We start from the raw sequence: 60,948 nt of genomic DNA, 5'->3' as shown, positions 1-60,948 counted from the left end.
AAAACCGTTCTGTTCACTCTGTAACTTAAACTTATAAAGCCTTGAAACATCTGGATAGCAGGAATTCTGGAGAAGCACTCTAGAATGCAGATTCCAATCAGACGACACTTTGTGATGGTTTCTCATCCTGAGGAGCCACTTGTTTGCTGCCCCTCAGAACCGAAGTCCATGCCAAGAGAAGGGACATTGGCTCTTGAGAGGGAAGCTGAAAGTTAAATCAAGAAAAAAAGTGCAGCAGGGTTTTCTTCTCAGTAGAAGAAAATGGAATCACATTTACAATATGCAGGAGGCCCATTTATAGCAATCTCAAGCTGCTCTGTGTGTGCATTACACTACTCTGCCACACAACACCCACAGAAAACGGGGGCAAATTCCATCTGACATCCCACCTCCCCCAAGCGGGGCAGCAGAGGAGGCTCCTTCACTCTGGGTCAGCTACACTCTACTGTGAAAGTGTTTCACGGAGACTGAAGGCAGGGGATCCAGCCTGCAGCTTGCTGCAGCAGGGTGTGTGCAGGACAGCTCCCTGTGGTTAGTTCTGAATCTGAAACCGTTGTTAGTTCATCCCCTGTGGTTAATTCTGAAGTCAGAATAGATTACAGACATTCTGGTAGCAGCATCTTCCACAAACTGGATCATCTGTTTTGGTACTCAAGTTTCTCCAGAGTGAAAAATTAATAGATAAGAAAGTAGCAGCTGATGTGGGCACAAGTGACTTCCATTTATTCCTAACTGCAACTTAGCTGTTCTCAGCCTCAGCTTCTTTAAACTGTGCCTGCACCTGCCCACACCTTCCATCAATCCCTGAGCAGATTTCTCATCTTGTACTGTACCAGTCAGTGGCAAGAGTTGATCCTGCCACATTTAGCAGAGGAGCTGCAGTGTTTGTATTCTCCCTTTGGCTCCTGTGTTAACTGCATCAGGGCTACTGCATAGCCACTGCTGAATTTTGGATTATCTTAAACAAAATATTTCTGGACAAGATGCAGAAATCTTGGTGAAATGATACCACGCAGAGATACACCGCCACAGTACTCTGGTGAGTACCCTGCCCTTTGGTGGGCTCAGAGGCTGCTCTCCCAGCTGCCCTGCTCCAGAGCCAGCATTGCATGTCTGCACGCTGCAGCCTCCAGCGTGCTCTGCATGAGCTGTGGGCTGTGCACTGCTGAAGTCAAACCCTGCCCAACCTCACCTACCCGCTTTTCTGCAGAGTGGCTGCTCTGGAGGTAATGTAGAAAGAAATACTGACCTTTCTGAACAGGCTTTACACTGCTGCAGTTCAAGCTGCTATGTCTCCTTTTCTATGGCAAGGGATGAGGCTTCACCAGCATCTACACAGCAAAAAACCAAAGTTGTTGGAGGTAAGTACATCTGGCTTTCCACTCAGAAATATTTTTCACTAAGCAATAAAAACAGACAACCACTTGTCTGAAGGAACTGAACAGCAGATTTTAAACTGAGATGACTGTTATTGACTTTCTCTATTTCATAGCTGTGTCACAACCTTTAAAGCCACAAAGACAAATAAAGATCTTCCCTTTCAGTGGAACATGTCAAGTCTTTCTGGGTAGAAAATTACACTGGTTTACTTCTGTTGTCTAAGATGGAATCTGAAGTCCTCAGAGCACTTCATTTGCTGATGTCTTACAAAAAAAAAAAAAAAAGAAAAGAAGAAGAAGCAGTGGTGAGAAAACAAGGAAGAGTAAAACATCATTTGTGCTTACAACACAGGCTCCTAAAGCCCTTGTATTGGATGGGAGTGAGGGTACCAAAGCTTAATGAACCAGGAAACGATGTTCCCTGACGACTGTTGGGCAGAAATCCATGGTAATACATCTCATGGATTCAGTGCAAGTTTATTCCTAAACATTTTCATTTGTAAGTAAGTAAACCCAACATTTTCCTATGAAGGCAAACAGTTTCTGCCCAAATCTTGGAAAACTGAAAGCCATGGAGGCCAAACAGCACAGGAATTTCTACTTTAAACCTATGGACAGTGGTTGAGGCAGTTGGGCTTGTTCCAGCTGAAGAAGAGAAAGCTCCAAGTCAATCTACTAGCAGTCTACAACTACATAGAGACTGTTTAAAATGGCAGCTGGCCTGAAAGCAGCTCCTACCACAGATTCAATGAGAACAGCAGCCTGCAATCTGTCTTCAAACCTGCCTGAGAGACAGGAAGGTTATAGAATCATAGAACTATTGAGGTTGGAAGAGACCTTTGAGATCAAGTCCAAACATTAGTCTAGAGCTCACAATCCCACCACTACCGCTAAGCTAACTACCACTAAACCATGTCCCTAAAATCAGTTTGTATTTATCCCCACCTGCAAAACATCATCAAGGGAAACACACTGCACTGTTAACAAAATAAAATAATCTATGGCAGCTATAGGAATGAGATCGAGTTCCCCAATTCACACTGCGCCTGCCAAACCCAGGATTTCAAATCTGTGTTGCTCTGTAGCCACCTTACACTGATCTCACACTGGACAGTTTTAAGATGCAGAGCTCATTGTAAGAGATGACTCAAGAGCAGCATCAAACACTGTCAAAAATCATTCAGCCACAGAACTTTCTTTAATTCTCTCCAAATTAATTTTTCTCTGTAAAAGAAAAACAAAGGGCAAACACTTTCCTCTTACCACTCCACAACAGACACAATTAACACACTTGCCTGGGCTTCTTATTTCCTTGCTCTGGATGAAAAGAAGCCCTGCTATTTCCATTATCAGGGTATTTTCATAGTTATTAGCACAGACATCCATTTTACCATGCTAAATCTAATCCACTTACTGAGATGGGAAGTTCCAGAGAACAGCTCTTTATTCTGCATCCCTTCAGGAAAGAACAATCTGAATGTCCAAGGGAATGGATAAAAGGATACATCAGCCCTGCTGGCTCTGGGCTATTAGTCTCACTGAAATTTCACTACCGACTTCTGACAGAATGTCTTTTTTCATCTAACTGATTCAGCAGCTGCGGGTCTGATCCACATGCAGACCCAGACTGGTTTGGCTAAACATATTTACCAACTAATTTAGTCCAACTGACACAGACTCCTGCACAGCTACCCTCCACCACTGCCAAACTGATTATAAGGCAGTCATTGATGCAGGGTTTAGCACTGCATGAACTTAATCTTTTCCTCTCAGACACACTGTAACCATTTATATTACCCTTTACCTATCTATCTATGTCCATGCATATCTATCATTATTAATAAAATGAAGAGATGCAGGCCCAGTTTTCTCTGAGTTTTCTGACCTGGCCGATACCCAGCTGTACTGTCCAAGCAATCTCTGCTCACTTCTGATATCTCAAGAGCTTTTTCACTTTCTCCAGGGACAGAAATTCAGTCCCTGCAGATACCACAGATGACTTCTCCACTCAGAAGACTGCTAAGCCAAATTAGCTGGTATCTCAGGACATGAAGCTACTTTCATTAGGCTCCTACTGCTTGAATTTAAATTCACAAGCCTTCAGACACCTGAAGCTTCATCACACCAACAGAGACATCAGCATCCACCTGTTGCTCCAGATAGGCTGCTTTCTGCTGGAAAGATGTCACTTCATACAGGTGACAAATGTTTGAAGGTGAGAACAATTTGGGAGAGATTTGATTCACACTGAAGCATTTTGTCCAAGTTTAAATGAAATACAATTGAACTAATAAAAGAGATGAGATATTACTCCAAGTGCAGAGAAATGGCTGTCCTGTCCTAGGCTCCACAAGACAGAGTGTGCAGGCAATCACATCACTGACACAGCCATGGCCAACATGTCAGATACATTCTAGAACAGTTCTTTGAAAAACCTTCTAAACTGCCAGCATGGGATTGGGGGTAGCTCTCTGGCTAGACAGATTAAACAGCTGCCTGTGAATAAGGGAGAAGCACTGATAAACCTTTTTAAAAAAAAAAAATCAAGTTATTAACTTGAAGGAAATGTTTTCAGTCCCTGGCTGAAAGGTGCCTTACAAAAGCCTTAGCACAGCCAGGATTAGGGTCAAAAAATAAATCCAGCCAGAAAGGGCACACTTAAACATCCGTATCACAGAAAGAAAGGATAACCCTGGGGAAAAGGTGATTGAGGTGATGGTCTGCCCACCCCTGGGACCTTGACAAAGCTATTTCATCTCCTTGCTTTCAGCTGGACTTGTCCTCTCCTCAGTCCCCTTAATGTTCATCTCCCCCAGCAGCCACATGTGAGCTGATTTTTACAGCTGTGGCAGTTCAAAATGCTCAGCTCGATGCAGACACAGCATAGCTGGGGTGAAAGCAAACATTCATATAATGCAGCTGGGCACAGGAACTTCACAGAAAAACATTTCATCAAGCTCCTTTGGTTTTTGTCAAATGTCATTTATTTTATAAGCACTATAAATTGTGAGACTTCATATGAACTCTAGATTTAGATTCTGGGGTCTGATCTAGGCAAAAGTCCTCTCACTGTCACATGTTTTCATACTGAAGAGTTTATTTTTTATTGACAGAAATTATGCTTTGTGAAAGTTGGAAGAAGTCCTGATTCATTGCTATAGGAGTTATTTCCAGCATCACAGACAATACACAAAGATGCCAGATTTTGCTGTTCTTAAGGTCAGTTTGTGTTACCTTTTAACTGCCAAAATGTATTGAACAAAGCAGGAGGAAGAGGCAGTTTCTAACACACAAATACAAACTAATTAAAGTAGTTAATCTGAAGAAAAGCTGAAATAAGCCTCTTCAGTCCTAGCAACTAAATCCTGAAAAGTGTATTTTCCTAGCAGTATGTGGCTCTCTAAGTGTTTTTGCTTGATCCAGTAATTAAAGTAACCTGAGAATTAATTAACACTTCCACTGTTCCTTAAGGGGAGAAGAGTGAGATGATCACACTTCTTTTAAAAAGAACCTGTGGATGGTATCCTTGCTCTCAGGAAGAAATGTCAGCCCCTATTTAGCTTATTGACAGGATTTCTGAGCCCTCAAACACAGTAACTGGGGTCTCTGACATGAACCCTGAGGTTCTGATACATGCTGTATTCTCCAGAGACAAAAGCTTGGAGGTAAATATGCAAGGAGAAAAAAAAAATAATCAAATTTGCAGTTCATTTACATTGCAAGTAGAAAGCTATAAAAAAAACAAAGAGTTGACTCCAAAATATGGCTTATTTTTAGTCTGTGTTCATTAGCCAAATCTGAGCTGCCCAAGACTTAGCCAAGACGATTTCTTATTTGATTAGCTCTTGTTATCCATCCCTCAGTCATTGCAGGTCAGAGCACAACTAATTTCCTTAACACTACCTTACCATGATGCTCTTCATCTATTCCATCATCTTCCCACTGCTCTTCATTAGCTAGGAGAGGATTCTGAGCTTCACACAAAGCTCTCATTGGGAAAAAGTGTCCATCACCCTGGCTACACAGAAAAAGGCAGAGAGAGACACTGTAAAAGCAGCAAGTGACTCTAAAGGGTGACAATTTCTACACGTTTTATCTGCAAAGTTTTCTGTTGCTGATATTTCCAGTGTTCACTAAAAAATTATTGTTAAGTTTGGAAAAAGACTCTGGTTTTTTTTTTTTATGGCAGCTCAGGTACCAAGTTTTACTAGCAAGTAGTTTTGGTCCTCAATTCAATCCTATAGTCTGGAATTAAGAAAATTTTAGTAGAACTTGTATGTGCCTAATTGGATCAAGTCATTAGGATACAGAAAAAAAGTAAAACAAACAATCCCCAAACCAAACCAACCAACACCACAGGGGGTGTAACACATGAGGCTGTAGCAGACAAGTAGAAGTCAGTCCCTTCAGTTAATTGTATTTGATTTTAGCACTGACTTGATTATTACTTACCTGGAGGCAATAGGTAGTAACCAGAGCTTTTTTTCTTCTCCAAACACTTGCTGAAGATTCTTTACAAAGCCAAGATTGAATCCATTTTTATCTGGGCCATTTTGAAACACTGGAGCTGAGAAAGCCTCTACACAATTTCAGTGAAAAAAGTGAAAATCAATGCCAAACACTCTGAAACAGGGCAGTGTATGTTGCAGCCATCTGAAGACAACATGGTTAACAGGTTATGAACTACCTTCACAATGATTCAAAGTTTGAAAACCATAGATTTTTATTCTGCATGACTCTTAAAAGACTTTGGAACTGAAAGTGGGAATTTGGTCTTGCCACTAAACATATGGAACAGTCAAAGTGTACAAATGGCTTCATTAATTTAGAGAATAGAGTTAAAAGATCTTTGCCTGAAACTTGTTGAAATTCTAAGTTAAGAAATCTGCAGAATTAAGCAGGTTGGTCTTCAATGCATATTTCAGAAGCAGCACTGGAGGTTTAAGTTGCCTCATTCATTAATGAGATAATGAACAAGCATTAGGAACAAACATATGCAAATAGACCCTCTGTTATGGTGAGACCTAAAATTAAGAAGAGAAAGGGGAGGAGAACCTGGAGTACACTAGAGACAATCTGATCTACCTTTTAAGCCGCTACAGAGGTCTGATCTTTCGGAATACATGAGCTTCAGTGCTTCGTGAAACGAGTTTCGAAGTTAACAACTATACAGTCAGAATATTTGCTCAAACTCTTGAGTGTGTTCTGTTACAAAACATTATCCAAAAACCTTTAAAAATTGAACAACATTTATCTAAGGAAAGACAAAGAATCACACTGTTGCAGACCTTCATATCATTTGATTTAAAGTCACAACTTCTTTGCCTTTGTCAAGGCACATTGCTTATCCCAGCCTTACTGCCTGTTTTAGGGTTCCAGCATGAACACAAAGTACCATTACTCCTTTCACAGCAAATGTATACGTATGCCTGACATTGTTAAAATTGGACTTCTACACTGAAAGGCTCTCATTTCCCTAACAAAGCTTTTGTCCTACAAGCTAACAAACAGAGCTCATTTGAAGTGACAAATTTCTGCAGCTTTGTGTCAAGACCTTAAGTCTTCCTCCCCTCATAAGCCAGCAGGAATGTATAGAAGAACACATGCACGCTTACTTTCTTGTTCTCCTCTTGCAGCTGTTTTACTTAGAGCTCTGCTGTTTTACTTAGAGAAGCAAGACACAAGAGCCTTACCTAAAGTAGATCTGTTTCTACTGACGAGCCAGCAATGGTAGCCAAACAGGAACATCAGGCTTACAAAGAACATGACCGCCACAAAGAGAAGAAAAAGGACATGAAATTTGGAACGTCCGTTTGTCAGTTCACCCTGGAAAGAAAAGCAACAGAACAAGTGATAAATAAACACAGAGGAAAGAGATGCTCTGAAACTCCTATCTGGAGTTCTCAAACTTGAAGAGACAAGAAATGACCAGGTTCATTTCCCCTCCTGTACCCAAAGCAGAAATAATGGGGGTTTGCTACTAACTTGCTGTGTGCAACAGAGCCAGGACAGACACAGCTCCCACTTGGGCACAAGAAACATACCTGATGCCCCCAGGTAAACAGGCAAGCATAAGCTCTTGAAGCCCTCTTTGTGTGAGTTTCCTGTCCATAGGGTAAAATTCTGTACCCCTTGCAGTACAAGATCTGCCAAGAAAACCTGGTCTCCAAAGCTATGGCAACTGAGTAAATGGGTAAACTGAGCTGAGATGGTTTGAACAGCTGAACAGCCAAGCAGGACCTTACAAACAGAAAAAACATGGACTTCCTTCTACAGTGGAAGAGTCAAGAGGCAGAGATCCTCCTAAATGTGATCTGCAGAGAGGCTGTGAGGACCTCCAGGTGAAAACAATCATTTTTCAGCCTTTGCTCATCCCATATATGCAGCCAGGAAGCTCAGGTCTCTAGCCCAAAGGCCAGTCTCTTACTGGAGCTGTCAGCTGGCATTGCTTGCATCTGAACGAGAATCAATGGCTGAGTGAGAAGCAGACTTCATTCCAGTTGATTATAAACTGAGAAAGGAGTCACGTGGGGCTAGAAAATGAACATGGGATGTTGATATTGTTGAGCAAGGCTGTAGAGATCAATGCCAGGATGTTCTGTCCTGATACCAAAGACTCATGCAAACACAAGAACTGGAAGAGGATGTAACTTCTTTCCCAGAAGCTAACTCTACAGTTTGAAATTCCTGACATCTATTGGCTTCTGCCTTTGTGCATTTCAGACAGAATGGGAGCTATCTCAAGAACAGGCACAGGAAACACCTTACAGAAGAAATCTGACCCTCCCATGGCTGAAAGCAAAAAAAAAAGTACCAAGAGTGACTACACCCCCCCAGACTCCCAGGATAGGAAACAGCAACCAGATTTCACAACTTACTGTCCAGTACTTAATGAAATACTTGAAGACTGTTGCAGCAATATACAAGCAATACAACAAAGAATAGGCTAAGAACAGCAGAAAGAATTTGTAGTTAGAAAATCCAATGCAGTTGTTCACCCTGGAGAACAAAAGTAAAGTTGAAGTCAGGAGATGCACTGCACACAGGTAACACAAAGAGCACCACACCTATATGGGGGTTTTCTGAAGCCTCTTGGATTTACAGCACAATTTTATCAATAAAGAGCTCCCCATAGTGGTCAAAACGAAACGCAGCTGAAGTCTCTGCTTTTCATTTGGCTTCCTGCTAAGTCAAAGGACAGTTGATCTTCTGGGAATCTCTTCTGAAGTTGGTACCACTGGTGAACATCACAGGGGCAGGCTCCCACTCCTCATGCCTGTCCCTTGTCTGCACAACCAGATCTGGGCTTTTTGAGTCACTTTATTCATCTGCAAATCTCAGGAGCCAGACTCAGCACTGCTTGGTTGCTTCTGTACAAAGCCAATAACCCCAAATTTTATTAGAATTCTCCATGCCCAGGACAGCCCTGAAAAGCAGCAAGGGAATGTAGAAACAGAGCAGGTTTTTGTCTCAAAGTCAGGTTGGCAAAACTCTCTATACTTTGGGATTACCAGGGAGGTTCAGGTGGGGAAATGTTTGTGTGGCTTCTGATTCCTGCCATCTTCCTTTTTCTGAAAAAAGGAGGAGTTTAAGATATGTAATGGCAGCAAATGAAGTGTGAAGCTTAATTACTCCATGCAGCACTCTCCATAACCCCTCTCTGAGCATGCAGAGGTGACAGGCACCGCTTCAGAAACAACCTGCATGCAGATATAATTACAGGAAGCAACCTCAAAATAGTTCTACACCCAAAATTAAAGGCTAAGGTGAAGGCCCTTTAAAATGTGAGCAACAGTCAGAGAGTGAACTAGCAAGCAGGGCTTAAATCCTATTGCCAGAACAGCATTTGTACATGTAGCTTGTGGAACAAAAAGGAAGGTTCTGCCTTACCAAATACCCAGTACTTCAGGCCATTTCAAGGTGCCATTATTTAATCTGTTTTCCACATAAGGAGGTGTATTGAGTAACATGACAGGGGTGTGCAGACACTATGCTGAGGGGAAATGCATTTAATAGCTTCTTTTCAGAGAGCTACAAACCAGTCTCTAGTACATACCATGGACAGTGGTGATCCATTTTTAGCACACATCTGCAAAAGGACAAAAAGGAAAGCAGAAGATCAGTGAATGGTTAACCAGCCAGGTCTCAATGGGTGCACAATTCTAGCTACTTAAGGCTGAAACACGAGCAGGTGTGGGACTGCAAACACCTCAGGGTCACAGACAGCAGAAGTGCAGAAGCTGATGCTGTCACACATGACCATATGAGTGACTGCAGCTGGAACAGAGGCACTTGGGTACCTTTGTGTATGAAAAGACACAGGAAGGAACAGCCTCTTCACATAACTTAGTGGTGACCATTTTCACTTCAGTAAAAACCAACCCAGTAACTTACATGGCACAAACGGAGCAGTGGTGGCAGCGATCAGGTTTTATTAGCTGGCATCTATCACAGAATCGAATTCCTGAAATTAAAGACACATTAGTACCAGACAACAGAAAAGTGTTCTTTTTTTTTTTCACATTAGTTAATATTCTGCTCATTTCCTAGCTATTCATATTCTTTCTTCTATCACTTCAAAAGATGAGAGTGTTTGCAGCTGATTTTTGCTGCCAGGTCATAATCAGACAAGCAATGCTCATCATCCTCCTGGAGACTTGCAGATGTGAGTAATAATCCTTGGTGCAGAGCACACAACAGCTTAAAAGTGGTAAAATTATACACTTCCCTCTGGCTTCCACATGTGCTCAGACTGTACATACACCCCCTTTTGATAACTGCTTCTATAGCAGTTCTTTACTTCAGAACTCTTTGTCCTGTTTGGCAGGAATAAGCAGGTCAGAGCCTCTAATCTGAGCAGGGATTTCTTCCCAGCTTTGAGAGGAGTGCAGTATTCAGTTAATCACAGAACAAGGTCCAGAAATCTGATCACAGAATTAGGTTCTGCATGTCAGGGCTGGACTCCATTTTCAGTAAAACTGACTACAGACTTTTCATTTTATGACTGTTACTAAATGCAGACAACATAACTAGGCTTTTGAACTGTAAATACCCTGTAAAGGGTAACATATTGCTTCTCAAAAGCAGCACCTGGTGCTCCACTGAAGATGAACAGAAGTGTTCAAGGTGTTTTATTGTTTTTCTTTTCCCAAACCTAAGACCTGAGAGAAAAGGCATTAAAAGCATAGAATCATATCATTGTTTCAGTTGGAAAAGACCTCTAAGATCCGTGAGTCCACCTGTCAAACTAACACCACCATGGCCATTAAACCCTGCCCCAATGTGGCATGTCCACACGTTTCTTAACACCTCTAGAGACAGTGACTTCACCACCTCCTTGGGCAGCCTGTTCTACTCTTGCAGGAAAGAAATTTTTCCTAATCTCCAACCTAAATCTCTCCTGGCATAATTTCAGGCCACTCCTTTCAGGAAGTTGTAGAGAGCAGTGAGTTCTCCCCTCAGCCTCCTTTTCTCCAGACTAAACAACCCCAGTAAGCCCAGCTGCTCCTCACAAGACCTCTTCTCCAGACCTTTAACCAGCTTCACTGTCTTTCTCTGGACACACTCCAGCCCCTCAATGTCCTTCTTGGAGCCAGGAGCCCAAAACTGAACCCAGGATTCGAGGTGTGGCCTCACCAGTGCCAAGTACAGGGACACAATCACTTCCCTGGTCCTGCTGGCCACACTATTCCAGATCCCAACCAGGAGCTGGTGACCTTGGCCACCTGGGCACACACTGATTCATACTGTCAACCAGCACCTCCAGGTCCTTTTGTGCTGGGCAGTTTCCAGCCACTCTGCCCTCACCCTGGGAGTGTTCAGGGGGTTGTTGTGACCCAAGTGCAGACCCAGCACTTGGCTTTGTTACTCAGTGCATGCAGTGGCATTAGGAACTGGGCAGCATTGTCTGGGCTGCCAGCACACTCAATAAGCTTTAGAGAAGCAAAGCTATCTGCTCAGCTGACCTCCGCTCCCCGTTCTGGTGTACACCGGCAGCTTCCTTGCAATCTCAGCGAGAATTTGCCTCTGCACCTCTGGCCTTTCTTCATTCTCATAGCGCTCCTGGTCAGCGTAGGAGATGTGGTACTGGAAGCAGAAGTCATGAGAGGGTAGCATGAGGGTAGCAGAGATCATATTTCAAATATAACAGGCAAGTTTGGAAATGTTTTTGCTTCCCACTTCTGCTAATGAGAGCAATCCAATGTGAAAATATGTTTGTCAAGACAGAGATATCAAGTGCTGGAGAGCCAGAACACTGACACATCAGGAAGAAATGATAAAGTGAAATTAAGATCACGAACCAACAGAACTAAATTGCTACTACTGCTGTTCCAGATTACCCTTTTTCACTAATAAAATTACTAACCACAAAAGGACACAAAAGCCCTTCCCTTGTTAGCAAGAACCTGTTCCCAGCCACAGTTTTATACTTCTAAAACTGGGATTAGTTGTCATTTATAAATCTACACTCTGTAATTAGGATCAGATTATGGCCATCTACATCTGGAGCGCCACACAAACATCATCCTCATTCTGCTGCTTCAAACATCATGTTTTACTAGTGTTTCATAAAGAGATGAAACAAAATGCAACACAAAACAGTAAACGTTTAGTAGACCTGAAACAAACGTCTGCCTGACTGTGGTGTGCTCAAACCATTAAATCATACAACAACACTTAAACTCTTAAAAATAGTTTCATGAATAACATTTTAGTTAGTTATTTTTGTCACAGTGAACCCCAGTTCCTCTTTACCAGGGTATATTACATTTTTCTTCCATGGTGCTGCTGATCAGGGAGTACAAAGACTGGAGCTACTGATACACCCAGCACCAAATCCAAAGCCACACACTGTCCCCATGGTCACAGTCCTCATGCGTGCACCACAACAATCTGGCTCACGAGTTCAAGAAACCCCACCATCACCATCACAAATGCACCAGTTCCACCTGCACTGTACCATCTTCCATGAGGAGTGAAAACCAAAATGGAGGGTCCTGACTCAGGAGGCTCCAGCAAGGCTATGTTACAGAAGGTCCTCAGGATTTGGTTTCAAACTAGTTAAATGCTTAGAGATCAATGACTTGACTATAAATATGGATGTTAATAACCCTTATCCTGTTATTTTCAACACAACCAATCCTATCAGATCCTGGAACACCTGAAAAGGCAGCCTTAAAGGCTACCACCACCTCTAATTCAGAGCATTCCACTATTTAAAGTTTTTGGGGAGTTAAAGAATTCTCCGAATGGTAAATTATTCCAATTTTAGGGACAACTGTGAGTCACTTTCCATCTCTTTAGGAAATCACATTAGATATGCAGATGAACTAAACTGAAGGATTTTTGAGTTTTCATCAGCATTCCTGCTTTTGTTCTGCAATGAATGAGAAGTGCTTGGACTCTTACCTTTTTGCCTGGCTGCACTGGGAGAGTGAAAATAGACTTCCAATATGTCCACACAAAGAGCACAAACAGAATATGGAATATTACAAGATAGGCCACTAAAAAAAAAAAGAAAGAAACAAAAGCAGAGTAATGACTTTGTTAAGCAAAAGTTTCACAATGGGCATAATTTAAATCTTTCACAACAATGACCAAAAAAAAAGAGAATCAAGGAATAAAGAAAGCTTTACAGTACCAACCACTATTGCAATATAGCCAAACGTTATGGTGAAAGACTCGGTAGAATTTCAGAGACCTGTGGCTAGGGTTTACCCTCTCAAGCCTCCCCTTCTACCCCCAAATCTGATTCCACGGGTGAGGAAGAACACAGCCAGAAGAGACTTCACCCAGAGGGCAGGGGACATCCCTGTATCACTGGGAATGACAGGATTCCTGTCTCTTCCCCATATCCCAGGCACAGACAAAGCAGAACTGGCTAGTGCTAAGCAGCACAAAGACTGATACCACAGCACCTCCAGATTTTGGGTTCAGCAGGGACTAAATGCACTAAAAACCACAATGCTGATATCAGTGTGTTGTTCCCTAGTGCAAGACTTTCTTCACCACTTGTGAGAGCTGAGGGAATTAACATGCTCTAGCAGAGCTTTGCATGACCACAAAGTCACATCTTTTTTTGATTTGCCACAGTTGATACAGTAACACAGATCAGGAAAATACCTCTCAAATTGAGCAAAAGAGGTCTTGTGACTACTGAAAAATAAGTGTAATCCACTAGACACAGCATTATCACAGGGAATCCAGCCTGCATCAAAGTAATCTTATTTCAAGATGCAAACTTTATCTGAAAGTCTTTGGGCATGAGCAGGCACACTGAGGTTCAGAAAGCCAAAGGACAGCTGTCCCTCAGCAACACAAACCATCTGACTTAGCTCTTTAACCCTCCACTCACTAATGCATCATCAAACAGTTACAAGACATTTTTATTTAACACACTATTTAATAATAACAACTTCATATTCCCTGTTTTATTTAAGCTTCAAAGTCTAGCAAGCTAAGAGTAAACAAAATTACTACTAGTGGAAAGGGAAGTCCTAAAATCCAAACACTTCTTAATTTCTAAAGCAAGATTGATTCTGTGAAACTGTAGTTGTTACTTTGGGGTCCCCAGTTCAAGAGAGACAAGGAACCACTGAAGAGTCCAGAGGAGGCTACGAAGTTGCTGAGGGGCCTGGAGCATCTCTGTGAGGAAGACAGGCTGAGAGACGCAGGGCTGTCGAGCTTGGAGAAGAGCAGCCTGAGAGGGGATCTGATCAATGCTCATCAATATTTAAAAAGCAGGGTGCAAGAGGATGTGGTCAGACTTTTCTCTGTGGTGCCCCGAAGAAGGTGAGGAACACTGAAATAGCCATTAACTCCTTATTCTTAGAATGTCACTGTCGCCTCCAACAACGTCTCAGTGGAAACAGCCTCATGAACTGACCCTGCTACACTGCCCGGCTTGCTCAGCAACCCCATGCACTGTATCTGGGGCCTCAGAACAACATCTGCCAGCCTGAGCTACCAGTGAATCTGAGAAGTGTTCAAGTCAGATAATAATGAGACAGACACTTACTTGTGGTAGTAACTGAAAGCCAATTTTACCACTCAATAGTTAGTGGTCAAGAGAACAAAACGTATTGCAAAAGCCTCCCTACAAAAATCCTTAAAATTGCTTTCATTGAAGGACCAAAAGAAAACAGTGGGGAAAAAAAGAAAATAGATGGGCCAGAGAACAGAACTAGTCTTTTCTGTTCAGCTTTTCAAATAAGCTCTGAAAACAAAACAGAAAGGGGAAAAGGGGGTGTGTGGGTATACACAGACACAGAGATTTTTCTGAGAGGGTAAAAGGGATTGAAGCCTTTTCATCTTCTTCTGCTCATACTGTGACTAAGCAGGGCCATTTCCCAGTACATCCTGAAGTTACAGCATGCCTAACCGTGCACACTGTGTACTTCATGAATATGCAGATACAGGAAGCAGCCACTGAAAGAGTGACTAAGTTCAAAACAATTGATGGTTGGAAGGGACCTTAAAGACCATCTAGGTTCAACTCCTCTGCCATGGGCAGGGACACCTCTCACTAGACCAGGTTGCTCAAAGCCCCATGCAGCCTGGCTTTGCACACTTCCAGGCTTGGAGACTCTACGACTTCTGTGGCAGCCTGTTCCAGTGCCTCATCACTCTTGTGGGAAAGAATTTCTTCCTAATGTCTAATCTAAATCCATTTTATTCCAGTTTGAAGCCATTACCCCTCAGCCTGTCACTCCATGCCTTTCCTAAAAGTCCCTCTCCAGCTCTCCTGTAGCCCCCTTCAAACAGGGGAAGGCTGCTCTAAGTTCTCCTTGGAGCCTTCTCTTCTCCAGGCTGAACAATCCCAACTCTGTCAGCCTGTCTTCTTCAAAGGAGAGGTGGTCCAGCCCTTGGATCATCTTCATAACCTCCTCTGGACCTGCTCTAACAATTCCACATTTTTCTTGTGTTGGAAGCTCCAGAGCTGGACACAGTACTCTGGTGAGGTCTCAATGCCAAATAGTAAAGTGAATGCCCATACCTTTTTCCACTGGGTTGCTCAGAGTCACTGAAAAAGAAAAGAACATGTGTCTGCAAGGCAAATCAGATTCCCAGAAAACTTTGTGACACATAACATTTCTATTCGAAATACAGCCATTTGGGGAAACAAAATTTAAGTTCAGCAGGCAGAAAGAGAGCCCAGAGTCTAGGCAAACCCAAAGCATCCACAACAATTTCTTGTTCACTCATGCAAATGCTACCCTTATCAGGATGTTCAGAATCTGTTACTTATGCTGTAGTTTCTCTTGTTGCAAAATGCATTTTGTGTATTAGTACATTAGAACTATGACAGAAAGAACCCACAGGTGACAGTGACGTGACAAGATTACCAGGGCTCCTCTAGCAACTGTCCAAGCAGCATCTCTACACATGGACTCATATGCAGGTACTCAGAGCCTGCCTTGTGCTAGTCTCCAGGGGGTCCTGATCACAATAAGCAAAGCCCCAACACATCTCTGCAGCAGTATAAATAACAAAAAACAAATTGCCTCAGGTTTGGCCTAGTCAGCAACAAAGGATAGGCTGTAATGGCTCAATTATTTTTACTCTTCCTACTAGGAGAGATTTTACAACCCATCCTTCCTTTACCATAACCACCGGAGCAGTCCCTACTAATAGACCCACTTAGAGTAACCAGCAAAGGGAACATTGTTCAATGTCTCCTTCTAGGGCTTATTTGAAAATCCATCCACTCTTTTAAAAGCCATCCCCCAAGTTTAACAGAAAAGATAAGGCATCTTTCTTTAATTGAAAAGGGAGCAGTTCTGTGATACCTTTCCAGAATACTGCTTGGAAGACAACCAACCTTCATAGAACGGGAGCCCCTTGTATCAAGTCCATAGCCTTCAATCTCATGGTTGCAACTGGAATGTGCTGTTCCTCAGAGGAACAGAATATGAAAGGAAACTAGTGGGCACAGATCATCTGCTAGAGGCATAGTAATCTTACAAAAGTAAGATTACTTACTTCTAGCCTACAGCCAGTGCCTGGAAAGAGACTCCACTCCTCAAGACTCATTCCATCATCTTAACTGAATAACAAACTTGCAGAATACAAATCACAGTAGGAGCTGAAGGGCTTTACTAAGGAAAGCAGCTTTTCTTAAAACCACGCCAGCAAACAATTTTGATCTGCAAAGCTCTAAGATACTCAACAATGTTAGTGAAAACAAAAAAGAGACTAAAAAACTTGCTGTGTCTCTGTGCATTCATTTTAGAGGAATAAAACTGTTGAGAAACATTTAATTTTGCCGTTGGTTTGCTGCAAATCAAACTCTGAAGAGCACATCAGCTTTTCACAAAGCGGGTTCCCTCTTGAAGTACATGTTGCACTTGCAGCATGGCCTTTCTAAGGATTTAATGTAAGAAAAGAGCAAATTCCTAAATAAATATAAAAATAAAACATTGCTGCCACTGTTCTCACTGTGGCAGCAACCACCAATCAGACATGGAATCAAAACCCTTCTCCAGTATGTCTTGCTGGCCATACAATCACTGAGAGTTTGAAATCCAGTGAGATGTCTCTAGGACATCACCTCCATGCTACTTTCAGTCCTCACCAGCCTGCACAAGATGAAAAATCAAGAATCCAAACAGCACATGTACTATTTACACACTTGTAACAGCTGAAATGGCAACCCAAAAAATGTCATGGAAGCTCCCCCACAAAGGAAGCTGAGACATGAAGCTTTGCTGTGTTAGAAATCTGGGAGAGAGGAAATGTCCTGAGAGCTGTTTTTCAAGTAAATGCATATACCAACAGTTAATGTTCAAATTCTAAAATAATTAATTTAGTAATTTCAATTCCTATATAGATAACCTCCTCCACACACAAACAAAACGCATGAGAGAGAAAGATGGGGGGAAAAAAACCCACCCAGATGGGTGTGGGCAAAGGAGTGATTTTAAGCTGTGATTCTAGGCAGTGAGATGAGCTCCTGCAAGTTTAACCAGCATTTGCAGAACAGCACAGACCCAATCCAAACCCCACTTAAACCAGTAATGTCTTTTCTAATAGCTGCACTAACGCTTGGAATGAAGCAGTGTAAGATATCACTGAATCTGCACAAGACTACAACAAAGCAAATTTCAAGAGACTGACAGTATTTCAGGAAAATTCTCCAAATTTTTTGACACATGGTCTAATTGACAGCTACATGCACCTTGGAGATATCATTCCATGTGAATTCTTGAAAGAAACAGCCCACAATCTCAGAGTTGGAATTAAATGTCATGAAGTATTTAAGGGTTTTGCCTAGCTGCCAATTCAAACAGATCAAAGAAGCTGCATTTGCATTTTCATCCTCTCTGAGAAAAAAAGGAAAAACAAAACAAATAACCAAAACCCCAACAAAACCAATGAAAAACACCCTCTCACCCCCAACCAAACACTGGCCCACCCCCACATCCAACAACAACCACCAAAACCCCCCACAAAAACCCAAACAAAAAAACAATAGGCCTTACTGCATTGCAATCCTAACAAAACCTGATTTCTTTTGCTGTGCCAAAAGGCAGCTCTTCACAGAAACATCTCAAAACTGCTGGCTCTGAGAACTCTGGCTTCCACTATCTGGTTTACCCTGTCCTGAAGAAGAGCCACACACTCTTCCTCACAATGTCACAAGTCCAAGCTACCAGCTTTTCTCTCCACCTTCACCACATCTCCACCTTCAGTGACAGACTTTTGTCCAAACACTAAACCAGAACATAATAAACACAAGAAAGTTTGCAACTGACTATCCGGTCAAATTGTTACATTACACAATTGTCAGGCAGTACAAAAAAATTTCCTTTCTAAAGTGTAGTGCTTTCTATGCTGCTGTACCAAGTTGATTCATGAGTGTGCTTTAATGTAACTTACTGTTTCTGTGTTTTTTTTTAAATCCAGTGTGACTGCAGCTCAGGGCTTGCACTAATTTTGGTTACTGATTTAACCAGGAATCACATCTGAATGTTACCATATGGCACCAGTATGGACTTTCATTAGGGCATAGCTATTCCTGTCTCCACAAACATCACTTCCCCAGCTGACATGCAGACATACAATGCACAGACTCCTAACTGAGAACCCACAACATGGAGCCAAGCCAGCTAGGATAGCAATCCTATGGAAATAAAAAAGGGCATAAAATTCCCACTAATTAACCCCATCATAGGCTTAGTTTCCAATGCGCTTCTTTACATCCACCTGGTCACTTTTGGGTGTGGCTGCTGCAGTTCCAGGTCTGGTTAGAGCAGGAGGAAACATTTGTCAGCTGAAAGTCTTGATCCGGGTGCGGCCTCGCCAGGGCCAGGTACCTGCAGCACCTGAAGGAGCCCGCCCAGCCACAGGAAGACTGGCACTAACAGCTCTTCCTCCAGCACCCGCAGAGGGGAAGGACAAAGAGAATAAGAACTCCCCCAGCCCACGAAGATGTGCAGGGGTGGTTCTGTGTGCCGCGGGCACGGTGCCCGCCTGACCCACCCGCTAGCTGGGACCCTGTCCTCGGGACCCTCACAGAAAAACGCCGGGCAGCGCTGCCCCCCAGGAACGGCGCCCGCGGGGAGTCCCGGCCCACAGCTCCCGAGGCAGTACCGGTGCTGATGCGAATACCCAGACGGGACAGGGCCCCACTTCCCCTCCCCTCACGCCCCCTCCCGCCACGCCGCTCCCAGCACTGTAGGAGCTCTCACCCAGACACAGCTCACAGACGTAGGCGTAGTAAGACCAGAGAACGACGAGAGTGATGATGAGGACGGGAAGCCAGGCGAACGCCCGCTGACAGCACCGCAGCCCCCGCGACAGAGCCATCTTTTACCTCAGCCCGGCGGCATCGGCCATCGTCTGCCTGAGGCTGAGCGGCGGCAGTCGGCACTCGGCTGAGCGGCCTGTCGGGCAGCAGTGGGGCGGGGCTGGGCGCCGCCTTGTGGCGCCCCCTGGCGGGAGAGAAGCGAGGGCGGGCAGCACGGGCAGGGCTCCACCTGCCGGGGTGGCGGTAAAAGGCTGCGGGGCTGCCCCGGGGGCCAATCCTGGCTTCTACCGCACTAGAGCAGTCACCGGACCTTTCCGCAGCTCCAGTCTAACCCATGGCACGGCACGGCTGTAGAAAGCTGCTTCAGACCTTACGTTAGGTGCTTCTGAATCTATATGTGCCCCCTATGTGGCCACGGTGGCACTGCTGTGGTCCCACCACAGCACTTCTAGGAGTGGAGAACAAAGTCGTCGGGTCCCTTGCCACCACCTCTTCAATAAGCAGAACAAGCTGCTTTTCTGAGACAGATCTGTCCACGTGAAACAGGCTGGAGACATTCCTAGAATTCCCAGTGATGCAGGCACAGAGCACAATACCTTGTTGCATGCCCTAATTGAAGCTCATCTGAGGTGTTCAGCCTTGAGTACCCATCCCTGGCACAGCATACTAGCCTGCCCTTGGTTCTGCCACAAACAGGACCACAGAATGATTTGTCCACCTGGGAAGAGACCTTTAAAACTCATCTAGTCTACAGGGACACCTAAACTAGAGCAGGTTGCTCAGAGCTGCAAACAATCTGACCTGCAACGATTCTAGGGATGGGGTGTCTACCACCTGTTTGGGCAACCCGGGACAGAGTCTTGCCACCCTCAGTGTAAAATATTTCTTCCTTGTATCTAGTCTAAATCTCCCTTTTCTAGTTCAAACCAACACCTATTGTCCTGTCACAACACCCTACAGAGAGGCCACATTAGCCTTTTCTCCCCTGCAGTAGCAACCCCGTGGCAGTTTGCATGTCTAAGATAATCAGGTGTTTTTCCTCTGCACGCTGACTGATGAATCTTTATACCAAATGCTCTTTTTATCATACCATTTTGTGCTTTATCCTCTTTAGACTTATCTTGTTTTTCATGCAGGATAATCCTTTCCTCTGCACTGACACCACCACCCCTGCATTGCTCTCAAATCTCCTAAGCACAAACCAAGGTTACTAGTGAATATACATGAGATCAGATTCGAGACAGTCCGTGGAACTAAACGATCATCCCCTCCAACAACCTGATAATGGGACATTTAATATAAAAAATAAAGAAGAAAAAACCAAGATCACCCCACTTTCCCAGCCTGCTTCCTAACTCCCTTTGAATTCCTGTAGGAATCTCCCTCATTTCCACATCCAATACCGTGTTTTGAGGTGAAGCTTCAGTTAATTAAATCCACTCTATTGCCTCTGATAAGGAAATTAGTTTTCTCATCAAGAGAGCAATTTATCTAACAGAATGTACCTGGTGTTCCTGTCACCTCTTGTCCATCATTTTTTTCCTTCAGAATTTCTTCTAAAACTTTCCTTGCTGGTATCACACTTGCAGGCTGGCCTGCCCTGAGCAACTTTTCTCTCAGTATAGGCACCACACACGCCATTCTCCTGCCCAAATCTATGAATTTAGATATCACCTGCAAATTCTTAGACCATATTTGTAATTCCTCTTTTAGCTCTTTCAGTGTTTTTAGATGAAGATGATCTCCAGCTTCTAGTTTTCTTTAAAAAATGTGTTCATCAATGGGGCAACACTTGCCTTAACTTCTTCTCTACCCTGCTCACAGTCTGTACAGTCACTGTTCTCTTCTTCTCCAGGCTACTAAACTCTTTCTTTAGTACAAGACCTGAACTTTTTGGCACTTGCTTTGATTTTCTGTGTGTGGCCCATCTTAACCAAACTTTCGGACAGTCCCTGCTACAGCTAAAGTGCTTTGCAGATACCATGCCATGTGTTGGCCAAGCTACATGTAACCCTAAACATGAAATCTCAGACAGCTGACTTGGCTTGTGACATCCACGGTCTGCATTTTACATGTAGACATATAAAATGGATGGAAAGAGAAATCCTCCCTTCTGGGGCATTCAGGGTGAGGATTTAGGACATGTACACTTGAAGCTATAAGGATTTGGAAGAGGAAGATGTGAATGTCCACTTGCTTTCTCCTCCTTCGTCACACTGTGTACAGCTCAGAACCCAATAATTTTTTGCCAACAGTATGTTTTATTTCAAAATGATTCCTGCAAGCTAAAGCACTACCTGAAGCAACTCACAGAGTTTCCTCTCCTAGAATCTCCAAACTGCTGATCACACAGGTGGGAGGCACAGCACACACATGACACATTGTTCCTGTGTCTGTATATTAAGCAGGAGGTCAATGTCTCTGACAGACATCAACAGAACACTGTAAAAGTGAGCAGATGTTTTCAGATAATGCCTCTGTAAATAAAGTTAAGACTATTTTTCTGTTGTTCCACAGCCAGTTTCTCAATGTGTTCTAAGATCCACGTGGATTATCTTCAAAATTCCTTTGTTTCATGGGCTTCCAGGGGAGACTTAGTCATATAAACATGAGCTCATCTGAGGTAAGAGATTCCCAAACACAGCTCTTTAAAACAAAAATAAATATGCACCCTTGAAATCTTGTGATTCCTATAGCGTATTTTTTCACTCTTGTGGTTCAAATGGTAGCTCCCCACTTGGAACTGCCAGCTGGAACTAGATATAACTGATGTAAGGTACCTTGTGCCCTTTGCAGAAATCAACACTACAGATGTTATTAAAAATAAATGTTGAAACTTCAACCAGTTTTACAAAGTGAAGAAAGTCCTTTCTGGATGTGCAGCCTCACTGGGCTCCATAGCAGCTACTAAAGTTGTAAAGAGCCTGATTTAAGAGTGGTTTAGGAAGATGTGGGATTATTCTAAGTATATATTTAAATTTCATTCTGACCACAAGCAGTTTTCTATTAATACGCTTCATACACAACTCCTTAAACAATGAAGTAAACCTCTGCAGATTTCAGAAAGCTGTGATTTCATCCCCATGTGGAAGCAGACTGTTTACAACTACTGTCAAAGATCACAGCACTAAGGCAGGCAGATAAGAAAATCAAGTACTAGCAGCTTTAGGGTAATTTAAATAAGGCTTATCATTGTCATTAGCTTTTTCTCAAACATAACTTTTTAGGTTCTCAAAGAGGGGAAGGCAGCAATGACTCACCAATGCCATGCAGAGACTGGGGATCAGGAAACACATCATTACAGAGAGCTGCATTCTGAGGACTAGAGTAAGCCTAACAGCATCTAAGACAGCACTGGCTTCATGATTGGTCCTAAAACCAGCTATAGTATATCAGGAAGCAATATCAACTCAGGAAAAGAAATTTACCTATTGCAGAAAACCACAAAGCACCACATGTACCAATTTCACTAAAACACCACATTTTAGGTAAGAAAAAGCTCTTAAAAATCACACAAAGTAGAAATGCTTAATCATATTGTCCTGACATTTATATTTCCAGTGTTGAGCAGTGCATTGACTACAGTATGTATTACTATAATCCAGAAAATCAAAGTTGTGCAACTTACTTTGCCCACAGTTCATTTCAAAAATCTTGCTTAAACTTATAATACATGGAAGCCCTGAAGCTCTGTGGAAAGATCTCTACAGAGCAGCCATAAATAGCAATGAGCCAAACCTTGTGAAGATCTAACTTCTCACACTGCTTTTAACCTAGTGTGTATAAAATCAAGATGTAGCCTTTTTCTTATAGTCAGACATATTTCTATCTGGGTAGGTTACACATGGGTTTGTTTATCAGTGACAGAGATATCCAAGGAGATGTGATAACTCACTGCAAGAAAGACATCGAGGTGCTGGAGTGAGTCTGGAGAAGGGCAACAAAGCCGGTGAAGAGTCTGAGGGAAGAGCCACTGGGGAAAGTGGAATTGTTCAGCCTGGAGAAAAAGAGGCTAAAGAGAGGCTTTCTGGCTCTCTCCATCTTCCTGAAAGGTGATTGTAATGATGTGGGGTTTAGTGTCACCAGTAGCAAGTGATAGGATGAGAGAAAATGGCCTCAGCTTGTGTCAGGGATTTAGGTTGGACATTAGAAGAAAACGCTTCGTTGGAAGGGTTCTCAAACACTGGAACAGGCTGCCCAGGGAGGTGGTTGAATCCCCATCCTGTGTGGTGCTTGAAAGACAGAGATGTAGTGCCAAGCGACATGGTTTAGCAAGAGACTTGACAGAGTTAGATCATGGTTGGGCTCAAGGATCTGAAAGGTCTTTTCCAACCAAAATGATTCTGTGATTCTATAATCCATGACCTAAGAACAGAAACAAAACCAGCCCCAGCTGGCATTGGAGAGCTCTGGCTGCTGACCTGCCTGCTGATCTGAAAAAGTCTTGTGGGACTTAAGGCTGGTCCATTTTATAATTTATTGTAGGAAAACACAGTAACCCTCCCCCCACTGATGGTATCTTGGACTATCACATACCATACGTGTAGGTAAGTAGATAAATCTCACAGCACATGTTAAATCTAATCATATCAGATTTGGGCTTAGTATCAAAAATGCTGCAACCCCAGCCCATGCAGACCAAACTTACTCAGAAAAAGGGAAATTAAACAGCTGATTGTAGAGGGAAAAATGGGAGCTGGTCCAGAGATTGGTCATGCAGAGCTCCATAACTACAGATTAATGCCTTGGCTGTTGTCCAGGTCATTGTGTGTAGCTACTGCTGCATGAACTGCAGCAGCAGGTTTTGCTGGAGGTGGAGTTCTTCAATAGCCTTCACAACTGGTTTCCACTGAGTCAAAGTTCAGCAATTCTGTGTGATTGCTCAAAGTTCAAAGGACTAATGGACCAAAGAGTCAGAATTAGGGAATACTTTCAAAAAGAAAAAGTAGATGCAACTGGCCATCTTCAGCCTTCACAAGAGATCATAGTATTTTTACTGGTGACTTCTCAGTGAGGGTCACATCTTACAAAAGCTTTCCCTTCACTTGCCCATTTTTCCAGCTAAACACTGGGAGGTGGTGAAACTATAATGAAGATTGACTGGTACTAACCCATGAGCAAGCTGGTTTTTTGTTACATTCTTTAAGAACTCTCCACTACATGTGCTAAGCTACTACTTTTACACATTAACACCTTCCCAGAAACTGCAGGAAAACTCATTTTTGTTACTTTTAGCAGGACTTTGCAGCTCTGCACTGGGAATCCTGCATTTTGCACAAGTTTGTGTACACAGACAATGGTCCTGACATCCATTTATCCACATAATCTGTACACAACATCAAGATACTGTCTTGCAGTGGATAAACTAAGTTAAGGAAACCACTAGAACATATTTCCTTGATACAAATCAGCAGTGCTGCAATGAAGTGAGTAGAGTTGTGTTTGTACATGCCAGTTTTAAGATCTCTCTCTGGAGCTCTGGGACAAAATTGAGAGAGTTTAAATTTAAACAATTTGGATTTATAGAATTATTCTACCTCTAATAATGAAACCAGAGTGGTTTGACTTTCCCCCCCATAAGTCTCCCATTTTTCTTTGTCCTTGGTCTTACCTGCTTTGCCTTCGACTGTAAGCAGCATGCACGGTGTGGTTGCTCTTAGTTATCACTTGCCTCCTGCTCCCTTAGATTACCTAGCTTCCCATCCTTCCCTTTAAAATTTTGTCATAACTTAATGGAAATATGGACAGGGTCTGTGGAGTATGTAGCATGGTCTGCCAGCACAGGTTGCAGCTAAAGCTGCTTAAAACATAAACACATTTCTAATTGCCATCAAATGAAAATTTCGTGGCCATTTGCTGCAAAATTTGTATGGTTATGACAAATGCAAGTGGGTTTTTTGCAGGTGTATAGGAACATGCGGTGAGCAGGTGCTCACACCATTAGAGGGTGCTGGAGTCCACACAATACTGCTCAGGGGGTGGCCGTCCTCCATCGGAACAGGAGCCTGACCTAAACAAGTCTCGGCGCTGCTAACTACGAGAAGATAAATCACTGGGGATGGTTTTGTCACATTTATAGCCTTGCCCAAATCTTGTTCGAAATATTTCCCCACAACTATCATCTTCATATGGCCCAAAGAGATAGTCAATTGGATCAAATTCACTAGTAGTGCAGATTTAGGTTAAAAATCTCACATGCAATACCATAAAAGTGACATTTTCTATTTTCCAAGTTCTTATTTTTACTCCCTTAATAGCATCCTTTTGATTAGACAATTGATATATAGCTCTCTATATCTTTTACAGGCAAAACACTAAACCACATTACATTCTATGTACCTACAGCAAACCTGTGCTCTCCATCTCTCTCTCCTGAAATTGTCAAGTGAATCCTGAACTTTTGTCCCAGACTTTTGCTATTTCAACCCTGACTAACTACATTAGTTGGCAGTAACTAAGTCTACTAACCTAACAGATTGGCCTTTTTGTCTTGCCTCAGCAATGCAGAGGAGGGGACTTCCTTGAATAACACCCTTGAAGTAGAGAGGGAGAGAAAAGTTTCCATGATGTCTTAAATCTATCTTTCCAGCAAATGGAGCCCTTGTCCCATGTGGCACTTACAAAAAAGAGGATGGAATGCTGGGGACAAACCCGAGGTAAGAACCTGTTGCTGCTGCAGTGGTTAAAGCAATTCCATGTGCAGTGGCTGCTGCTGCTGCTCTTGTGCTGCACAAACCTTTGACTTCCAAATGTGCATGCACATGATAGTTGCAGCACAGCATTTTTCCTAAGGGGAATACAAATTAGAGAAAATGCTGTTTTCCAGTGGTTTAAATCAGCCAAGTGGCTGTGCAGTTCTCTAAACAAGAAGCATTTCCCAATCCAGAAGGTTTAACCAACCCAGAGCCCTGTTGCAAATGGGGGATGTGCTCAGCAGGTTTCTAAAGAGCATCCCACAGTCTCTTCTGAGGATCAGCTCATGTGATCCTGGCTAGCAGCACAACACATCCCTATTCAACACATCCGAATTCCATCCTCCAACATGGAGACAGAAGTGGGAACAGTATCTGTCAGAACAGATCTCAGATTGCCTTTTTGGTCCCTGGTCCTCATGTAGATCCAGTTCCCACGCTATGCAAGCACTGAGCAGGACAGTCAGTTTCTGGTTTCTAAAATAGATGTGTTGTGTGATTACATTTTGTAAAACTGATGCCTTTTTCAATCACTCTCCAGTATCTTTCTTGCCTTTCCCTACTGAACTTCAAAACTAGATAAACACACTTCTAGCCAATTCATTATTTCCTTATCTTTTAAAACAACATATTGTGGAGCTTTGAGACCTCTGACCATGGTGAAGCTTCAGCAAAACTCATATTTTTGAAGATGTAAGTCCATGCCATCTTTCGAGAGTGAGATGTACACAATGATGTGATTCCTTCTTCTCATAAAACTAAGTGTGAGGTCTCAGAGGCGCACAGAAAAGAATGACATTTTTTTGAAATCTCACCAGGTTCTGGGTTTTTTTGCAATTGGATTTACTTGATTTTCTTTGTACCTGGTGGAGATGATTTTGGAGTGGAACAGTAGTGCTGAGTGTAGGCAGGCAGCATATGCCACCTGTAGTTTTTTAATTTCCTGGTTGCAGCAATTCTTACAGGCACAATAGCAGGTTTGTTTATTTTTTTGTTCTTCTTCAGACCTTTTATTAACATTCTGTTAGATCTCAACTGCACCTGGCTTGTTAGTGACTGAGTCTAATGGCATCTTTGCCCTGGGCTCTTGGAGATGGTGCGTATGGAAGGGGAAGGCAACAGATAATATGGATGCAAATTTCAAATCATTGGTTTCATCCCTGAGGCACGTAAAGAGGACAAATCTCAAGGAAATAGCAAGGGCAGGATGACTCTGCCTTTAGTTCCTGGGGAAGGTATAGGCTAGAAAATGCTGTTTGTGATCCTCACGGTGTTTACCTTTGCAGAACAACAGAGCATAAATTCATTTCAGTCAGGAGTACCTGTATTCTCTCAATGAAAGCTTTGTCCAGCAGCAGGTCAACAAAAGCACTACATGTACAAGCCAGTGCTTGAAGAGCCTGACACATGCACAGAATCAAGACACCAGAAATCCAGCATGATGGTCCTTCTGATGCGTACTTAGTAATGATCCCTGTCACAGAATTCACACTGATTTGGACTGATCACTGCAAGGAGCAGTCTTTAATGAACTTTTTCAACATTCAAGTCAATGTTCTCTTGTCTACACAACCACTCATAAGGAAGAAGCAACTGTCTTTTTCTATTTATGTCATTTTGCCTATCTTTTGTTCTTCCAAGTGGTTCCATACTGATAAACACTCCCATATATTCCATAGAACCAATCTGGTGTAACCCCAGAAGCACAAAGGTATTCAAACTCTAAAAGTAAAACACAAACTAAACCTTCTGAGCTTGAAAGATTTATCAGGTTTTGCCCTTCCTAAGGCAAACAGTCCTCCTAAGCGGTAGCATACACACTTCTTTAGCTAACTGCCTCAAATCTTGTATGTGATAAATACCAGTGCTGGAGAAGCTCTCAAACATACTGCTACCTCCTCCACAAACTGCCAAGAGAGGCTTTGTAAGAAAAATGAGCTTAATTTTTCAGGTATTTTTTAAACCAGTGCCATAATCACTGACCTGATGTATTTTTCTTACTCTTTTCCTCCAGTGATGCATTCCCATCTCCTGGAGGATGCTTCAGCCTCACTTGCATCTGATGTTTCTTCCAAACTTCAGAATTTGTGTCAGGTAATTAGTTTGAAGGCAGAATGAATTAAATTGGGTTGCTAGAATGCATTCCATAATACTCAGGGAAGTCTGATATTTGTAAGCAGCTAAACTGTTGGTAGGATACTGCAATTGTTTATTTTTTGGAAAAAAAAGTTCTGTTAAAATATTTGCCTTTCTAAAGCTACAAATCCAAGATATACACAAGTGTAGTTGGTCCTATGAACAGTATTCTGGTGGTTTCATATTTAAGTAATACATTAACTCTTGACTCAGAAAATGTATGGACAACCCTACAAAAATATGCTAATATACCTTTCAGATACATTCCTAAAAAGCAGTGTTAGACCTAATGAGTGTTTACCTCCATGATCTTTTTTCTCTATTAGCCTGAGCTGCATATACACAGAAGATAAGAAACACCTGTGAAGTATCTTAGCTGTAGTTTGTATGTCTGTAACATATACTTTTAATGTTGTAGAGGATGATCTAACATTGAAATAGAAACGACTCAGTGATGGAGACTGTACCACCTTAGATAAAACTGGACCACATTTCAGTTTTGACCCTCTTTATTTCAGCTTCCTACCTGAGGTCTCATAGAAAATGCTGAAGAGTCCTACTCCTTCTCCAGAGCTCAGCTTCAACTACTTTTAGAAGGGTTTCTCATCCTTAATTGTCATTTATCTGAGTTATAATTATTTAATTCTTTAATCTCATCTCAAAAGTCAGTTGTGAGCTCTTCCCCACTGTTTTCACAATGATGAACCACCTCAGCAGTGACAGTCTCCAGCATAACTGTGATACAAGCATGAAATAATTTTCTAGTGGTGATCACCTAGAGATGTCTTCTCAGCTATCCTTGAGAGATTCCTCCACTTCACTGCATTGTTCTCTACATAGCATCTAACAGATAAAACTGTTAATTTTACTGTGTTTCAGAGATAATGCCCATTTTCATTACTATTTTTGCCTTTGATCCCTCTGTACTTCTCCTCTACTTTCATTGTCTGACAGAGACATTGAGGTAGAGAAGGCAGGGCATAGAGACATTTACAGCTGATGAGATGTAATTAAAGCAATCAGAAAAGACTACATTATCCACCTGACTTTACTCCTAAACTTATTTTCAAATGCCAAAGTGTTGGTGAAAATCTGGTTGCACTGAAATCGATTTCCAAAATCATGATTTCATTTTTCACCTGTTTCTCCATCAATTATTTTCTCCTGCTGATAATCCTTTTATGAGACAGCAAAGGACATTTGGTGGGTATTGTGTAATTCAAACCGTTCTTTATTCTAGCAGAGACTGTTTCTCTCTTTTTATCTGAAACCTAATTTATTTTAGTTTCAGACCTGAGTAACAGCAAATTCTGTTCACTGGGATACAGCTGAGTCAATCAGTGATGGATCTTCTGTTCACATTCTTATAAAACTCCAATCAATCCATTTCATATAAATCCAGGGCACTTTAAAATACCTGCAATTGTCACTTTTAGTCTTCACTGTTCAAAAAAATAATAATAGAGGCTGCTGGTGGCTAAAGCCACCTTGGACAGTCCACATGCTTTTTCACTTGTCCTTATACAAGCTTCAGCCACTTTAGACGCTGACTGTTAACAAGGTAATGAATGTTGTGAATTATAGCTGATGACCCTGAGAAAAATGCAATTTATTGTCAATTGTCCATTATAATCTGTGGGAAAAACAAAATACTTTTCTTGAAATGGTGTGTGAAAAACAAGTTTTGGCCCAAATTTTTCAGAACATAATATCACCACTAGATTCGCTCTTCTCTTGTAATGCCGATGAGCCCCAAGAGTACTCATAAATATTGGCAGGCTGAAGCAGGTGGTATTTTGCCAGTTTTTTCCCTGCTAAACTCTAGTTAGTGTTTTTAACATAGTGATACATAACAACGCCCTTAATGCTATTCCTTGGAACTTTGTCCTAAAGTTCTGTTTCAACTTACTTAGGTCCTCAGACATGTAGATCAGCTAGCACTACTGCTGCCAGAAAGCGGTTAATGAATTTGCTGGTGGACCCCAAGAAGGAAGGAGGGGGAAGAGGGGGGGGGGTGTTCTGCATCTCAAACAGCTGCATTTCAACTGCAGCAGGAGGAAGAAAGCTAACTTTTGTACTTCCAAGTTTTATTCACATTTGTTCCACATACATCAGTGAGACTTTCATTTAAATGTAGCGTTCAAAGAATCCTGTTTCTAAAATTCTTCTAAAGCCAGCTCTTGTGTCTGCACCAAGCTTTCTTCCTACTGAGATGTACGTGGGAGAAGACAGCTGAAGCACACTAGAGATGCGTCCTCCTAAGACTTCATATGAGGCTGGGAGCCTGTTGCTTCTCTTTCAATTATCAGTCCATAAGCAGTTCATTATTATGTTGAGATCTAAAATGCCATTTCAGCTCGACTGGAATTTGCCCCTTTATCTGGACACTCTCTAGATTAAGGCTGTCATGTGATCTCAACAGAAGTCTTGTTAATGCAGGCATGAAAGTGGAGATATAGAACTCATTTATCGCTGTAGCTGTTAGTTACACCTTCTGGTCTGCTGTTTTCCCAGTAATGCAGTCTTGTCAAGTCTGTTCCTGGTATTTGTGTCAGTGGGTAGTTTGCTTCCTTTCATTTCCTGCTAGGATACCACTATGTTTTGGATTACTTGTAGAGAACCCTATATAGAGTGAGTGGCTACATCACATCAGAGGTTACAGAGATATTATGAACACATTGAGCAGAAATAAATCTGTGAGGTGGTAGCTACTGTGGAAACGGCACAATCCCACGGCTGAGAGGTGGGCACCAAACAGACCTGCCTGGATCTTTAGCATATTGAATCACAAGTGGTATGTTCATCAGACTTCTCATGGCTGCTGTCTTGCTCAGGACAACAGCCCACACACAAAATATTATCCTGTTTTTCATCCTTCTAGTTTGGTTGAAGTTCTTTCTCCTAACAAAATCTTTTTCATCCCAAATTGAAACCATGGCTAGAGCAACCTTCTGAACCACTAATGAGACGTGGCTGTGGGAATCCTCAAGACCAGTAAGTTTCAATCTTAACAGATATGTGTGTTTATGTAGTGGAAATATGCGAAAGCATATTTTGACTAATGGTATCACCCTAGAGAGAAACATACTTGTTATAAATATGTTCCATTGCAATTGCTGGAAATCTAACAAAATTGCCATAAACAGGACTTACATCAATGTTTCTGCCTGACCTTTCTGGGAGAATAAAAGTACCTTCTGGGAATGCAAAACAAATGAATTTTTTGGAAACCAAATGAATAACACAGCCCTTCCTCTTTATAAAATGGAGCCCCAATATAGCTGCTGCTGCTGCTTAGTAACAGTCCCTCCAAATGATCCATAAAAGCACCAGATGGAAAGGTGCACAAGGGTGTTTCTAACTCCAGGCTCTGATGTGAAACTCAGAAACACTCATGGCATTGGTATAAGAATTGGAGATTTTAGATGAATAGTGTTTTCCAAATGAAAACCATATCCTTCTAGACATGGAGAAGCTGTGCAATCAGCTCCCCTGACACACTAGTTTCTGACAGTGGATGTGTTGTTGGAGCTGCAATAGCTGTTGCGTACCATTTCCTGGGGCTTCCCAACAACAGCTAGCTCTCTCCCACATTTTCCCTTTGGGAAAAAGATGTCCAGTCTAGGACTGAAAGCTGCTAGGAGTAGTGAATCTGTGACTCCAGAGAACTTGAGTAACAGAATGAAGATCGGACTTGATGATCTTAGAAGGCTTTTCCAGCCTTACTGATTCTATGATTAACATTAAAAAACACAACCAGAACCACTAAAACTGAGTATATGTTCAGTAGGACCAGAAGGGCACCAAGACACTTCATGCAAATGACAATTAGTGTTTCTATGCATAATTAAATATTAGAGATAAATGGAAATGCAGAACTGAACTACAAGTAAGAAAATGGAGGGGTTTCTCTTCAGATGGTATTCCGAATGACCTATTAATTTGGGTTAATTATCACAATCAAAATTAAAGTATTTTATAATATTTATACAAGTAACTAAGAAGGCTATTTAGTAGTGCTACTAAACAAAAATACATTAAAGATGCGTTTAAAAATACATTTCTAGTAACAGATGCAGTATCTTCACATAAGGAATGCTATTAGCCAGAAGTGTAACAGAGCTGGTAGAAACAGCCTCATCTCTTGCAGCCAGCGACTGCTGAAGAAGTTTGATCCCATACCCAGCTCCTCAAGGCAGTGAAGTAAGAAACATGAATCCCTCAGTGCAACATACAGCTCCCTCATACAGTTTCTTTTAAAGAGAGGAAATAATTTAAAACCAATGAGAATTTCTGGTGCGTTTGTCACTCAACAATGACACACACACAAATAATCACCATGTTTGTCTTGTAGAGCCTGATAAAGCAAAGTGAGCAACTCCCCACCCCACTCCCAAACCCTCTTTGGCAAGGCAGGTTTAAAACCAGCTGGGAGCCTTGCCAGCAGAAGTACAGAACCACTTGCATTTCTAGACTGGCTCTTCTTCTGTAGCCTCTGCCAACTGGCTCCCATCACCACTGCAGAGCAGACACTCAGCTCTTTTGCTTAACCCTCTGCTATGACCAGGCAGAGCTGCAAATCTCACTCTCACCATCTTGATAAAAAAAATCTCATCTTTGGTAAAAAATCCTGGACTGGAGAGCATGGGTTTCACAGCAGTGTTTGTGCAATTGTAGGCAAACACACATTTTGAAAGACACCGGTAGATAATAGTTATTCCTATTCACTCCATCCTACAGCTCTCCTCTCCTTCCCCTCTCTCCCCACAGATCCACATGTTGAAATTAAGTGGGGCTTAACATATCTGTAAGAGGGATATACCCAAGTGTTTCCAATTTACCCTTGGTGAACTCGAATGAAAAAACATTTGAAAATGAAATTCTGGGTGAAACCTTACAGCATTGCCACAGCATATGGAGCTGATTTCAAACAGCACTTTGATAATGTCATGATCTGTTAGAAAGTGTTCACCTTATACCAAAGATATTATAAACTCAGTTGCCTCATTCAATCTATGTTCATCTTATGATCCATAAGAAAGTTATTTAGTGGCTTGTGAGATGAGAACTTTGGCCAGAGCTAATTTAGAAGGGTGGTTACACTGTGGATGCTGCAGCTTGTTTCTACTGGGAGTTTCATGTTATTAACTGTTCACAGCTAGTAAATTCACATCTATTAAGCTGCAAATGTTATCAGATGAAGCACAGCCCATTGCAACCCCCACGTGAAGTAAATAACTGATGAAAAATTAATTCCATCATGCATAACAAATACTTTTCCAAACAGCATCTGATAAAGGAACTTGCTTTATTACAACTAACTTATTCACACAATGGAGAAAAGCAGGAATCTGTTCTATCTCTATAGGCCACAACATTTCTCAAGTGCTTACCAGGAAAGAAAAAAGACTTAACTGGAAACAAAAGGCCATATAGATCACATCTTCTGGCAGGCACATAACTTGGCACTGGGAATGCAGTGGTAGAAATACATTGAAGGGATTTGTAGGATGTGAAACACAGGCAAAAAGGCACTTCTGCTAAGGGCTTGTCATGGGGCTGCTGTCAGATGCACTGACACCACTGAGGAGGCTGTAGTCACAGTGCAGACAAACTACTCATTGTTCTGCGTTTCAGGGTGAAGAAAGGAGTAAATTTACACCCCACTTCTTGAGGCAAAACAAGGGTCAGTGACTGCTACCATGAGTCTAACTAACTTCTGGTTCTTCTAAACCCAAACAGGCAGTAGCATCACCCAACAGGCTGGTCCAGAAAGCAGGGCAAATGTAAACACCAGCACAAATTTCTGCTTGTATTGGGCCTTCTCCTCAGCCACTGGTAGGAATGTAGGTGGGTGTGAAGCTAGCTATGACCAAGTCACGCTCCTCAGAAGACCCCCTCTTTTCAGGCATGTCTTAAGAGCCTCTTAACCCCATGTGCAAAGGGAAAGCGTCTAAAAATACTTAGATTCTCCCTAGAATAGTAAGCTTTCAGGAGCTATAAATCCTGCTTCCAGAAGCACTGCTTGAAATTTGGAGCACTCCTAGAAACCTACTTCTTTGCACTGCACCAGAGGAAGCTCATTGCTGAACTCATTTTAGCAGCCCGTTTGCTGCGCTTTCCCTTCCAATAAACAACACACAAGCAAACAGTGACAACCAGAAGCTTACACAGTGGGTCTGGTATGATGCACCAGAAAGGATGCTCAAGAGTAGATCCAATAAAAACCAAATCAACTATTTGGAAGAGCAGGAAGCTCAAGAAGTGGTTTGGGGCTAAAGGTGTTACAGAAATGTCCACAGTGTGTAGTGATTGCTTCAAGCACTGAGAAGTCACACAGGATCACAGAATGTTAGGGTTTGGAAGGTCATTTAGTCCAGCTCCCCTGGAGAGTGGGATCACTTGGAGTAGGTCACTCAGGAACTCTTCCAGGCAGGTTTTGAATGTCGCCAGAGAAGGAGACTACACAATCTCTCTGGGCAGCCTGTTCCAGTGCTCTGTCACCCTCACAGTGAAAAAGTTTTTCCTTATGTTTACATGGAACCTCCTGTGCTCCAGCTTGCACCCATTGTCCTGTGCCCTATCACTGGACATCACTGAGAAGAGCCTGGCTCTGACACTCACCCTTTACCTATTTATAAACATTAATGAGGTCACCCCTCAATCTCCTCTCTTGCCCTGAGTGGCTTAAGTGAAAGGCACCAGGTACACATAGAACCAGGTAAATATGTATGAGAATAAATACTAAAATAAAGAGAAATCCCCCGCAGGTGCTGAGAACTTCACTCTGGTTTACTTTTGCTTTCACAAACTGCCACTATTGTTAGAGACAGCTGGCAGAAGAATTAAGAAAGGTCTTTCAAGATTTGTGCCAGGGGAGGTTTAGATTGGATATTGGGAAAAATTCATTTACTGAAGGAGTGGTCAGGCATTGGAACAGGCTGCCCAGGGAGATGGTGGAGTCACCATCTCTGGGGGTGTTCAAGAAATGTGTGGACATGGCACTTGTGGACATGGTTTAATGGCCATGGTGGCCTTAGGTTGACTGTTGGATTCGATGATTTTAGAGGTCTTTTCCAACCAAAACAATTCTATGATTTAAAATTCAGAAAATCAGTGTTAAGCCCTGTACTAGAGACAACCTCACACACCAGAGATAGTAGAAATTTTGGTCAGTCATGACAGATTTTCTTCTCTCCCCTCTGTTAAGTCAGTTCCTTTGCCTGCAGTATTACTTCAGACTAGAGGTTTCTCAGGTACTAGCAGGAACAGTCGCTTTCCTCATTTCTCCTTTACTCCAGCAGCAATCCCTCTGCCTCTGAAGTCTCATCTTTTCTTGCCAAAGAGAAAGGAATGACAAAAGCATTCAAAGAAAACCATAGAAATCCCAAGCCTTATGTGTGACATAAAGAAAACAATTCACATGATCTTTATTTTTGTAACCCTCGTCCTCCTCTCACCCTGTGCCTGTTGTTATCACTCAGCATGTTATTGTTATTACTTGAAATTTGTTTTTAAAAGTGCCTCTCCTCCAGTGCTGGAGGTGCTTGAATCCACATTGAAAATATACAAAACATATGTCTAGCTTAGACCCTGTGCTCCCTCAGGAAGGGCTGCTATCCTCCGTAGTGCACTCAGCACACTTATGGCATGAACAAATTATGACCAATAATAATAAAGAATAACTTGTGCCTATTTATCTGTTTGGTCTATGAAACTGATCTGTCAATGACCCTGAAAACTCTCGGTGACACACACTGTGGTTGAGTTAAAACCAGGCTGCTCTTTCCATTATTTTTTTTCCCAAATAGCTTGAGTCAAAATCCCAGGGTAGGTGACACAGAGCGACCCCCTTGCTTTTGATGTGAATGGGAAAGGATTTGTCTTTTTATATCAAAGCTTGCTAGGAAGAGGAGGTGGGTGGCCATGAAAGGGAAAAGCCATGAAATTATCTCCATTGGTTTATAAGAAACAGCCATTCGCTGGGATTTTGGGAAGGGGAAACCTTCTGAAAAATGTGCTCGTGTGATTCCTCCTGAGGCCAGCACATCTGAGCCAAGGCACTCATATCAAGTGAGGGGGAGCAGGAGACGTTCTTCACTTAATTGAGAACACACTTGTTTGCAAAGTTCAATGTCGGGAACTCCAACATTGTTTTTAAAAGACAGGGTATTGTGTAGGTGTCGGAATTCAGAAGAGGCAAAACAAAAGCGGATGGAAAAAGGCAGCTCTGATGATTTAACTCTCTGAACACCTTTTGCCATTTCCCTTCCTGTGCCCCACCAACTGGATCTCGCTCCTCTCTTGGCTGCTGCTGCGAGAAGCAAGCCTGTCTCCTCTGGCCCTCTCCCTCCTCTCCTCTATAGCACATTCTTCCTCCAGCAGCCTCCTCCTGCCTACACCCAATTTACTCCAGCTAACTTCTTCCCTGCCTTCCCCAGCTGCTGCTGCTGCTCAACCCAAGCCAAGCTGCCTATATGACGTACCTATACGTCCCTTGTGCTGGTCCTGGCTTGAGAGAGCAGGCAGAGATCAAAGGACTGAAAGGGCTTGTGGCGGACTTGACAGTCAGAAAAAGAGACAAGTTTCTGCTGGGTGACATTCATAGAATCATAGAATTGTTTGGTTGGAAAAGACCTCTAAAATCACTGAGTCCGATCACTGACCTGACACCACTATGGCCATTAAACCATGTCCCAAAGTCCCATGTCTACATGTTCCTTGAGCACCTCCAGGGATGGTAATTCCACCACCTCCCTGGGCAGCCTGTTCCAATGCCTGACTACTCTTTCAGTAAGGAAATTTTTCATAATATGCAATTTAAACTTCCCCCGGCACAACTTGAGGCCATTTCCTTTAATCCTATTGCTTGTTTTAGGGAGGAGAGACCAACATCCTCCTCACTACAACCTTCCAAGTACTTTCAGGTACTTTTCTCCAGGCTGAACAATCCCAGTTCCCTCAGCTGCTCCTCACAAGACTTGCGTTCCAGACCCTTCAACAACTTTGTTGCCCAACTCTGGACACACTCTAGCACCTCAGTGTCCTTCTTGTAGGAAGGGGACCCAAACTGAACCCACCAGTGCTGAGTACGGAGGGACAATGACTTCCCTGTTCCTGCTGGCCACACTATTACTGTATAGGCCAGGGTGCTATTGGCCTTCTTGGCCACCTGAGCCACTTCTGGCTTATGTTCAGGTCAACAGTCATGCTACCTTTAGCAGGCAGAAGCCAGCCTTCCCAGACAGCAATCTCTGGCACCACAAGATACTTAAATTTTATATAATTCTCATGAGTTATCTTGGGAATTAGCCTCACTTCACACAGTCACACTCAGATGGCACCTTGTTGCTGCTCACAGCCTATAGCCTGCATCTACTTCTAGCTTAGGGGGCTTCTGAACACAGAAGGACACACTTCCATTGACTATCTCATCTGCCAGTTCCAGTAGAATAAAATCCAAGAAAGACAACACTAAAACCCAAAAAATCCTTTACAAATCCTGATGTTTTTTAAATATGAGAGCAAAGCTTCTGTATATTAGTGTGAGTCCTATCAAAATACAGACAATTCCTAGAAAGAGACTGAAGATCATGAGCATCTTCATGTGTTATAGAGTTGGGTTGCTGCTAGTCTGATGCAATGACATGTTTATATTCCTGCTTTTGAGATTGTCAGATGAAGACAAAGTAGTTCTGCATTACTCAAACCAGGTTAAATTTAGCTAAATGTCACCTTTATCTGATAGATGATGCCTTGGTCCTTTGAAACGCATTGCCGAACTGGAACAGAGTGCAAATGTTGTAAAGGCATGAGTGTTTTTTCTCAAAGGTTTTAATGTTCTGAGTCCTAATCAATAAAGTAATTGACCTATGCTAAGGTGATGAACTCAGATTAATTTTATTAGAAATAATTAATTGTTGTTGAAAGTGACTTACAATGCCTAGTTCTGGTCAGCTATAGGGACTAAGTATGGCTGAGGCAATGGAACTAGTGTAGCAACCTCCATATAATTCTGATCAACAGATACTATTAATTTTCCTAAAATACGTAATTTTGCCTGCTCAACCATTACTCTTACACAAACCCCACTATCTTTCACCACATCTAATCTGGCAGCAGAACAGATACGGTACTTCTGACTTACAAAGAGATGAGGAGAGACAAGCAGTACCAATGTAACAAAGGAGTGAGAATAAAAGATGCAAAACAGAGAGCCAGATCCAGGTTGATGTGATGCATTCTTCTGCACGCAGCTTTTTATCTCACCCTTTATATCTTGGTTGCTTTTATGGTAACAAATATGGCACCTTCTTCCCCATCATCATACAGTATATTTTGCCAGGAGAGAGAAAACAAGAAGAACGTCATGAATTTGAAGGTAATTAGCACAGTTTTGCATAATAAATTAAATTACTAAAGCTGTTGAAAGCCTCAGTTAAAAGGTGACCCAGCAGAATACTCAGTTTTGCTGACAATAATACTAAAGGACAAGAATGTGTAAATCTCTCTGTGTTCTAATCACACTGCTTAAATCACAGCAGGCAACTGGAGTTGTATCATGACCAAACACCTCTGGCACAGACAGCTGCTTATGTAGTCCATCTACCTTTTGCCAACTCAAGACAGGCAGGATACATTGCCACCAAAACCCACTTTCATTTAATTATTATAACAACACTAATGTGAATCTTGTGAAGAATTACTCTGTTTTATCTTAAATGTTGATAGGCAGGAAGGGGAAATACTGTTTTAACCCAAAGATACACTTTACAACTTGCTCTCAACCCCATGTCATGGCGATATTTGGAAACAAAAAGCAGTATCACAAGTTTCTGGCATAAATATAAATTGTTATGGAAATACAAAAAGTGGGAGTAAAAGGCTGGATGATTTAGTTCACTGCAGCTTCTAGTATCTTGTGGTTGGCTTGGTTCGGAATCAAAGTAGTTTTTCAAACTAAAAAACCTCAGATTTTCAGCCTAAATGTTGACATGTTTGCCCATCTCTTGCAACCACTAATTTATTTTTTTATCAGTTTAAGGGCCAGAGTGGGAGCAAGGTCAGTGATTTACTTACATTTCATGTAAAAGCAGGAAACACCTCACACTGTTTTTGTAGGCAGCTCAGTAAGATTTAGCAGAATTGGCAGTTTGAAAAAATGCATTAAAATAATGGGGAAAAAAAGGGAAGAAATTGCATTTACGTACAGACTGATTACAAATGCTCAGGTATAGCAATCGGCTAGAGGTATTCTTTTTTATCTATTCAGAGATTATCAGCATAACCAGACTATGGTTAGATGGGTTGAAGTTAAACAAAAAAAATTAATCCAAACTTGTGGTATTTCAGTTCTCAGTTTTTCATCCCCTTAGGGGTGAGGCTGAAGGATATGGAATCTGGATCTAGTTCTTAATTTTGTGGCTTGGTCTCTTTTCCAGTTCCCACAGAAACATGTTCATCAACATCTCCTGACATTTCTCTGCATTTTTCTTCTTCTTTTTCTTTCTTCCCATCTCCCCTAGTTTGAAGCAAGCCCTACCCTTTTCCCTATAACATTGTGCTTTTTACATCAGCACAGCATGTAAACACTAAAAAATGCAAGCAGAGCAACTCTGAGAAATACAGAGAAACAAATGTTAAGAGAACAGACTTTTCCACAGCTTTATAGCAGTTTCACAGACCTGGGATTACACACACAAAGTGAAGCAGAGCTTGCATACAAACCAGAGAGCCCCTGCTCTGAGTGAACAGACAGACTTGTGTGACTCTGTGGACTAAGACTGAGGAACAGCAGATTTGATCCTGATCTGCCAAAGAATCATTTTACAACAGTCGCTGTGTGTCATACTGAGTATGATGATTATAGACATCAACCCCTTGGGAATGTAGGTAAAAGCTTTACAGAAATGGGTAAAAGTGGTAAAAGATTACCAGGGCTTTAAAAATTGACCTGATAAATGGAAAATATGGACTAAAAAACAGGCTGACTTCCAAAAGAATAAACCAAAGCCCTGATAGCTTTTATCATTGCTTCATCATAGCTAATAAAATGTCTGTAATTACCTGAGGACATTGAGGCCTTTTATCTGTGATGAGTGACACAGCATTGTGTGTCTGGAGATAGAAAGGTAAATACAATACACCCTGTGACAGCATCTCAAGAAGCAAAAACAAACAGAGATCCAATTACAGATGAATACTGGCATAATCCTGAAATTATTTCCTCTTCCATGCTCTGCACCTTCCCAAACTCCAAAAAATGACTATCGACCTGCTTGTTTTTCCCTGTGCTTTAATAGCTGTCAACTTTAGCCTGAGCTTCTGCAGAAAGTGGCCCCTAAAATACCTTTTGTTGCTTAATCACTGAAAGTAGCCTCATCATTTAATCAAAAGCCTCTGCTTTAATCAGTGATCTCCTTCCAGTCCTGGCTTCCATGGAACAGAGAACATTCTTCTGTAACAAGCCTCCACTCCTGAAAAATGAGGGATTGTGTAGACATTGAAGGCTGAAATTCGCCCAATTTGCCCCAAGGGATGCCAAGTGTAGCTCAGAAAAGCACAAAAGGAACCTGTTCTTGCTGCTTTTCAACTGTGGCCCTACTTAAATTGCCATGGGGGTTTCACATTTCATCCTCCTAAGGTTACTGTCTCAGACTCTTCTGTAGAAAACATTAAGGATGTATGGCTTGCTTTAAACCCACTTCCCTGGGAATAAGGTTGGGCTCATAATCTTCAAGTAACTAAAGACTCAGATGTTTGGTATTGCCTGTTTTTCATGCGTGAATCAAACCAGCCAGATATTTAGAGAGAGAGCTCCTAATTTAATCTGTTGATATATACACATGCATAAACACACAGAACACATACACATGGCATGGAAAGAAGGCAAAAATCAAATAAACCCAGCACTTTCTACTTCACAAAGGCTTTATCATCTGAAAGTGTCCTGTATTTTTTTTCTGATTAAAATTCTCACTACAGTCTTTGAAGGCACAAGGCAGTAACAGATACTATGCAGGAGGATCACTTGATCTCCCGTTGAAATGCAGCCACTTCAGAGTGGAACAGAGCATCTGTTTTACACATTATAATAGTTTGGGACATGAAATGAGGGTTCTTATAACCACCTGAAGCTGTAAAGGAAAATGTAGGCAAAAGGAATTTTAATTAGCTGAATCACTACAGCAAGAGCCCTGGGAATGCCAATGGATAAAGCAGGTAAGATTCTATTGCTTATGTTTTGACTCTACTGACAAACCCCAAAATACTTCAATTTTGCTTCTGAAAGATGTTCTTACTTACCTCAGCTGAAATTAAGGCTGAAGCTACTAAAAGCTGCAAAGTTGTGGCAGATCTATACAGGGGCAAAGGACAGCAGCACTGCGTCTGATGACCAAGATGTTTACCACAGCTATAAGCTGCATTCCAACAGTGGCTGAGGGACACCATGGCTGTGTCACACTCTGACAGCCAGCACAACACAGAGCCAAACCAGACAGACAATTCCTGGCTAGGGAAGCAGCAGTAATCTTAGAGAACGTCCACATAGAGAGGTGTAGACAGACGAGAGCTCATCTGTCAGCTTTCCAGGCTAGATGTGGACAAGTCTTCTTCAGCTGCACAACCCAAGTAGCCAGGCTGGCATGCTGCCATGTTATCAAACCTGGAGCAGGCTCGGATCTTGCCAAGTCAAAGCATGGAGAGAAGAGCTGGTGTCTGCACCTTCCAACACAGAGCTGTCTTACAGAAACATATAATTGTTTTGGTTGGAAAAGACCTCTAAGATCACTGAGTTGAACCATCAACCTAACACAACCATGGCCACTAGACCATGTCCCAAAGTGCCATGTCCACACATGTTTTGAACACCTTCAGAGATGGTGACTCCACCACCTCCTTGGGCAGCCTGTTCCAATGCCTGACCACTCTTCCAGTAAAGAAAATTTTTCTAACATCCAATCTAAATCTTCCCTGGCAAAACTTGAGGACCTGCCAGAGAAATCCAGTTTCTGGGAGTGCGGTGGCAAGATGGTCGCCGTCACATCCCAATGGATGTGATAAACAGAGTCTCCACCATGGCAAATCCCATCAACAAGAAAGAAACTCTGCATTTCTTAGGCACAGTGGGATTTTGGAGACTGCACATTCCTGGATACAGTCAGATTGTGAAACCTCTCTATGATGTGACTCGAAAGAGAAACAGTTTCCAATGGGGTCCTGAGCAACAAGCAGCCTTTGACCAGATCAAGCGAGAGGTAGTCCAAGCGATGGGTCTGGGACCTGTCCGAACTGGTCCAGACATTAAGAACATTCTGTACACGGCCGCGAGTGACAATGGTCCAACCTGGTGCTTATGGCAAAGAGCTCCAGGGGAGACACGAGGATGTCCTCTTGGTTTCTGGGGTCGTGGCTACAGAGGCTCAGAGGCAAACTACACTCCAACAGAGAAAGAGATTTTAGCTGCTTATGAAGGAGTGAAAGCTGCTTCTGAAGTGATTGGAACTGAGTCACAACTTCTTCTAGCTCCTAGATTGCCAGTTCTGAATTGGATGTTCAAAGGCAAAGGTTCTTCACCACATCATGCAACAGATGCTACCTGGTCTAAGTGGATGGCTCTGATAACACAGCGAGCTCGAATGGGAAATCTCGAAAGGCCTGGTTTGGTGGAGGTGATCACAAACTGGCCAGAAGGCACAAGCTGTGCTAAACCTCCAGAGGAGAGAGTAACTCGTGCTGAGGAAGCTCCTCCTTACAGTGATCTGTCTGATGATGAAAAGAGATATGCTTTGTTCACAGACGGTTCCTGTCGTCTTGTTGGGAACAAGCGGAGATGGAAATCTGCAGTGTGGAGCCCAACGCGCAGAGTTGCAGAAGCGAGAGATGGAGAAGGAGAATCCAGTCAATTTGCAGAGGTAAAAGCTGTCCAGCTAGCTCTTAACGTAGCTGAACGTGAGAGATGGCCAAAGCTTTATCTCTACACCGACTCATGGATGGTAGCCAATGCCTTGTGGGGTTGGCTGAAAGACTGGAAGAAGAATGGCTGGCAGAGGAAAGGAAAGCCAATCTGGGCTGCAGATCTGTGGCAAGACATTGCTGCTCGCATTGAGAGAATCCCAGTGAAAGTGAGACACATCGATGCTCACATTCCTAAGAGCAAAGCTACAGAGGAACAACAACACAACCATCAGGCAGATCTAGCTGCAAGAGTTTCCCAGGTGGACACAAACTCTGATCCTGATCCTGATCTTGACTGGAAACACCGAGGTGAGCTGTTCTTAGCTCGGTGGGCCCATGACTCGTCAGGACATCAAGGCAGAGATGCAACCTACCGATGGGCTCGTGACAGATCCATTGACATTTCCATGGATGCTATCACACAAGTCATCCATGACTGTGACATTTGTGCTGCTATTAAGCAGGCAAAGCGGATCAAGCCCTTGTGGTACGGTGACCGATGGTCCAAGTACAAGTATGGTGAAGCCTGGCAGATTGACTACATCACTCTACCTCGTTCTCCATCTGGTAAGCAGTATGTGCTGACTATGGTAGAGGCAAGCACTGGATGGCTGGAAACTTATCCAGTTCCTCATGCAACTGCACGTAACACCATTCTTGGTCTGGAGAGACAAATCCTGTGGAGACACGGAACTCCAGAGAGGATTGAGTCGGACAATGGAACTCATTTCAAGAACAATCTTGTAAAAAACTGGGCCAAAGAGCACGGCATCGAGTGGATATTCCACATTCCCTACTATGCACCAGCTGCAGGGAAGATCGAACGCTACAACGGTTTGCTGAAAACCACTCTCAAAGCCATGGGGGGTGGATCTTTGAAAAACTGGGAGAAACATTTAGCACAAGCAACCTGGTTGGTGAATAGTAGAGGTTCAGTGAATCGAGCTGGACCTGCCCAATCAGATTTGTTGCGAAAGGAGGAAGGTGATAGAGTTCCTGTTATCAGAGAAAAGAATCTGTTAGGCAAAACTGTTTGGGTATTTTCTCCTTCAGGAGAGGCCAAACCTGTCCGAGGGGTGGTTTCTGCTGAAGGTCCTGGTCACACCTATTGGGTGATGCAAGAAAATGGTGAAATTCAGTGTATTCCACAAAGAAATCTAACTTTGGCTGAGAGAGGTTAAATTCAGAGTGTTGTGCAGATACAGCATCGCGCCCAAGAGGAGAGTTCATGAGATCTACGGTGCACGAACCCTGAGAGCCCTGAGTCACCTGAGAGTCCCTGTTCCTTTCTTCGCTCCATCTGCGAGGAAACAAGCTGTTTGCTGTTTTTCCTGTGATTTGACTCTTTTGAATCATCTACATCTGAAATAGCCGGAATGGACTATGGTCTTTATTCACCTATTGTTGTAGATATTATTTTAGATTAGATAAATGATAGTAGCAGCCAATGGAATTGTTTAGAAGGGGTGGACTGTGATGGTTTGAAACTGTCTTTTTAATTTTTCCTTGCAAAGTTCAGAACAGAGAAAGTGAAAGAATGTAAATAAGTCACTGGACATTTCCTCTTGTTTTTTCACTTGATCCTAGGGAAAAGTGACCATCCCCCACCTCACTACAGCCTCCTTTCAGGGAGTTGTAGAGAGCAGTGAGGTCTTCCCTCAGCCTCCTTTTCTACAGGCTAAACAACTTCAGTTCCCTCATCTGCTTCTCACCAGACCTATTCTCCAGACGTGTCACCAGCTTTGTTACCCTTCTCTGGATCCACTCCAGCACTTCAACATCCTTCTTGCAGTGAGGGGCCCAAAACTGAGCCCACTATTCAAGGTGTGAATAATCCTAGAATATTCTCATTGGCACACAACCTGTCCTAGGCAAGTACCCAGAATATTGCCTCTCACCAGACAGCTGTGTGGTTCTTGTTCTCACTGTGAGTGAAGATACCATATAACACATGAGCAGAAGAAGACTACAATTTAATTTACACCAGTTGTAGTATAGAAATATAAGCCACCAGGCAGAGCTGAAATCATGGGGATGGTGCCATCTGTATGTAATTGTTCAGGTTAGGTTTTCCATTACATTTTCTTCTGGAGGGAGGGGAGGATATACAACTGGGCAGCAATCATAACAATCAGCCCTTACGAAGCTGTGGTCAGAAATCACACTTCGGTTTGCTAAGGGGGTGATGTGCATTTCAGCCTGACACATAAGAATGGTCTATTTCTAAACAATGTCACAGAAAATTATATGGAATTCCATTTTTATTCCAAATACTGTAAAGCAATAGGCCAAACAGATGGACAGGTATGGCATGACTTCATCTGTGGCATGCTAAGCTTGGCAAAGAGCCTACAAAGTACAACTGTTTCAGCAGTCCTTCGGGGTTAACAGGCATTACACTCAGCGAGGCCCAGAAATTAAAAGATCTAGCAATTGTTGCTTTTTGTTTTAACCCTGGAAGAGGCTGCTGGACTGAGAAAAGAGCTAGCTAGACAAACCAGCTTGTCATGTCTAAGGAAAAACATCAGAAAATGTAATTGCAACAGCTGAAAACCAACCCAACATACATTCAGCCTGAATTTATTTGTTCTGTCGCTTGTATTTTCTTGGAAACTGGAAAACTTAAAAAGACTTTGAATGCTCCTTAGAGATTTATGAAAACTATACACACAGTCTGCCAAGTCTTTAACCTGTTTGCATCTTCCTAAAGAACTCATTAGTACCGTACAATTAGAAACTAAAGGTGCAGTTCCATGAATGCTTTCTGCAGCTCCAAAACCACTCTAAGCCGTTCCTGATACCCTCCACACTGTCTTTTCCTTTACACCCTCTGAGTGCCCTGTTCTGCAGTTCACCTCCATCTCAGCAGCACTAATAGAACTATCTGCAGGGCTGATCCACAAGCTCAAGCACTGATCTGAGGGGATGGAGAAGCCTGATACCAAACAGGCTGTTTGACTGGAGATGATGACTGTAGAATGATATTCTGAATCCCAGCATGATGAGGGTTGCAAGGGACCTCTGGAGATCACATGGCCCAATAATCTTGGTAAAGCAGGGTCACCAACAGCAGTATGCCCAGAATCACAATGTCCAGGTGGGTTTGGAAACTTTCTAAAGACGACGACTCCATAACCTCCTGGGCAGCCTGCTCCAGGGATCCAGCAGCTTCACAGCAAAGAGTTTTTTCCTCATGTTCAGATCAAACCTCCTGACTTCCAGTTTGTGCCCATTGCCCCTTGTCCTGTCACTGGGCACCACTGAAAAGACTCTGGCCCCATCCTCATTCTCCTCACCCTTCAGCTCTTGCTGAGCATTGAGAAGCTGCCCTCTCAGGCTGCCCTTCCCCAGGCTAAACAGCCCCAGGTTTCTCAGCCTTTCTTCCTCACAGAGATGCTCTGGTCCTCTCAGCATGTTTATAGCCTCCACTAGAGTCTCTCAAGTAGTTGCCTGCTTCTCTTGACCTGAGGAAACCAGAACTGGACACAGTACTCCTGGTGCAGCCTCACCAGGGCAAAGCAGAGGAGGAGGAGAACTTCCCTTAGTCTTCTTGGCCACAAGAGCACATTGCTGCTCATGCTGAACTCGTCCACCAGCACTTCTAGGTCCTTCCTCCACAGAACTGCTTTTCAGCAGGTCAGCTGGTTCAGGGGGTTATTCTTCCCCAGGTACAGGACTCTGCACTCGCCCTGGTTGAACTTCAAGAGGATTCTCTCTGCCCAGCTCTCCAGACTGTCCAGGTCTGGCTGAATGGTAGCACAGCCTCACAGGGTGTCACCCACTGCTCCCAGTTATGCATCATCAACAAACTGGCTCAGATTAAATTTGCTGAAGCATCAAGTTCCCTGAGTCTCTGTTAAAGAGCAACCTGGATGAGACTGTTTTCTTTCCTGCAAGAAGGACTCTCTTCCTGCAAGAGAGCTCTGTAGCAGACGAGAGAAATAATTTTTATTTAAAATATACTTCTGCTGTGTATATTTATCTAACAGTTATGAGCTATGCCAGCAGAGCTAATTATTTTCCAGTCCCCTCTGATGTTTGCCCAGGTTTTGTGAGGACAATTTTTTTCCCATGAGCACTTTTCTGCAAAACCTCAGATTTGTACATGTAAGATTGGCACTTGTAGCCAGAAATTGGGATAACTACCCAACTGCACAAACCGTGCACTGCAACACGTCTATACTGTTTCACATAAAGACTCTTGGATGGGCCAAAACAGGGATTAATTCCTTTGAAACTCTGACCTCTGGCAATGCCCTATAGGTCTGGAACAAACACTCTAGGAGAGGTAAGTTCTGCAAAGCATTCACACCTCCAAACCCACCATATACCTGTTGGCATGTGGCCATTCTCTGACATATTTCAAGATGAGTGTTGTGGCCAACATGCTCTTTTAGGTAGAAAAACTGTCATGAAACTCTTTTACCAATGTTTGCCCATTCATCGTCCCTCAGAACAAAACCTCTGGCAAAACTGCTGCAGACTAAGACTTTGATGGATAGGGATTGGATGCCCTTCCAGTGAAATCCAAGAACTTCAACTTAATCATTTTAACTGTTCAAAGTGGCTTTTTTAAGCAAGTGATGCTTGTGAGATAGGATAGTAAAATAATTTTTATTATGTTCAGGTTAAAAATATTCTTATAAACCCTTCTAGATCTGTATATACCTGTCAAAACCCCACAAAATTCTGGAATTTAAGGGTTACGCTTCTGTCCCCTTATAGTGTTAAATGCTTCCAGAGAGCCTGGAACTACAACAGGGCAGTGCACACTTGAAGCAAACTGGCAGAGAAGTGTTGCTTTAGGCTTAGAAACACTGTCTTTTCACTTCTGGGGCCTGGATTCACTCCAGCTTAATCCAACTACAAATTGTTGTCTTGAAAAGCCTGCAGCTTCTTTTGAATGTTTGCGTCCTCCTTGTAGCGTGTAATTACTCAGCGATTACTGTTCTTGTTTACCAGTGGTGTTGCCTGAGTTGAGGCAGTACGTGTGTGTTTTATGGAAGAGATGGAGCCCCTTTTAAAACATACATGAACTAACCCAATCCTCTTGGGAAGGATAATCCAAATTGGTGTGGAAAACTGAAAGATTCTAAAATGATCCAAAGGGGAGTTGAGTATTAGGACACGGCACAAATAAAGGACAAGGCACAAAAATAAAATATCTAATAAGTTTTTGCTTCATTTCTTTGAAAGCCCCACCACAGTGTTGTTTCCCCTACCTGATGTAAATAATTGCTTCAGCAGCATTCAGCCATTCAGGGGCTGTTGTGTTAGAACAGTTGCAGGATGATAAAGTACTTTGGAGATAAATTTATATAAAGAGAAATCAGGCCTCTCCTGCCAGAAGAGTGACTCAGCCTAATGTGCTGGTTTATAGGCTGCCCTGGTCTTGAAACTCGTGGTTCAAGTCTTGGCAACGAGGACCAGGTGAATATTGTGTTCTTCACATGGAGCATCAAGTTTCTGGAGCTTTGGCTGTCCAGCACATGCTGGGAGAGGGGTGCTACTGCGTGGCCAATTAAATGGTCTTTCTGCCTTAAGCAGCAAAACTCCTCTGTTGAGTTTCTCTGCAGTTAGGTACATTCAGCAACAGCAAAGATCCTGCAGAAATAACCACAGACTTCAAGGAGATGCAGTATTTCCTATGCTTTAGACTGTAAGAGGACCTGGGAGCATGTGGGACCATTGCTGGATAGTCTCTAACACATACCAGGATTAAAAGAAGCAGGCTGGCTACATGAATCACAGCTCCAGAGAGAGCAAAGGAGAATGTGGTGAGGGTGATGGTGTGCATCCAAGAGGAACAAACTGGCAGCTGATCTACATCACAGGCTCACTGAGGAAGCCTGGTCATAACCTCTTGTTGTGAACCAGGATGGCGCAGGACCAGGCCATGTGCAAAGGAGTTCTGTCGATGCTTGTGGCTCACTCACAAACTTGTTTTGTTCCTGGGAGTGCTGGTCCACAAATTTTATATTGGCTAAGATATTGCACACCAGCAGGGTGACTTTGATGTCAAGAAAAAATCCCAGGTGGCAACAGAACAGGGTGACAGGTTGGACTCGATGATCCTTGAGGTCTCTTCCAACCTTCTTGATTCTATTCTATTCTATTCTATTCTATTCTATTCTATTCTATTCTATTCTATTCTATTCTATTCTATTCTATTCTATTCTATTCTATTCTATTCTATTCTATTCTATCCTATTCTATTCTATTCTATTCTATTCTATTCTATTCTATTCTATTCTATTCTATTCTATTCTATTCTATTCTATTCTATTCTAGAAGGGAATTTTCAAGTAAATGAGTAGAAGAAGAAATATGTATTATTTTCTGCTTTGTGACTCCATATATCTGCCACACATTTAAACTCCTGATAACAGACTGAATGTCTTTCAAATAGCAAACTAAAGGCTGATGAGGCCTTTTTAGGGTCATGGCAATAAATTGCTTCCTAGAACATTTTTGATGGTCAAGTGTTATGCTTTCTATAGAATCTCAGTACCTGAGACCCCAGAATTCTGTGCTGACTGAGAAAAGAGGGAGAAATCTAGTAACCTGTAACTGAAGACAGTAAACATAGTACATAAAAGTAGTGCCCAGACAGCTCTCTGATGTCACTAATGGTCCAGGTACCAGGAAAGCAATCTGAGCTCTGCCATGGAGTGGTGTTACCCTTGGTGCATTTTCAATACATAGTGGAAGAGCAACAGTGTGTAGCAGTCTGGAAGAAATGTTGAAATTTTACAACAGTCCACACTTGCAAGATAAAGATATCACAGAACCCCAGCATGGTGGGAGTTGGAAGGGACCTCTGGAGACAATCTAAACCAACCCCCAAGCTAAAGCAGGGTCACTACGAGGAGGTTGCTCAGGATCACAGTGGCTTAATGGCCACAGTGGTTTTAAGTTGATGGTTGAACTCAATGATCTTAAAGGTCTTTTCCAACCTAAACAATTCTATGATTCTATAAATCTCCACTCTGATGATGATCAATAACAACACTGAGAATTGGTGAGCAATTCAACAATCCTAATGCACATTAGGAGAGAAGGCTCTGGGGAGACCTTTTGCGACCTTTCAGTACTTAAAGGGGATGATCAGAAAGATAGAGACAGACTTTTCAGCAGGGTCTGTTGTGACAGGACAAGAGGTGATGGTTTTAGAAGCCCCATCCCTGGAGCTATTCCAAGTCAGGTCAGGTTTGTGGCTCTGAGCAACCTGCTCTAGCTGCAGATGTGCCTGCTGACTGCAGCAGAGTTGGACTAGACAACCTTTGGAGCTCTCTTCTGTGATTCTGTGATTCTCAATAATGTTGACTGCAAATTTTCAGTGTTCCAGAAAAAAAAAAACAAAACCCTTACATCACTTTAATGTCTATGACAAAACCACACAAAACAAAAGAGCAAAAAGTAGTATTTTAGAGCCTGTTTCAACACCCTTTGCTCATGTTAGGTAATGCTCACTTCCAAAAGCAATTCAAATGTCCAAGCAGGCAGGTTGTAAAGACTTTCAAAAAGGTTGAATCTTTGCAAAAGCTGTTTGGCTTTGCCACAAATTTGGAATTACTCAGTGCACTGTCCCCACACCAGACTTACCATGGGTTGACAAATCCATCAGAAACCCTTTATTCTGTGTTATTTCCATTTGTCTTAAAGCACCATCAAAGCTAAGTTCTAGATGACAATAAAATGTTTATCTCAAGCTTAGTTTGGTATATAAGCCATGAGAGTATTTCTTTGCAGGCTCTCAAGAAAATAATTCACTAAGGTCTTAATCTGAGATAATGTGATGATCTTACAAATATTGTGCTGCAAGTTAAAGCTTAGAAGAATTTATCTGCGAGGCATTTGCTGAAATAATAACACCAATAGCAATAACTAATAATAAAACCAACAAAGACCTGCATTTCTACACACACGACTGCAAGACTGCACGTAGGAAAACATTACCAAGTCAAGGAGTAGCAAACACCACATTTGAAACAGAAGAAGAAAAAAGCTCTAGATCTGTAGCAATCTTTGGCAAGTAGAATTTGGCACTCTGGAATCAACATGCTTTTCTAGTTAGGAGTGCAAAGTATACTGTTTGTACCAGAGAAGGATGAATCTTCTGGATGCAGCTGGAAGGACTGAGAACCTTTTGAACAACCATTTCGGTTTTCAAGTCTGCTTTGACAAAAAAACCCTTTTCCCTGTAGCTTAAATCATCTTATTTTCCTTCTCTCCTGCCCCTCGTTAACTAATCTTCCCTTTTCTCTTTTTTCTCTTTACTAAAGGAGGAACATTGGTGTACATTTAGAGATAACAGCTTAATGCAGTTGCTGTCACTAAGGACACTTGTCCATTCAAAAAGTGGCAGTGACTTCCAGACACACCTGTTTCAAAAGTACACTCAGATACTACCTCTGCGAATGGAGAAGCACTGTTGGTAGCACAGAACCTTTCTCACCCAGACCTCCTTCCCACGTTTCTAAGGGCAGTACCAGATATATCAATAACAACATCCCGTGTTCCAATTCTTAAGTACCCAAGAACTGTAGCTTTGAGTTTTAAGCTTAAGTACATCAAAGGCTGTAAAGAGCTTTTTCAGCTGTGTGTGGAAGATGGGATAGAAGGCAAAATTATTCTATTTTTCTAATGTGGGAGTGCAGGTGAGTCCAATTCCAAAGCAGAAAATTCAGCAGTGATTTAGTCATTATGAAACTCTATTGCCAATGCAGATGAGAGCACCCATCAGCCTTGTGGTGAAACACCCTGAAAAAACGACCCACGGAGCCTGCTCCAATCACACAAATGAAAAACCCAACAAAAATTTAATAAAATAACATAACCTCGGCAGCAAAACGACTGAGGTGTTTCATAGGCAAATGTAATGCTTAAACCTCCCTTCCACAGCCTCAAGAAAAACCGTGCACAGGGATGATGAGAACTTGATGCAGTGGATTTTCCAAAGTGCAAGGAGCCAAGAATAATATAACATCACCAAGCAGACTTCAAAGCCCAGCTCCTCCACTCACTCTTTGCTCCTGTGCATCCCTCTGATGCCAAAGCATACACGGATCGGAGGGCTCTGCTCAGCAGCTGCTCAGGATGTTTGACAGATTTCCCAAACTCTTACAGCACTTGTAAAAGAAGTTTCCAATAGAGGCAGCACTTTGACTGCAGCATTTACAAGAATCAAAGATAAAAACAAAAAAAGAGGTTTGTTTATTGATTGTCTGACAGGATTTGCGCTTGTTTCCTGGAAAAATGCATCGCTGTAATTGTGCTGAATATTTCCCAGTGGGACTGCAGATGTTTACAGAAGTACATGGAAAGACTTATTGCTCTAGAAGGTAGGAGAGTCATTTTGGGAACCATTTATATCTATCTATCCATCCACCTATCCATCCATCTGTATATACACATAATGGTGCAGAGAATGACAGCAAAAATTTGTTAATTCAGTACATTCTTTACCTTACTCTATGAAATAGTGAGGCCACATCTGGATTATTGTATGCAGTTCTGGGCTCTCCAGTTCAAGTGAGACAGGAAACTACTGGAGAGAATCCAGTGGAGGCTACCAAGATGCTAAGATGACTGGAGCATCCCTGTGATGAGGAGGAAAGGCTGAGAGACCTGGGGCTGTTGAGCCTGGAGAAAAGCAGCCTGAGAGAGGATGTGATCAATGCTCAGCAAGAGCTAAAGGGTGAGGAGAAAGAGGATGGGGCCAGAGTCTTTTCAGTGGTGCCCAGTGACAGGACAAGGGGCAATGGACACAAACTGGAATCCACCTGCTGTGGATGACCCTGCTTTAGCAGAAGGGATGGACTACATGATCCCCAGAGGTCCCTTCCAATCCCCACCATGCTGGGATTTTGTGAACTATCATAAACTGGCAAACCCGAAAGCATTCAATTTTAAGAGCTCTGGTATTTTCAATGCCAATAAATTCATACTCCGTCTACAAGGACTTTTTAAGAATTGAGAACACTTGATACCAGACTCTATAAGAAGCAAACTGGCAGAATAAAGATTTACAAACAAAGCTGAGAAACAAGCCATTCAGGAGTGTTAGCTGAAATCCTTTCAACTACTATGCTAGGCACAGAAGTCATAAATTTTGCTGAGGTTTAATGGTGAGCTGCTGCTCTTGCATGCTGTGGAATACAGAGGGCTGGAGAAGGGGTAGATGGGACCCTGCACAGCAGGCTGCAGAGCTGTGGGCTGAGGCTGGGACTGCAGAGTGAGCTCACCAGTGGGAGCTCTGCAGACACACAAGTACACAGGGTTCAATCTGCAGATTTTTAATGAAGCCTGAAACCTAAAGCAGATATGAGTCAAGATCATAAATTTCCATCTGAGTTGTCTTTATGATTATTTATAATTTATTGGGTTTTAGAAGCATGTCTGAAACTGTATGGAAAAGAAAAGTGAAGGGACCTCTGACCTGAAAAATGTTCTGCAATCATTTCTAGAGCCAACTGGTTGTTTTCCTAGCTCCTGCAGCTAGCCGCCTGGTGAATTTGGGCTGGAGTCACAACTGGTAGCAAATCTTAAACCCAGGTAACTGTCACACAGTTTGGCTGAAGAAAACATTTACCCTCCTCATCTCCAGCACTCATCCCAATTATCCTATTTTGCTGCCCACACAGATAATTGTATGGGGACTGGTCCCCCTTAGTCTAAAGCTATTTTTTTTCCTTGTTTAATAACAGGCAGCATCAAAAACTTGTTCTCACCTGCAAATGCCACACATAGCCAGCAGCATGATCTGACAAGGACACTGGAGATTACTAATGCTCCCAAGAAAGTAGCATTTCCAAATATTTCATTAAGGCCATTAAGGTCTCATCAGTCCAAATGTTCCCTGAGAACAAAATTGGGGCAAGGAAGACTGAACTTGGCAATCGTTTTGCTGGTTGTTGGTAGTTTTGCCCATTTTCATAGGGGTTTAGAACTTGGATATGATCTTGTGATCTCTGGGTTGCATGTAGAAAACTGAAGACAGAAAACATATTTGCTAAACAGAAGTTCACTAAAAAGATTTTCTTTTCATATTAAAACCACTGATAGAAAAGTGAAACACTAAAAATAATAGAAGCTAGATGAGCTGAGGGAAACAACAGTGTGCTTGAAGGTACCCTGAAGTAGCGATAGGACAAAGGGCAATGGTTTTAAACTAGAATAGGGTAGATTACAATTGGACATGAGGAAGAAGTTCTTTACTATGAAGGTTGTGGAACACCAAAACAGGTTGCCCAGGAAGGTGGTGGAAGCCCCGTCCTTGGAGGCATTCAAGGTCAGGTTTGCTGGGGCTCTGAGCAACCTGATCTAGTTGGGAATGTCTGCGCTTACTGCAGGGGGATTGGACTAGATGACCTTGAAAAATCCCTTCTAACCCAATGCAGCCTATGATCCTATGTTCTATGTTCCAGAGTTTTCCTGACAGCTTTAGCATACTTTATCCATCACTTTCCTTCAGCTGTAAACCCGAGAAAGCGGTACTTGTGCTGCAAAATCATTCTGTGTTCAGTAGGTTCCTGGTTTTAAAATTATTTAAATGTGTAAGTTAAACACATGCACCAGGGAGGTGGTTTTTGTTTTAAATAGACACTGGGAGTCCTGTTAGATAACAAGTTATCCATGGGACAGCACCATGCCCTCATTGCCAGATCCGGGGGTGTATTAAGGTTCTCTTCCCCCTCTACTCTGCCCTGGTGAGACCTCATCTCGAGTACTGTGTTCAGTTTTGGGCTCCCCAGTATAGGAGGGACAGGGACCTGCAGGAGAGGGCCCAGCAGAGGGCTACAAGGGGGACTGGAGCATGTGCCTCATTAGGAGAGGCTGAGGGACCTGGGGCTTTTTAGTCTGAAAAAGAGAAGACTGAGAGGGGATTTAATAAATGTTTACAAATATCTGAGGGCTGGGTGTCAAGAGGGAGAGGACAGGCTCTTCTCACTTGCTCCCTGTGATAGGACAAGGAGCAATAGATATAAGCTGCAGCACAGGAGGTTTCACCTCAGCACAAGGGGGAAGTTCTTTACTGTAAGGGTCGCAGACCACTGGAACAGGCTCCCCAGAGAGACTGTGGAGTCCCTGTCTCTGGAGACTTTCAAGACCCGTCTGGATGCGTTCCTCTGTGACCTGACCTAGATTGTATGGTCCTGCTCTGGCAGGGGGGTTGGACTCGATGATCTCCTTGAGTCCCTTCCAACCCCAAACATCCTGTGGTCCTGTGATCTGACATTGGTTCAATATGTCACAATTTCTATTGGCATTTTAGAAAAGTCAAAACACTTAAGGCATCAAGCCTTGGAAAATAACTAAAAGCTTATGGCATGCACCAGTGTTATTAGGGGTAAACATCTGGCCCCTGCTACATTGTTAAAATACTATTAAAAAAAAAAAACAAATAGTTTTACCAAGCACAAGACTACATAGTTATGCAGCTAAAATGCATAGAGGTGCTTCAGCTTGCTCAGATAAATTAGAGAAACATTCAGTCTGGAAAAGACCTTTAAGATCATCAAGTCCAATGATTAATCCAACACTACCAAGTTCTGCAATTAAGCCATGTGACTCAGTACCATATTGACACGGCTTCTAAATCCCTGCAGGGATGGGGACTGCACCACTGCCATAGCAGCCTGGACCAGAGCTTGACCACCCTTTGGGTGAAGAAGTTTTTACTAATGTCCAGCCTAAACCTCCCCTGCTGCTACTTGAGGTTATTTCTTGTTCTTCTGTCACTTACTACTTGGGAGAACAGACCAAATAACTGTCCATGTCCTGTTTATAGCTATTGCTTCTGAGACTTTTGAAGGACCTGCTCAAGTGCTAAAATAGAATCATAGAATGTTAGAGGTTGGAAGGGACCTCTAGCCATCATCTAGTCCAACTCCCTGCCAAAGCAGGATCACCTATGGCAGGCTGCACAGTAGTGCACCAGGCAGGTTTTGAAAGTCTTCAGAGAAGGAGGCTACACAACCTCTCTGGGTAGCCTGTTCCAGTGATTATATTTCCATTCACATCAATAGAGCAATAGAAGAACATCATCTCTGGACAAGACATTCCTGAACTTTAGAACATGCCTCCAAAATCCAGCAAAGCTATGATCATCCTTCCCAATTGCTGAGATCACAAGACTGCAGCACCAGGATGTCCTCACATGGTGACCCTGTTCTTCCCAGGTGATCTGTAATCTCTTTCTCTTAACCTTCAAACCTCAGAATGGCCATAACCTTCCTGTCAGTCTGAAAAATAACTCCAGGTGATCCCAGGACTCTTCTGATGCTCGTCCTTTATGATCTTTCTTTAGGCACTCTGGAATTGGTAGCTTTCTGTTACTTAAACACTTCACAGGTGTTCAGCTTCTCTATTTTTTAAACCCAGCCTTTTCTGCAGTGTGCTTTTAATTGAATTCCTTCAACAACTACACATTAATGATTTCTGTTTGTATAAATAATGCTTGTACGTCAAACAGAAAATGAAATCAGATTCAAACCCTGGTACACTTGAGATAGAACTTGCCCTAAAATTAATTATCTACACATGTCTGGCTGGAATTTTACCTTTTTTGTCATACAGTATTTTAAGCACATTAGACACTATAACAGTTATTTATACCACAGACTGGAATGGCTTGAGTAGAAGAATGAGAATCTTTTAACAAACATGTTTTTAAAGATAAAGCCAACTAGCTTTTCAGCTTCAAGTTTAGGTTTTGCAATAAAAGCCATTCTACAAAACATTATACCATTGGAAATGCTTTAAAGAAATAAATTGAATTTAGAAAGTTCATAGTTATTTTTGTGAAGGGAAATGTGGTGGGGAGTTTGGATTTGAGATTGCACGACATTGTAAGTCCTGGAATACTTGGAATTCTTGAAAGACAGTGGAATTTCCAGAGGACTAAAAGAAAGCTGATGGTGTGCCAGTTTTCTAAAAAGGATAAGTTGGATAGCATGGTCAAACACCGCCTGGTCAGCCTCACTTCCTAGACAAGAAAGTATAGTGATAATAGGAAACACAAGGATTCAACCTCTGCACCTTAGTTAAAGACCATTTAGACTCAACCTAAATCAATGCAGGTTTACAGAAAACTGTCCTGGCTGAACTTCAGCAAGAGCTGTTCACTGAGAGGCCAGGAAGACACATAACCAATGTGGCAAATAAGAGGAGGATTTAAAGTTAACTACAAGACAGTTCTCTACCTTTCACTGGGGAGTCAGAAACCTACTTGCCTGCTGGTAGTCACAAATTAATTTTGAGACTACCTGAAAATACTTTATGACTGGAAAAAACATAAAATCAATATTGACCAAGGATGGTGGTAAAAAAAATTGTGGGAGCAGAAAGAGCTTGGTCACCGATCTGCATCACGTGGTACACTGGCCAACAACATCAGCTTCAGTTAAGCCAAATATAATATCTTATGCTTAGCCCACAACCTTGCCTCATCTACTCCACAGTAACTCGAAATCCTTTTAATGGATCACAGCAGATAAGCAGTTAAACAAGAACTCTCCAACACAACAGTACAACTAAATGCAGATACCCAACATGGAAAGCATGGTTACATCATCTCTGGGTATGGTAGCAGTGCAACTACTATGCCAGTATTGATACATAGTATTGACAAATTCTGACTTCATCTTACTCAGTTTGGTTCAGGATTATTAACTAGATACATTCTGGATAACGGTGTCCAGAAGCTACATTGGTTTAACTTACTCAGCAGAGGATTTCATACTAATTTTGTGAGTATCTAAAAGAGAAATCTAGGAGAGAAAAAATTTGGACCAGAGACAACAACACTTTCAAGTCTAATGGATAAAAGGTACCAAATACAGACCAGGAGTTCACAAATGCTAGGAATTAAGGAGCAAATGCAAACACCTTGGTTACCAGCTGTTGGAATGAGTGAAGATAGACTGTGATCAATCAGTGGAAAAAAATGTCAGGATTATCCTAGTTCAACAGGGATTAATCTCATTGAGCCATAACTGTTCTACATCTTCACAGTAGCCCACTTTTGACTATCATCTTTATGATCTATAAAGAACAGAGAACATATCACCTTCCCCAAATGAACAAATGGGAGAAATACTCAATCTAGCTGCAAAAGAGAAGTGGGTAAGCAGAGCATAGTGCTAGGGTTGCTATGGTTATACTACATTTATTAGCATGTAGCCTAGTTTTTGCCTCATTGTGTCTACACAGAGTCAATGGAAAGCTTTGGGTTGGAAGAGACCTCCAAAGGTCATCTAGCCCAACCCCTCTGCAGTCAGCAGGGACATCTGCAACTAGAGCAGGTTGCTCAGAGCCCCAAACACCCTGATGTGGAATGTTTCTAGGGACAGGGCATCTCCCACCTCTTTGGGCAACCTGGGCCAGGGTCTCATCACCTTCAGTGTTAAAAGTGTCTCCCTTCTCTCTAGTCTAAATCTCCCTATTTTAGTTTAAACCCATTAGCCCTGGTCACAGCACTGTTCTGTGCCATTCAGGCATCTCCTACAGGAGTATCACGAACAACCCAGTCAGATCAGGTTTGGTTGTTAACATCTGAGCCAAATACAATTTGCTATTACCTTCAAGAGAAAAGAATATGACGTGATTTAAATACTCAGATTTTAATAATATGGAATGTTTTTATGACTAACACATGCAAAGAAAATATTGCAATGTGAAGTTTGCCTGAATATCACAAGCTGTTATAAACAGCTATGTTGAAGTTGATGTTTGTATTCATTCTTGTCTGCAGAACAAATAATCTCTGACCTTTCTGAGATGCAGACTATTTTAGTTTAATTTTTAAAACATTCGTAGTTACCTAACAGTTTTGTGCTGGTCTAAAGGCACGTGATGCAGAACATGGACTTTATAAATTTGTATGAAAGATCAAAAGAAAAGCGGAAAGCAGCCAGCATCAAACAGGCACACACATAATAAGACACAACAAGGATAAAATATTTGTGACCAATACTAACCCAAGGGCTTGGATGTTGAACTCTTAGTCTGAGTGCCCAGAAAGGATGGAGTGAGGACCCTAACTTGGAATTTCCTGGCTGTCGTCAATTCTGTCACAACCATAACGTGTTTCAACATGTTTTCAGCTTTTAAATTTTTTCCCTCCTCTTTAATATAGTCTAAACTAGACATAAAATGGAAAAAATGTACTATTTCCACTGAGCACTGATGCCTTTGACATCTGCTTCCAAGTGTTATTCATCACCACACAGTGTAACAATCCGAGAGCAAGTACAATGTACCTTTTGGAAAAAGTGAGTCTCTAGGATTGCTTCTCATAACAAAGCTGCCCTTTCCCCAGTAACTACAGCTCAGTGTACGGTCAGGAAAGGACAGCAGCCCACCTGCATGTCCTCGTGTCAAGGGTTAGGGCTGGCCTGGCCACTACATGAGGTACAGATGCTCTCCATTAACCCTCTCATCAAGTCCAGCCCCTAATCCAGCACTAAGTCACCACTAAACCATGTCTCTTAGTATCACATCTCCATGGCCATGAAACCCCTTCAGGGATGGAGAACCCACCACTGCTCTGGGCAGCCTGGGCCAGTGTTTTACAATTGAAAAGTTAGTGATGATAAAATTATCATGATTCAAAGGCATGATTTCCAGTTAATTCCAGTACCTGAAGGGGGCCTACATGAAAGCTGGGGAGGGACTGTTTACAAGTGCATGTAGCAATAGAACAAGGGGTAATGATTGCTAAGAGAGGTGGTGGAAGCCCCATCCCTAGAGATATTCAATGTCAGGCTTGATGGGGCTCTGAGCAACCTGATCCATCACAGAATCAACCAGGCTGGAAAAGACCTTCAAGATCATCAAGTCCAACCTATTACCCAACACCATCTAATCAACCATGGCATAAGTGCCTCATCCAGTCTTATTTTAAATGCTTCCAGGGACGGTGACTCCACTACCTCCCTGGGCAGCACATTCCAATGGCCAATCACTCTTTCTGTGAAGAATTTCTTCCTAACATGCAGCCTAAACCTCCCCTGATGCAGCTTGAGACTGTGTCCTCTTGTTCTGTCACTGGTTGCCTGGGAGAAGAGACCAATCCCCACCTGGCTACAGCCTCCCTTGTGCTTGTGTCCCAGGCCCCTCACCACCTTTGTTGCCCTTCTCTAGACACACGCAAGCAACTCAACATCTTTCTTAAACTGAGGGTCCCAGAACTGGACACACTACTCAAGGTGTGGTCTAACCAGTGCTGAATACAGGGGCAGAATGACTTCCCTGCTCCTGCTGGCCACACTATTCCTGATACAGGCCAGGATGCCATTGGCCTTCTTGGCCACCTGGGCACACTGCTGGCTCATGTTCAGCCTACTGTCACCCAGTACCCCCAGGTCCCTTTCTGCCTAGCTGCTTTCCAGCCACTCTGTCCCCAGCTTGTAGCACTGCATGGGGTTGTTGTGGCCAAAGTGTAGAACCCAGCACTTAGACGTGTTAAATCTCATGCCACTGTACTCTGCCCATCTGACCAGCCTGTCAAGGTCCCTCTGCAGAGCCCTCCTACCCTCTAACAGGTCAACACCTGCTCCCAGCTTGGTGTCATCTGCAAACTTACTGATGATGGACTCAATCCCCTTGTCCAGATCATCAATAAAGATATTGAACAGGATGGGGCCCAAAAAAAACCCCACGTGGAACAGTGAGGGAGGAAGGGGACACCTGCCTAGCCATCCAGATCAGCCGAATCAACCCTGGCGATCACTGGGGTGACAGATGTCGCAGCCAGATCGCCCTCACAGCCAAAAAAAATTTACAATTTTATCCCTCTTCATCTCCCAGCAGCCCAGTCCAGTGCTAACGCATGAGGCTGAAAAGCTGCGAGGGAAAAGGCTTGTGCCAGGACTGGTATGTACCCTTGCAACACTTTGTGCTGCAGATGATCTAGTTGCAGATGTCCCTGCTGACTGCAACTGGGTTAGACTAGATGACCTTTAAAAGTCCCTTCCAACCCAAACCATTCTATGACTGCAAACAATACACCTAGAGTGGGATTGTCTTT

The 60,948-nt window shown here is 42.6% G+C and overlaps 1 protein-coding gene across 1 annotated transcript; it reads right to left on the bottom strand.

Annotated features, from left to right (window-relative positions):
* Window positions 1–1,287: 1,287 nt before the first annotated feature.
* Window positions 1,288–19,187, bottom strand: ZDHHC15 (zinc finger DHHC-type palmitoyltransferase 15). Its single transcript, XM_054388526.1, has 11 exons — window positions 19,070–19,187; window positions 15,376–15,402; window positions 12,789–12,883; window positions 11,345–11,465; window positions 9,774–9,843; window positions 9,436–9,468; window positions 8,258–8,378; window positions 7,073–7,205; window positions 5,832–5,958; window positions 5,288–5,397; window positions 1,288–1,331 (listed from the first exon to the last, which is right to left on the bottom strand). Exons 1-11 carry the CDS (start codon window positions 19,185–19,187, stop codon window positions 1,288–1,290), a joined length of 999 nt encoding a protein of 332 aa, XP_054244501.1.
* Window positions 19,188–60,948: the final 41,761 nt, after the last annotated feature.

Source organism: Indicator indicator, chromosome 17 (genome assembly GCF_027791375.1).
Source record: "Indicator indicator isolate 239-I01 chromosome 17, UM_Iind_1.1, whole genome shotgun sequence".
Taxonomy (NCBI): Eukaryota; Metazoa; Chordata; class Aves; order Piciformes; family Indicatoridae; genus Indicator; species Indicator indicator.
This window is presented reverse-complemented; position numbering and strand designations above follow the sequence as displayed.

Bases quoted from the DNA above. Each gene is read 5' to 3' on its own strand.
- ZDHHC15 (XM_054388526.1), bottom strand. From the start codon at position 19,187: ATGGCTCTGTCGCGGGGGCTGCGGTGCTGTCAGCGGGCGTTCGCCTGG. The intron at 15,403-19,069 runs GTGAGAGCTCCT...TTTCTTTTTCAG, and splicing joins CGTCTGTGAGCTGTGTCTGG to TGACTCTGAGCAACCCAGTG. The intron at 5,959-7,072 runs GTAAGGCTCTTG...GAAATTGTGTAG, and splicing joins TAGAAACAGATCTACTTTAG to AGGCTTTCTCAGCTCCAGTG.